The sequence below is a fragment of the Lissotriton helveticus genome, chromosome 1_1 (assembly GCF_964261635.1).
Source record: "Lissotriton helveticus chromosome 1_1, aLisHel1.1, whole genome shotgun sequence".
Taxonomy (NCBI): domain Eukaryota; kingdom Metazoa; phylum Chordata; class Amphibia; order Caudata; family Salamandridae; genus Lissotriton; species Lissotriton helveticus.
Genome location: NC_136057.1, coordinates 1,336,571,252 through 1,336,643,340, shown reverse-complemented (window position 1 = coordinate 1,336,643,340; position 72,089 = coordinate 1,336,571,252). Strand labels below are relative to the sequence as shown.

Genomic DNA, 72,089 nt, shown 5'->3' with positions numbered 1-72,089 from the left:
AGATTGGCTGAAAAATAACCCAGACTAAAACGGGACTATTTCTTTTGAACAGGGAGGCTTCTCTGCACCAAATTTTGAACTTTATCTGTCCAATAATAGTGCTATTCACCCGTTATGTCTCATTTAGGTGTCAAAAATGATAATTAATTCTCCCTCCCTTTGAAGACTTCACTATATATATCAGTTGGTGGCCAGAACAATGGTGAATACTGATAGCATTGCATGGACAACAGATACCTGGGCAGACACAGAACCAGTGCTAAACCGTACAATTAATATTCTCCTGACCGCGTTCTCCTTAAAAAGCACAATGCTAACCTGAACTCAAGAGCAGAATTTATATTGCAACTGCGCACACTCAATTTGACTAAACTAAGAGATATATTTCCAGGCGAGTATTTCATCTTAAGTCAAGAACGGCATTGTGGGGAATTGGGGTGTATTATATGGTGTGGTTGTGCAGCCTCACGGTGTAATACACTTATCGACTTCTTTTGGACCCTTAGGTTTTGTCTGTCAAACTCCCAGCTCAGTCATGGGTAGTTGTGGCTCTGGGCAGCAAGGCTTACACAAAGGAACAAGTGTAAAGCACCAAAACAATTGAGAAAGAAATAAACACGACACTCAAGAAATCCAATACCAATTTAAAACAAGCATTTACAATGCAATCAGTCTCGCCTTTGGGACCGTATATGTATTTAGCTGTGCAGCACATTAGCTGGGTGCTGAAGCATCTACTGTTCTTTAACATGCATCTCCAAACACCTCCTGCTCTTAGCGGCCATTCTTCCAAGTTGGCCATTCTTCCAAGTCCGCCTTATTAATGTATACAGACCTCCTGGAAAAAATGCTCAGTTTTCTAACACAAAAAAACCACCCAAATCATAATCATAGGACTATTGTGTGTTATGGTGTAGCAGCGGATCACTGCAACGGTAGCAAAAAGTAAGATTTACAAAAAGTGCCTCTTTGCAAGCTCTGCATTTTGGTAGCGCCTTGACCAGTGTTCCACAAAGCAGAAGGCATTTTTATGCAATGCATTTTCAAATCATTTGAGAAGAAGCATGAGTGTGTGCTATAAAAGCCGAAGAACGTGTGCTTTGTTTCCCCTGTGATTATCTCGTGCATTGCTGGCTCTACAATGAAAATACAAGCATATACGACTTTCCTTCTGTGTCTTCCGAAATATTCCCCCTTGTACTTCTGTTGTGCAGGGTGAACAGTACAGAGCCCATACATCTCTGCAGCTGTCACCACGTGCCAGATGAATTTGCTTAGCGTTCGATTTGAGCTATAACAGAACACGGGATGTAGATACATTAAAGTGAAGAGTTGGGACTTGGGAGCTCATCAGAACGGTTAGCATTTTTTTTGTAAAATAAGGGTTTGAAGATAAAAAGTGCAATGCCACTTTACAGCCAATTGTGCTTGGCTTCTCAAACGCCATACCCTTTGTGACATGATAACAGACATGCCTTTCAGATGAAGCGAGGTAGAGTGCTGATTACCAGAGCTAAGGCATGCCTCAGCAGGGTTGGATTGGGATTCAAAATCGGCCCTGGCATGCTAAAAAAAAGTGGCCCACATTTGTATATTGCCTTTCCCCGCAACACTGCTTTGGCGCAATTTTGATTGATTGATTGATTGATTGCTTTATTTCGATATGCACATATCATAAAAGCAGTACAAAAGATAAAAACAGCATGTCGAAAAAAAGTATGACTGTACATTTAGTATAAGAATAAAACACATTAGGTCAGCATAAATTAATTAAAAAAGAGGATTAAATTGATATGGACAGTCTTCTAAGTCTAATCAACCAAGCCCATTTTAAAAACTTAGCAACAGCACAAACGATAGGAGGGGCTGTGTTGGTTAAAAGAATCCGGAGTGCAACAGAGTGCTGACGGGTACCCAGTTCTCTGCAGATAGGACCAAGCCAACGTGATCTGGGGCGACCATAGTCCGGGCATTCAAAAAGAAAGTGTGGCACCGTCTCTGGTTTATCACGACAAAGAGCACAAAAGCATGATGTGGGCTGGGATTTATTCCACCTGGAGCAAAAGTCGGCCAAGGGTAGGGTTCCTAACCGGAATTTGATGTACAAGGACCGATCCATGGCAACTGTTATTATGTCCATGTACGGCTCGTAGGTGACAACGTCTTTTAACAACAGAAAAGCTGCGGTGGTTTTGCAGTGCTGCTGGCTTCTCAAGCGCTTCACACAAACCCACTCCCAAAAAAGTTTTTTTAAGGTCTCCTTCGGGGGAGCGGAGTGGCTATGCCAGCAGAAATCCAGGCCTAAGTCCCCTAGAAGATGTTTAATGTCCTTCAGCCATTTGATGCTATGCCAACCGTCAGAGTGCATCACCTCAGCTAAACCATTGGCATAAGATTTTAGCTCCGGAACCCTCCACAGACGTGCCCAAAGCAAGAGGGGTCAAAGACGAGCCTGATCCCTTATAGCTTTGCAGCCAGTATCCATGAGCACTGGGATGGTCGGGCTACTCGATGGAATGGCAAGGAGATCTTTGATGAATTTATTTTCGGCCTTGCTCAGTGAGTCCACTTTGCCCAAGCCCCACAGTTCGGCTCCATAAAGTGACGCAGGGACCGCACGTGCTTTGTATATATCTAGTAGAGGGGCAACACAATGTTTTGATGAGTTGTTGAACTCCTTGAGGAGAGCCCCCCCCACCCTTTTGTGGGCCATTGTCATTTTATTGATGTGGGCGGTCCAGCTCATCGCATCGTTAAGTCGAATTCCCAAGTAGTCGAATTCTGCCACTCTTTCTAGGGGTATGGAGTTCAGAATGGGAGGGCGGCCAAGTTTGCGTGGTGGGTGCATAACTAGATACTTAGTTTTATCCACGTTGATGACAAGTCCCTTGGTGGTACAAAAGTCCTGAAAGCGGTTCAAAAGTGTCTGGAGACCTTGGGGGGTTTTAGAGATGAGGAGGGTGTCGTCGGCGAACAGCAAAGTTGGAATTTTTACGCCTCCCAGAGTGGGAGCGTCTGCTGGTTCGCCGAGTAGATGATCTACCACCCCGTTAATATAGAGGGAGAATAGGGTAGGGGCCAGGACACAACCCTGCCTTACTCCCCTCTCGACCCTGATCTTATCGGTCTTTTCCCCGTTCAGCCCCCATCTAACCTGGGCATAGGTGTTGGTGTGCAGGTTGATAAGGAGGCTTAGTATATACGGGGGCATCCCTAGACCGTGAAGCACCCTCCAGAGTTCCTCCCTAGGTACCAGGTCAAAGGCAGTCTTTAGGTCAATGAAGGCCAAGTAAAGACTGCCTTTGCCCAGTGCCACCACCTTCCAGTATAGTAACAGGAGCCTAAAGACCTGTTCGATAGTTCCTGTACCTGAACGGAACCCAGCTTGCATATCGGACAGGATGTGGTTATCGTCCACCCATTGGGAGATCCTCCCCAAAATGGCTTTCCCCGCCAGTTTCTGGCTCGAGTCTATTAGGCTTATAGGCCTATAATTCCCAGGTAGATCACGGCTGCCCTTTTTGTAGATGGGGACCACCTCCGCACCTCTCCAGGAGTCTGGCACGGGGCCTCCCACAATAATTGCATTGAGGAGTGCAGAGATTAGTACCCCCCATTCTTCCGGATAAGCGCGGAGGATATCGCCTGGTAGGCCATCCGGACCAGCTGCTTTCAATGGAACCAAGGTTTTAATCTGCTTTGTAACATCCAAAACAGAAAAAAGTTCCAGGTCTTGAACTAGGGTAAAGGGCGGGAGGTTAAAAGAGTCGTTTAGTGGGCCTTCAGCGGCAGAATAAAGTTTTTGGAAGTGGGAGAACCATGTCTGGGCATTGATGGTACAGGTCCTCAGAGTGTCGTCAGGACGGTTCCTTTTGCCCACCATGTCCCAAAAACCTTTGGCGTCTTTCCCACGACTGGCAGCCAGGAGGTCCTGCCAGAAATTATCCTCCCACTCCATCCTAGCATTTTTTTGACAAAGTGCATAGTGTCTCCTGGCCTCCCTAGTCCTGGACGGTAGTTTGGACTTGACTGCTTCAATGAGAAGTGACTTTGCCTCCCTACACTTCTGATTGTACCAGCCCTGTCCAGATCGTGAGCTTGGTTTCCTTCTGCTCGTATTAGCTGGAACTACAAAGAGGTCACTAATAGCCTGGGTTATGGTACAAAACCTTGGAGCCACCTCCATCAACCCTTCCTCTTGGGGGTCAAGATTGACTAGGGCTGAGGCAAGGAGCTGCCTAATGGCAGAAGTTTTCTCCTCTGAAAGTGCCAACTTCGCCCACTTTAGCCGCCGTCCACAGTTTGTGACTACTGACAGGTCCGGGGCGGGGTTACGAGAAGTTCTGTTCGCCGTGCTAGTTAACCACCTGTAGGACAAGGTGAGGGAGAGGAGATTGTGATCACTCTCAACCGATGGTATAATCACCATGTCCTCCACCATGCTCCACAGGTGTAAGTCAAGGAGAAAGTAGTCAATCCGTGACGTATGCCCTGGCCTGTTGTAGGTATGGGCCCCTACTTTGTCGGACCTAGTCCTGCCATTGGCAGCCCTCAGACCAAACTCCATAGCTAATGAGTTGATCTGGAGGGCCACTTCTGTCCACTTTTTGATAGGACTGAGATCAAGGGACGGAATCCCCCACCTACTGTCATGTTCCTCTTGGTCAGTTAGAATTTCAAGGTCCAGGGGCTCAAAGGTACAATTCAAATCGCCCGCCAACAAGGTACAAGACCTATGAGGAGACGAGCGGAGCTGGGCTTCTAGACAGGCTATTACTGGGGATTCTCTACCCCCCTTTATGCCTCGGGCGTAGATGTTAAAAATGTTTAGGATGACTCGGCCCTGGGAATTTCTCAGCAATATATTAAGGAGATCCGGGCATTTGGTATCCCGCTCCACCACCCTGCAGTTGAGTTCTGAAGCCACCCAGATTAATAGGCCACCCGAAGGGCGGCCCCTACCAGTTGCACTATGCACTGCTGGCAAAAAGTGGGTGGAATATCCTGCCTTGTGCAGGGGCACCCCACTCCAGGTTTCCTGGAACAGGCATATGTTCAGGCATATGTTTTATAAAAAGGGGGATGGGAGGGGTTACAAAAAAATGCACCGATTAGTTTACACTGTTAAACCACACCTGAAACAAGTGAGGCCACTTTTGCTCAGGCCCCCTGCCGCCGCTCAATCAGCATATATTAGTCGGCCGGCCTAGGGAGAGAAAGGGAGTGACACTTCTGCCCGTTGATGCAAGGGAGGTAATGGAAGCCCATCTGACTCCAGAGAGGCCACTCTGGCACCCGCTGGGCCACTGGCAGCATCCTAACAATGTAGAAACCGCCTAATTCTGCCCCAAGACTGCTCAAAAAAGCAGACCACAGCTGGGACTGGACACCGGCCCCTCGGGCATTGCCCGGGTGCCCGCGTTATCAATCCGATGCTGTGCCTCATTGTTTAACCGCATCAATGCGGTGCATTTTCCCGCTGTGCGCTGGAAAATTCAAAAAAATCCAGTTCATGACGAGCTCTGCTCGTCATGAGTGTACAAGAGGTGTACTTCATGACGAGCTGAGCTCGTCATGAGCGTGGAAGGGGTTAAGGGAATGAACAACAGGGGCGTAACACAGGCCCACGCAGCCCCAGCGGTGCGGGGGCCCTCTAGCTCCAAGGGGTCCCCTCGGCACTGCACTGTGGCTGGAGAGCTCCTGATTGAGCCCGGAGGGGGCCCCTCTAAGTACCGTGCAAGGAGGGCCCCTCATTTTTCGTTACATCAGTGATGAACAAATGTGCAGCAGTCCGAGGCCCGGCTACGGGGTTCCTTCCATTCCCAGCACCACCTGTTGTTTTGCAGAGAACTGTCGGAGGAGAATTCCCACAACCCCGAACAGCTGGAAAACAGCTCGCCTGGCATTGCCAATTGAATTTGCATGGGTTATTTATCTACCATGGTATGAAAACACTTAAGAAAGCTTTGTCCGTAACCCATGGATTTTCAAGCGATGGCAGTACGTGGAAGACATTTCAAACAGCCTGCTTTGTTAGCTGTACCACAACAGGCAACACTGGCAGGGCTCAAGCAGCAAGGGGGAGGGGGTTTGGGGACATGTAAGCAAAACAGGAAATCCTCTAACTTTGAAGTCAGAGAAAGAAAATTAGTGTTAGAAAACAGGATCAGACATTTGACTTGCTCTTAGAATGCGCAGAAAATGTGACTAGATGCAGTGGCGTCACTAGGGTTGGTGTCACCCGGTGCGGGTAACTCATGGTGTAATCCCCTCACGACTTACCACATGGACCGAGTCCGCTCCGAGTCCGCCAGTGGACACAATTGGCAAATAACGGAAAGCAATATACACTCCTCCCTGCAACCAAGTATTTATTTCTGGTCCCTCCACTAAGGATTTTTGCTAATGGTCGTTGTTTCTACATCCAGTGTAGCATGTACATCCTGCCACGCAAGACCACTCATATCTGAAAGGTGCATAAAAAAGTAGGGGAACTGTGATTGTGAGTACGATGGGGCAGATCAGTGAATGTGGGAAGGGGGTCCAGGCAGGTAACTAAAAAGAACAAAATATTCTATAGCTAAAATGTGGTCTTTAACCTACATGTAATTGTATATTAAATGTAATGCAGACACCTTAACCGAACAAGCATTGACAAAACCAATAGATCTCAAAATGAAAAAATGTATGTACTCAATACCTGAGAGTACGGCACATTGAAAGGACTGATTATGATTATAACTACTTCAGTCCCATGAACAAGAGGGAATAAATCCGCCACAAAAACATAATACAGTGATGGAGAACGCGAAGTATGACGGATTGTATATTGGGAGAGAGGAGTGGACTGTGGGACAGAAGTTAGCCTGGAGGTCTAGTTACAATTGGTAAAGGATTGATCCATTCAGGGCGCCAGAGAAAATTTAATTAGATCGTTTTCTACTATTTGGGTAGCTGGGAGCACAATTTCTTTTTTTAGCCAGTAGAGGGGTAACTGTTATTGCCAAAAATACTGTTTTGTAGAGAATAAAAATATATTTTCTTTTAAAAAATCAGGCATATTTTCACACTGTGGAGATATATACATATATTCAGCTTTTGAACTGCGGACAAGGCCAGAAGACCTGCACATGGGGGCAGAGGTATACCACAGAGGTACCAGACACAACTGGCATATGTAGGGCAAGTCCCACCCACCCAACACATAAACAAAGGAACTAAACTATGATTGTAATTTAAAGTAATACCACAAGATACTGCATCCTCTCATTTATTTGTTATGTGAATATGTATAGATGGTTGATCTTTTTAACACATAAGATTTTAATCTTTTCTTTGAATTTTCAGTGTATATATACCTAAGTGTATTTATTAAAGCACCGTTAAAAACGTAATGATTCTGAAAATGCATTAACCACTGATATTTGCTAGTAATACTTAGTAACGCACATAATGCATGCCATTACTTAAAATGTCACCATGCAGATAACACAAAGCTAAAAAGAAAAAAAGACAGCATCAACGGAAGTCTAGCCTCAATGGGGTCCACTTCCACTGCCATGACCTTCATCTGTGTGCTAAGTAAGTTAGCCCGAAACCCTGTGCCCAGCCCTCAGCAGGGGTTTTCACAGGCATTAGCCTACGGCCAGACTCTGTGTCCATCCCAGAATGGGCAGTCAGCCTTCGGTCAAAGCAGTGATTGTTCTTAGGCGGCGGCCTGCAGCAAGGCCCTGCACCTACTGACTGTGGGAAATGCTTGTACGCTTATTAGCAGCAGGCTCTTATATTTATTTTGTGGTAGTGGATTTAAAAAGAACCTTTTCGAGTGTTGTTTGCATTTTTATAAATACATTTTTGGCCCCTCCAGGCCCATAATCTTTTCTACCCTCTGAAAGAAACTGAACGAAATTTGCACCCTGGACCTTAGTTAACTCTGCTAATAGATTTCGAAATGTTGTTCACATGTATCAATGGTGTCAAACCAGTATTGGCAAATCGAAAAATGGGCTTTAAGTTGAAGGTGCTGCTGAACCATATTTGCACAATCGCAGCTAAAGATATATATACGTTCATATATGGATAGAAATATATCACCTATGTCTTTTCTTATTCTTATAATATTTCCTTTCTGACCACTAGTGAAAATGCGTGCTTCTGCAACCCTGTGTACGCCCTACTCACAAACAGTGTGCTATGAGTCATTGTGACTTACTTGTGTAGTACTCATGGCAAACTTCTGAATTTCACAAGTGAGCTAGGAATACTCCTGGCTCCTTAAATTCAAGAGAAAGTCAGAAGCACTACAAGGGTAAGTGACAAAAAATATTAATTAGTCATGCTTTTTGTTTACATTATGCTATATGTATAACATCTATAAGTAATTCTTAGGTATGGCCGCTTAAAGACTGTAGAATGCAACTCCTCATATTGGAGCACTTGTGCTCACTGCTTCCTGCCTCCGTAGGGGGCACGCAGCCGCCCTCCTCTGTGCCAGCCTCCCAGTAATGCCAGCAGGAACCAATGCCCAGAACGGAAGGGGAAGGGGGGTTGCTGCGTAGAATCTCGAGACCCGCCCGTGGTTAGTGTTTACATAATCATGATCTCCTCGAGGCAAGTTTCCGAAGCCTTCTTGGAAACGTCAAAAGCCTAACCCCTTGCCCTTTTCTTTTAAAGTGTTCCTGCCTTTGGCCCGAGCCCTGCGAACTTTGAAAATGACACCAACTATCGCCCCACTAACCTTTTATTTAGACTACGCTGTGGTTGTGGCTGGGCCCCTCTATCTCCCTGACTGACTCAGTGGCGCGCGTGCATGCGTGCGTCAGAGGAGCACAGCGCGGGGGCTGGAAAATATGCTTGTAAGCAGGTGCACTGATTGGTGTCACCCCATGTTAAGGTGTCACCCGGTGCGGTCCGCACCCCCCCGCACCCCCCTAGTGATGCCACTGACTAGATGACAAGATTTACAGACCTGTTTACAAAAATGGAGCAAGTGGGTGAAAACATGACCAACCCAGTAAATTGCTTTTCAAGAAAGAAGAAAGGAGTTCCTGAACAGATATTAAAATGGTGACCTGTGAATTTATAATGTACTCAGCCCATGCTCTCTGTGATGGCTGAACACAGGAAGAGGCATGACAAATGAATGCCATGGACAAATGGAGTGAAAGAATATGAGAGTGATGAGGGAGCCAGCAAATGGGAAGCCTATGGGCGGGCTGTATGTAGTAAAGTATATAAGAAGTATATATTAAAGTATATACAAGAGGTCTCAAATGATCAACCTAAAAATAGACTGTATTTCTATAAGAATTTAGGCCCTAGAATGAAAACGATGCACCGGAGGGTTTCTGGCATATGTGTTTTACAAGTAATAATAAATCTAATCAATTTCACTCAACCGCGAACAAGCCTTGACAAAGTCAACGAACGGGACTCAGAAACTATTTCAAGGAAAACTTTGGTAAGTCTCCATGGAGTCGGATAGAAATACTTAGGATAACCAAATCCATCAATGAGATAGTCGGGGAGACCAGCAAAATCCTCAAGAAAGTTACCTTCACTGAAGAAGCAATCCTCTAGCAGTATTAGGCACTTTATCTGCGCTGCAATGGATTCCTATAGAGTAGTTCTGATGCAAGGGGTAAAGGATGCTGAAAATGCTCCAAGGATGCTGTGGATTTGATGCGGCCAATAAGGGTCTTCCTGCAGTGATTCCTTGGACTACAAAGATGATGACGAGGTCCTGGTCGAGGGTCGATGTCCTACAAAGTCTTCTCCGGTCTGAGAAAAATCTAGTTGCCACTGAACTATCAGTCGTCTGCTGTCTTAGTCAGAGACATATCCCTCCTGGGTCAATAACTCTCCTTCTGAGGATCCCAGCAACTCTCCAGCAGCACTCCCAGATTCAGGGAACTTGAGTGACACTCTGTGCATCGGGTCTTGGTCCTTGGTGCTGCACGGCGGCAGTAGAAACGGCATTAAGACGTTAGGCTACCAGCTTCCCCCATCAGACTTCTTCAGCTTTTGTGTCCCTGTGCTGAGTACAGGAGGTCAGTCAACTGGCCCTCAGAGATCTCTTGGCTTGACTGGACTCTGGAGACAGCTTCTCCTTCAGTAGGACACAGGAGGCACAGACCTTCTCATTGCTAGCCACCAATTGCAGTAGGTGAAGTCTTCATCTGTGCAGCGTCTCTTTGCCAGTCCCTCGGTGCAGAAGGGTAGTCTTCTTTTGCTCCCTCATCCAAACCGGTCAAAATCTGAGTCTGGGTGCCCGGTATGCCCCCTTTGTGCTCAGAAAGTGCCCTCAGGGCAGGATGTGGTTTGTAGGCAGTGGGCAACCAGTTTCCCTCCCAACTGGGGACAATTTCCTGTGGAGTTTGGCATCTGCCTTTCCCAGTATGCACTGTTCTGCCGATTTCCAAGATGGCGAGACCCCTCTATTGGTGTCCAAACCTTCTTTGCCCACCCTTGGGGAGTGGCTACCTCAGGACTACATGCCCCTATGACAACCATTTTGGCAACTGCTTTTTCCCTCTCTGCTTTCAGTGTCAGCCTGTCAACCTCAAGCATGGGGCTGCCCTCCCCTGTTACACATCTGCCCTTCAAAGGCAGCTTCACCTTTGAATACAGCCTCTTAGGGCTCACACCCAAGTAGCTTCCTGCAGGAGGTGGGCAAAACCTCCTTGGCTGGCAATCCCCCATTGTTCTTGTTCCTGAGAGTCATTGGCATGTCTCTCCAGGAGGACAGAAAGCCATCTTGTGGAGGAGGCTTCATGGTTGCCCAGCAAGGCACAGGAGTTTTAAAGGCAACAAAGTGGCAGATTTGCTAAAGCTGCACACTGCAATTAATTTTGACTTGAGATACAAATTGTTTGATACCTTGGATTGCCTACTGTGGGTCACACTGTTGAGAAGTTAGAACTGCTGAGGGATCAGCATACAACCTTGCACTAGCCAATTGGGCGACTAAGTCTTCCCATAGTAAAAATTGCAGTTTTGCTGTTTTTTTCTGTCACGACATTCAAATAAAATTCTTTGCCTGCATCATGTGATTTACTTTTCCTCCACCTCCGAACATCATCCTGTCTCCCGGAATTCAGAAAGGGACTTAAGACCTGACTTTTCACTTGATCCCAACATGAACCTGGATACCCTTGCGGGTGATTAGTGGAGCTCTACAAATCCGAGATGATTGATGTGTTGCACCTTGCCTTTAGGGCTTGAAAGGCCTGCCAGAGGGGTGACTTACACACATATCCGGGAGAAGTGGTCGCTTTGCCATTGCTTTCAACTGCAAAGTTGGGCTAGCTGTGCACCACAGCTCTACCAGTCTGCATTGACGGACTAGGGAACTTGTTTTACTTGAGGTGCCTCCAGAGTGGCACAATCAGTATCGCAAACCCTGGGAAACCCCTCTAACTTGCATGTCAGTCCTGGGTACCAGGGTACCATTTACTAGGGACTTACAGGTAAGTTAGCCATTTCCAATTGGGTACATCAAATTTGACACACACGTTGGAGTCAGGGCACTGGCACTGATGTCTGGTTAGCAGGCCTCAGTGTACTCTCAGAGTCGAAAAACCAGCAGCATCAGTCGCAAAACTTGGGGGTGTCCATCCAAAAAGAGACATTTCCTTACAGTCAATAATCAGCCTGAATATACTCCAATGTATATCTTATTGTATTATTGATTACGCATTGCATGCAAGATGACTTTCATGCATTCCCTCAATAACAGCCACCATGCAATTCTATAAAGCTCCTAATGACCTCACAGAACACAAAATGCACAGTATCACTACTTTATGATGCCATTCTGAAAGAAGCCCTAGTGTTTTCACCATCTTTTAGAGACAAATGGAATTCTGACTGATGCTATCAAATATCTGACAATGAACGGAAATGTTGCTACTCATAAACCGGGGCCATTTCAGGATGATACATTTTATATTTATACACACATTTTTTTCACACCTCCTTCAAGCCTGAAAAAATGTGGGCTTGGGGAGGATTCTCAATTCAGAAAATATAGAAAGACAAATTCAGGGTTTTCGTACTAACTTTGGTTGTGCAGTCCAAATGTACTGGCGGGAGATCATAATAGAAATATTCAAAACTGTTGATCAAACATTACCATAGAACCCCAGTGTAGCTCTCATAGGTTTAGTTATAGATGCCACGGCAAGCATGAGAAAATACACAACTCTTGACCTGCTAGGTGTGGAGAAAGAAGCAGCCAGACGTTTGTGGAGTGTACTGGCACCAACTTACAATGGTAGTATGATGGTACCACGCATGAGTTTACCACTCATGCCTTTCCACCGTGGGCAATAAATAAACCGCATCGTTAACATGCATTCCTTTACCATGCAAGTCATTAGATCAAATTGCCTTAAGGAAGAGCTGGACTTTGGAATAGTATAATGTACTATTCCAACTTCAGTCTGCGCAATAGTAGGGAAGGTGATGGACTTAAAATCCGTCATCAGTCCAACAACGCATTCCCTAAAGCAAAAGCAAATCATTATAGGAACTTGCATGGTTAGGGAACATGTGGTAACAACGCGTTGGTTGTAGTGCTCGTGTATGTAAAGGCGCTGCGTGGTTCCGGCTATGTGGTAAAGGCTATTTCCCACTCACAACGGTTGGCTGAAAGAGGTGACTTACTGTAATGGACAAATAGAAAGTTATGAAACAATGATCCTCAGGTGTCTAGGTCTTAAGATATCGGGAGGCCCCTAAAAGCACACTTAGTACATAGCTAATTTGTACTACTTATATTGCTAAGGCAGTGTACATAACATAAATCAACTTCAACTGCTGCACTGAAGTTGCCCATGTAAGCAAATTGAGCACTCTCTTACTGTCATATGTTTGTCACAGCTGATACGTTACACAGTGCACTGTCAGTTGATCTATCTGTAAATGCCAAAGTAATGCTTTTTCATTATGCCCAAAATGTATTTTTAAAAATGGCTGCCAGTTACCTCTTACGAATGTGCCACAATATTCCAGAATGTTACCGCAGTTCCCAGACAGCTAAAATTGTATGCTAAAAATGTTATGTTCAACTTACAAGTGTTTATATCTTATTTTATTTGTATTGCGTCATCTCACCGGGCAGGGAGTACCCTGGCGTTGAGATGAGTAATGTTCTTGGAGGAAAGCCTGAACTAGAAGGCAGCACCAGAACTGAGTGGTTCAACTGGCCTCTAACGGGGTCAGAAGGACCAGATTTACAGCAGTTTTTGGAAGACAGAAGAATTGTAGTAAGGTGAAGATTCAGTAGGTTATTGTAGTGGTGTGCCTCAAGAACAGACAAGAAGCAGCCAGCAGACCTGGCAAAACGGATTTAGGGTTAAAGGTGATGCATTGCTAGCATGATCACAAGTTCCCTGCCGGGGTACACAGAAAGTTTGTGTTGTGCAGGTACCACGGCCAGTGGAGTGGACTGCTCTTTGGGTGTGACGCAGAAGTTTACAAATGGCACACTTAAGCACCAAGCGGGAAAAGAGGGACCTCACAGTAGGTTTCAAGGAGCCGGAGGAAGTTTAAGCACTAACTGTGCCGCTGCCCTCTGGATGATCTGCAGTCTTTTCAAAATGTAATCCGGAATGCCAACGAACAAAGTGTTGCCAAGGTCAAGCTGGCTTGTTCCAACGCCTGGGTAACCATTCCATGTGCCCTATGAGGAGTCACTTGAAGATTCTATGGAGCATGTGGAGAATGACATGGCTGGATGTGGAGACTGTGATCACATGATCTTTCATGGAGAGGTTTCTCTCAACTATGATGCGAAGACTGCTAGAGTAGTGGGGCAGGGGGTCCTAATTCTATGCAACGGTGCATTAAAGCACAGGGTAAGACACAGATAACTGGCTTTGCTAAACAGATAAGGTGTTCACTAAGGTCTTTCATGACAGGTCTCCCGGATCTACTCTTGAGGCAGGTGGGGGCTCCGACTCTTGACCAGATGGTGATCTGTGAAGGTCACAGGCCCAGGGAGTTCCACCGTGATGTTGTTTGTTAGCAAAAATTCAGGTCCAGGATGTGGCCAGCAGCGAGGGTGAAATCATTTTCTGCGAACGGCCACAAACCCAAGATCATTTATGTGAGTGGTTGCGTGAATATAAATTATGTTATCTATATGAACATTGATATCGCCCAGAAGTACTGACTCTGGGAGATGGAGAACTATATAAGATGGTGATCTGCGAAGATCGCAGGCACAGAGGGTTCCACCATGATGTTGCTGATGTTCTTAGCCTTTCACAGAAAATAGAAAGGCCAAGAACCCCAAGATCGTTTATCGGAGTGCTTGCACAAGTGTGAGTTATGTCATCTGTATGAACATTGATATAGCCCAGAAGTATAAAAATGTCATACGTAGTGTATAGGATACAGCAGATTTCCGTGGATCTGAGAAAAAGCATTGACCATTATGTGAAAGATAAGGAATTCCAGCGAGTCAATAAACACAATCCCGGTGCCCTTTCCGTGAGAACTTTTTCCACTCCGGCTTGTAACTTTTCACTCTGTTTTTCTGACTCCAAATTCAAGTTGTCATACGTATCGCAAGACAGGGAGCTACTATTACAATTAGTTTCGAGTTTATCCAGTCTGGCTCCATAGGCATGTTTAGATCGTGCTTCCCTGTACACTTTAGCAGTTTCCATTAATAGAATACCACAACAAGATTTTCAAGTTTGTTCTTCATTGTTAACAGATAGCTGTCACAGGCATTTATTTCGCAATCAATATTCCGGATTGATTTGGCCTTGTTGCTGAGTTTGCTTTTGCTAAAATCAATAGTCCTTGCACATCATTCTATCCTGGGCATGCACATATTCAAGGGGAAATCTAACTGGTTAGTAAAGTTGCTTGTATTTTGAACCGTGGTCATGTCGTTTATTACGTGGGGATTACACTGTGCACCACTGATTACGCTTTGCTCCAAATTATTTCAGTCATTAATTTGTATCTTATTTACAACAGTGGGAGGAGCTATTCTACAATAGAAACTAATTCCCCTGCCACTTTACATTTTGCCGATTGCTTTCTGTGTCTTTGGGGAGAACAGGCGTACCCCTAAAATACACCTTTGTTCTACCCCTATCTGTTCATTACTTTTTTTGTTTGTTTTTAAATCCCTATCTTGGAGTTTTTGTGTTTGCGGCCAAGACTGCTTTTTATTACAATCTCATTCCAATCCAGAAACAAAACAAGCGCATCACTTTTCTAAGCTTCGGAAGGCCTGGTTGATTAAGAAGTCATCTTTTCTTTTCCCTCCTCATTGAACCTTGTATTTCACTGAACAACTAGTAAGGTCTCAGATAACCTAGCTAGCACCATGAAGTATTGGTGGAAGTACATGTGTTATACTTCCATAAGGCCCATCAATTACTGCAGAAGTCGTCTTCCCACTATGACCCACAAAGGAACCTCGCATCATTTAACTCTCAGAAAGTCCTTTAACAAAAATTCAAGCAGGTGAAACACAGTGCCAGGTCACTTGGAGAACTAGGTCCATGACAGCCAATAGCCTCACCCACATAGAGGTTTTTTTTTCTTTACTGCACGATTTTTTTTATTTTTAGAAAGAAATGAGTCTTCGCATCCAAAAAAGGCCTCAAGGAAGCAGCGTGCGCTACCATATGGCAACAAATGCTGCTTTTGTTTTCCTAGAATTTTTGTAGTCAAGTTAAACAAATTAAGCGATTTCAGCACAGCACAGAAAGGTGGCCACCTCAGGTCTACGCCGACCCCACCTGGCCCACGCCCTGCTCCAGGTTTGCCTCCCTCGCTAGCTATTTCGGCCATTTCCCTTATGATCTAGTCTTAGCACGTCTCTTTGGCAGCTCCTTGGCTCATTCATCTGGGCACAATCCCGCAATAGACTGTATCTCCCTTGCGTGTCCATTCTTCAGCATCTTTTGTTACTAGTAACGGAGCACTTCAAAATAACAGCAAGGATTTAGGCTAAAGCAATAAGCAACATACAGAAGAAATACACAAGTGACGTGGTGTGTGTCCACTAAAACGCAGCACAGGTGATCCACAAATCCATCTAGACATCCAGGGTTGGATTTTTGACTCTAGTGTCGGGCATGCCAGGATAGGTCAAGAAGCCCAGGTATGATCAAGACACAGAGGTGTGCACGAGTGACAGTGATGCTCTCAGGCGACGTGCATTCTATCTCTCACTGCCCACGCTCCAAGCTGCTGGTCTGGAACACCTGCTTGTAGAAGAACTCAATGAGATCAACCACATTCTATGCCTCTTCTCTCGAGATTTGGCCAATGTAAATAAGTATAAATGATTAATGTAAGCACTAAATAGTTTTCACCTTCCATCGATCATACTCGTCAGCTGTTCTTGGTTCCCACCAGACCTGCAAAGAACCCATGTCCTGTTATCTAGTGCTATGCACAGTATCCCTCCCTGAAATGCTCGAGATGAGTTAGTAGAACAAATGCACAAGTCATGCACAGGGAAAGGAGGCGCCTGCGATGACACCATGCTGATACTGCACCAATACGACTCAGAAATCGGTGACGTCCCCCTAGCCTAATGAATTCAACGCAGACAGGGAGCAATGTGTAGTGTTTATATAACTGTTGCTTTGTTCTCATTACACGCGCAGCATGTTCTCTGCACGCGCTGCCTGCCGGTGCACTATGACGTCAGGGTGTTCTACCTGATCACCGGCAGGCTGACAGTTGGGTGACAGTTGCTTGCCTCTGGCACTTGCGGTCAGACGTACCCTTGGTGTCAGGTGTGTTCACATAATAAAGGATTTACTACTTACCGGCATCCTGTCTTCTCTACAAGTGGCGACGAGGCGGAGAGCTTGACACCACAAGGAACCCACGGGAAATTATTTACGTGAAGTCGGCGTTGGGTACGTCCTGGTCCGCAATCACTTCGTTGGAATTCCATCTCTGGAAGTATTTCTTTGCGGAACAGAAGATTGATCTGCTGACCTTCCGACGTGTGAGACTGATGAAGAGAAGTGAAACGCATAGCAGCGTTACTGTTCTCGAGATCAACATCTGTTTTCCCTCGTTCGAATCACAGGCAATGAAAGCAGGAATTAAAGGGTGAGCCAAAACTACCCTTTTGAATGTTTTATCCTGTGCGTGAATGAGGAAGTTTGTAGGACTGGAGAGTGTCTCGGGGGTTCCCGTTGTACACTGCCTGCAATTTTGAGTTCTGTTTGCTCCCCGCCCTCTCGCCGATTGCCGTTTGCGGAGACTGAAGGGCGGAACTTGTGAGGAGATGGTCTGCCTGTCTATGATTGCCTTCGCCTGCTGAGACGGCGTGACACAGTCTGAGACGGCGTGGAAGAGGGGCAGAAGAAAACGCTTGAGTGAGGAGCGCCTTCGTATGTGGAAATCGATGTGAGTCCCGCCCTCCTGCTTGTCTACACGGAAAGCCTGAGGAGAATTCCTGTCAGGTTGATTTGTGACGTCGTTGGAACGCAGCGTGAGGCTACGTCGGCGGCCATTTTTAACAAGGCTTTTCGTGTGTGTCATCTGCTGGTGATACGCACACCTATTAATTGAATGGGAAAGCTGTTTTCTTTGCGTCGATGAGCAGATTCAAGGGAGATTTACCCTCTTAGCAATTAAATTTGCTTTCACAAGGATTAGTGGCGTGTTATTACTACCGATGATGCGCACATCTGAGTTTGAGGATAACGAATAGACTTTACTCTTTAAAGACGGAAATAAACTGACAGTAAAATTCTGATTAATAACTTTGTAGGGTTTTCTACGAAATGGAATGGAAAATACACTCTTCTAATTTTTAAAGTGTCCTGAGGTTTGGTTCAGTTAGAAAATATTGTAAAATATAATCATTCATTCGCTATTTTGAAGAGTAGTTAACGTATATGATGGCTACAGGTAATGTTTGGAATCTATCACCCCCACAACCTTTCATACCATCTACTGGGGATGATGCACTCAAATGGGAGGAGTGGAGGGAGTATTTTGAAAATTATTTATCTACTTTTGAGGGGGAAGAGGAGTTGACCCCGGAGAAGAAAAAGAGAATCCTACTTCACTGTCTAGGAGCAAAGGCGATGAAAATATATAATAAGATAAACAAAAAAACTAGGCCTGGAGATGTTTATGAAAATGCTTTAGAAGATTTGACTTTGTATTTCAAGCCTACCATCTCCATTTCTGTTAACAGATTCAAATTTTTTCAACGCAAGCAAACACAGGAAGAATCTGTTGAAGATTATGTTGCTGCGTTGAAAAACTTGGCACTTACCTGTAGATTTGGGGCATTACATGACGAACTTATTCGTGACCAGGTCGTTATGAGATCCTCAAATAAACATGTACAGGAAAAATTGTGGGCTAAAGGTGAATTACCTTTGGAAGAAGTAGTTGAAATTGTAAAATGTACAGAATTAACAGGGAGATGTGCAAGAGCAGTATTACTAGAAGAAAAGTCCTCTGTTGAGGATAAATCTACTGTAGCAAAAGTCATAAGTTCTAAGAGGAGCTATGTAAAACCTAGTTCTGGATACGAAAAAGGTAAAGATACTATCCATAAAAGTAAACTATCAGATGAGAGAAGATGTTATAGATGCGGCAGTAGATACCATCTAGCCAATGACAGGTCTTGTCCAGCAGTGGGACAAAAATGTTCTAATTGCAGTATGGTAGGACATTTTGGTGTAATGTGTCCTAAGAAACAAAAGGGCAATAAAAATGTAAAAGCGATAATTTCAGAGGAAGATGAAAGATTTACGTCTTCAGATGAGGATGATATGAACTTATTTGTGTTAATTGTAGAAGACAAGCTAAACAAAAAAAAGAAACCTATCTGTGACATGAATATTGGTGGGGTTGATGTGTCCATTGTGGCAGATTCGGGCTCGCCATATACCATAGTGAATGAGGAAGTATGGATGGAGAAATTTGTACCGGTGATAGGGAAAAAATTATTGAAACCAGATGTTTTTCCCAAATCATTCAATTATCAACCCATTGAAATGCTAGGTTTTAGGGAACTCGAGTTCATATTTAAATCCCGTCAAGCATTTTGCAAACTGTACGTCTCCAAAGTGGGTCCATCCGTGTTAGGATGGATGGATCAGGGAGAATTAGGTATTATTCTAGATCCCAACAGTCCAGATCCCGTCCTCATTTTACAGACTGAAGAAGATTGTAACAATTTCTATAAGAAAAGGTTTCCTGGGGTATTTTCAGAGAACATTGGAAAGCTTAGAGGTTTCGTCCACGAAATAAAACTTAAGAGGGACGCCATACCCTGCATACACAAGTCTAGAAATATACCATTTTCTATCATTGGTGAAGTGGAGAATGAACTTAAAAAGTTGCAGAGGGAGGGAATTATTGAACCGGTGGAATCGGCAGAGTGGGTTTCGCCATTGGTGGTCGCGAGGAAGTCTAATGGCAAGCTTCGTCTTTGCATTGATCTTCGCGATTTGAATAAAAACATTTTGGTAGATCAATTTCCCTTGCCAAAGATTAGTGAGATGCTGTCCCTTACAAATGGTGCTAAATGGTTTTCTACAATTGACCTAAGCTCCGCTTACCACCAGGTGGCATTGCATCCCAATAGCAGAAGTCTTACTACGTTTGTGACCCCACTGGGGTGTTATAGATTCAAGAGAGTACCTTTTGGGCTGGCCTCTGCTGCGGCCATGTTTCAGAGATTGATGAGTGAACTCTTTAAAGGTGAAAAAGATCTATTGATTTTCCAAGACGACATCATGGTAACAGGCAAAAGCAGAGGTGACCATGATGCCAAATTAAACAGGGTCCTAGGGTTGCTGGAACATCATGGGCTTACAGCAGATCTACGTAAATGCAAATTTGCTGCCAATAAGGTCACCTATTTAGGGCATGAAATTGATGGGAATGGTATAAGACCAAAAGAAGAGCTGCTGGCAGCAATTAGGGATGCGCCTTCACCCCAGAATAAAGATGAGGTTAGAGCATTCTTAGGGTTATCTGAATTCTATGCTAAGTTCGTAAGGAACTTTTCTTCTAAAACCTTACATTTAAGGGAACTCATTAAGCAAAAAAATAAATTTGAGTGGAATGCAGTTTGTGAAGAGGCGTTTAGAAGGATAAAGGAAGACATTTGTGGTGCTCCACCCCTTCAAGGGTTTAACCCCTCCCTGAAGAGCATAGTTACCACAGACGCTAGCAACAAGGGGTTGGGGGCAGTTCTTTCGCAGGTCAATGGAGAAGGTAAAGAGGTTACCGTTGCTTTTGCCTCTCGGTCAATCACTCCTACAGAGGTGAGGTATTCCGTGATTGAGAGGGAGGCACTAGCGTGTGCGTGGGCACTTAACCATTTCAGACAATACATTTGGGGGTATAACATCACCCTTAGAAGCGATCACAAACCTTTGATAAAGGTGCTGTCCACAAAGGGTCTCCTGGTTGCTTCCCCCAGATTATCTAGGATTTCCATGAAAATGTTAGAGTATAACTATGAGGTTGAATACCTTCCTGGGGTGAGAAACAAGGTGGCGGACTGTCTAAGCCGTTTGCCCCTACCGTATGATGAAGAACAGGTTTCAGGTATAGACACTTTCTGTATTGCAAACATTCTGGAGGAGGTGCAGTGTATTTCGGTTGGAGAATGGGCAGGAATGATGGAAAAGGATGAAACTTTACTTGAGGTAAAAAAATACATAAGGGCGGGCTGGCCGGACAAGAGGAAAATACCAGCTCAATTACGTCCTTTTTGGGAACTCAGGAATGAACTGTCAGTGGAAGGTGAACTGATTTTAAGGAGTGGAAAGATGATTCCGCCTAGGGATTTACGTCCAAAACTCCTAGACATTTGCCATGAAGGACACCTTGGAATTGGTAAGACCAAGAGTAGAGTAAGAAATTCTTACTGGTGGCCAGGGTATGACTTGGATATTGAAAGAAGTGTAAGAAATTGTACGGCCTGTGAAAATTCAGATAAGACAAAACAAACTTTGAGACCACCTCTTCAACCACTATCTTGTCCTAACATGCCATGGGTCAGACTGGGTATAGATTTGTGTGGTCCAATTAGAGAAAGAAATGAACTGTTGTATCTGATTGTTCTTGTAGACCATTTCTCAAAGTGGCCAGAGGTAGAAGTGGTGCAGGAAGCTGATGCAAAAAGTGTTGTAGGGTTTTTGCGCAAACTTTTCCTGAGGGAGGGACTGCCAAAATGCATTGTTTCGGACAACGGCCCACAGTTCATTTCTAAAGAATTCAAGGAGTTTCTGAAGAAACATGGTATTGAGCACAAAACTACATCTGTGTACCATCCGGCTGGTAATGGTGCTGTAGAAAGATTTAATCGGGTGATTAAAGGAATAATCCAACTGGCAAACCAGAATAACATGTCATGGAGGAAGCAAATAGTAAAGAATCTTTGGTCATTCCGGGTTACACCATGTGTATCAACTGGCACCAGTCCTTTTGTACTTTTGAGAGGAAGGACACCAATCACAAAGGATAATATAAGTTGGGCCAAAACAGAAAGAGTCATGTGGTCTCCGGAGGAAATACAGGAGAATGTAAAAAAGTCGCAAGCAATTTGCAAGAAGTACTTTGACAGTAAACATGCTAGTAAGAGAATTAGCATTAAGGAAGGCGACTATGTGAGGGTAAAAAGTGCAAGGATCACCAGGAAGGGAAAAAAACAATACTCTCAACCTATGGAAGTAAAAAAAGTGTTTTGTAATTCAGCCCTCTTAAGCGATGGGAAGTCATGGCATTTTTCTGCTTTGTCCTTATGCAAGGAGGGAGGTGGAGAGTGTGTTTACGATTCTGCTATGGAAGACAATGAAGTTTCCTGTTCTCAGGACTACGATTGGATTCTGGACCGTGTTGGAGCTGAGGGGTCTCGACCAGAGGATACCAACGTTGTATCTTTGGGTACATACGAGGTGTTTTCTGAGATTGAGGACAACTCAGGTACATCACGGTTGGAAGACGGCAGTAGTGGTCAGAGCAAGGTAGCATTAGAGAAGTACAGGTGTCTGACCAACAGTGATATTGGGTCAGATTCCGAAGATTCTGTTTATGAAGATGTCGCGTCACAGGACGACAGTTGTGAGGATGAACCCAGTGTAAGCCGATATGGAAGAGTAGTTAAGCCTCCAGCTAAATTACAAGATTACGTGTGTGATTAGCTGCGGGTTCTTCTTTTCCCATCTGCAACCACTCATGTTATCCATGGGTCCCTTTGTTGTTTAGGAAGGGAGATGTGTAGTGTTTATATAACTGTTGCTTTGTTCTCATTACACGCGCAGCATGTTCTCTGCACGCGCTGCCTGCCGGTGCACTATGACGTCAGGGTGTTCTACCTGATCACCGGCAGGCTGACAGTTGGGTGACAGTTGCTTGCCTCTGGCACTTGCGGTCAGACGTACCCTTGGTGTCAGGTGTGTTCACATAATAAAGGATTTACTACTTACCGGCATCCTGTCTTCTCTACACAATGACCAACAAGCACTGGCAAAGCCAATAGGTTTGAGTTTCGGCTGCTGATAGAAACCTATTGGCTTTGCCCATGCTTTTCATGTGAGTCTAAGATGATCACTGAGTGTTTATCTTTATATGTTTCTTCTGTATTTGCATACTGGTCTCTTTATGTGTCTGCATGTTGGTTTTATAAGTCATATAGGGGGTGTGTGCGTGCGCTGATGGGTATCTCTCTTGGTTTCCTTGTGTCCACACGTGTCTGTATATGCTTGTATCTGACTGTGCAAGTGTCCTTATATATTTGTGTCGGTCTGCATATGCGTATAGGCATGTCTATGTGTCTCTTTCGGTATGCAGAGTGTGTTGGTGTTGTATTTGTCTAGGTTTATTGGTGTATGAGTCTATATGCAGCTATGTGTCTGTCAGTGACCTGGTCTGTCGGAGCATGTGTTTATGTGTGTGTGTCTCTGTATGTGACTGTGAGTGGGCCCATATTTGTGAGTCTATGTGGAGGTGTCCAATTGTCTGTGGGTGTATTGAACTGTATTATGTCATTTGTACAGTGGTTAGCTGGTTGTGCGTCTGTGTGCCTGGGATTGCGTGTTCCTGTGATTGTGTCAGTGAGTATGCGTTAGTGTTCCTGTATGTTGTTGAATGCCTGTGTCTGTATGCATGTCTCTGAATGTAGATAGATGTCTTTGTCTTAAAGTGTGTGTCTATTCTGTGTTTATCTACGTGTGTCCATCTATGTAAGGGAAGTGTGTGCACGCATGTGTCAAATTCTGCTGTGTGTTTAAGTCTTTGTGTGTCCTCATATCTCTGCGAGCCTCTGTATGGTTGTATCTATATGTATCTATCGGGTTGTCGACGCCTATGTGTGCAATTGTATGATCTAATGTGTATATTTGTATATTTATGTCCGTGCCTTAATGTGTTCACGTCCCTCTGCGTCATGTGTTTTTAAACATCTTTACAACGATTTTGAGTCACAAGTAAATCTGTCAAGGGTCCATCTTATTATCTAGTAGCTATGGTCACCGGGGTCTATGTAGTGGGTATTAGCTTCCAACAAATATTCACATGGAACTCACTGATAAGGCCAATCTTCTATTGTCAGTTTCCATGGAGAGAATGGTTTCAAAGCAAACATTCTAAATAAGGAACAGTGTTAATCTGTTTGAATGTTTGCAGGGATTTAAACAATTATGTAGTCTGGTCCGATTTTCACAAGCACTCAGTTCAGCTGAGCTGAGTTGTTGATTCTTTTCTCATTGCACAAAATATTAATATTCACAAATATATATACAGTGGCACATGTTTCAATGAAAGGTGTTCCTTCTGAAAGAAAGTGGTAAGTAACTCTACCCCCTGCTCCACGGCCCTACGGACCAAAACATTTCAGTCGCCAGGACTTCAGGCACAGGGGCCCGTTGTGCCCCTATACATTGAGACCTCGTGGTTTGATAAGAAGAATCAAAGTCGAATTAACAAAACGGATTCCTCCTGACACTGATCACCTGGAGGACAGTTTTTCACAAAAGAGGACACAACAATACTCCTGATGAGACCCTCGAACTAGTAATAGGGTTTAAATGTGGTCGGTACCAAGGGAAGGACAGTCTATAGGCACAGCCTCCAAACAAAATACCCCTTGGTCGCTTCTCTCTTTTTTACTGCCTGAAATAAACATCAGACGTCCTTTAAAGATACTAATAACCTTTTAAATTTGTTGCAGGCATCATTTTACTGTCACCTTTTTCGAAACACTGGTTATGGTCCCTTCACCTGGGTTTACTTATCACTTGCTTTCAGAAAGAACACCTTTCATTGAAACATGTGCCTCTGTATATATTTGTAAATAATAATGTTTTGTGCAATAAGAGTAAATAACTCAGCTTGGCTAAACTGAATGCTTGTGAAAATCGGACCAGACTACATAATTGTTTAAATCCATACCAGCGTTTAAACAGATTAACACTGTTCCTTATTAAGAATTTTTGTTTCGAAACAATTCTCTCAATGGAAGCTGTCTGTGACAATAGAAGATTGTCCTTATGAATGAGTTCTATGTGAATATTTGTTTGGAGCTAATACATAAAAACCCAGTTCACATGGACCTAAGGGTGGCTCTTGTCTTGAGGAGCGCTCTTACCTCCACCGGTTGTGTGGAAAGGAAACGTTAGACTGAGGATTCTTGGCTCGCATAGATACACCATCTGCACCTGAGAGCCAAGCGTCGGCCACCCAAAGCTGGAAAGAAAGGATGGTCGGCCTGGAAGACTGCACACACACACATGCACAATTATATGTAAGCCTCTTACCAACAAAATAGGAACATCCATGTTTGTTTATGCAGCTAGTGACAGAGGGGCGAACATCTGTCTCCAGGCACCTCCAATGTTAGCAGATACAAGAGAGGACCTGCCTGTAGGCATGCATTCATTCTGGTCAAAAGAGGAAGCAATGACTGCATCCTTATTTCTTGGTTCATTGCCTGATGGTGTAATCACCAGACCACATCTGCTCCTCCTACACGTATAGTTCAGGAGGTTAAAGCTAACGTGAAAACGGGGCTGAAGTTCCACCTTATGCAGGGGTTACTGCTCCGCAGAGGTAAAAGGTAGAGCCTCTGCTAGAATTTATTCCACCCTAGGAGAAGAAACATTTTACTAGGCCCTCCCATGGTGATTTTGCCTTAGATCATGTATCAACATGTCATCTGGTGAGCTCGTAGCCGATGGCACCATATTCAGCTGCCGTTGATGGTGCTCAGCTCTGGCGAAAGGCCAGGCAGAAAAAACTGTAAAAATCAAGATCCTGAGATTGCTAATGATTTGGGCGCCTCCGCAGAAAGCTCTTTCTTGCAGATCACAGACTTGAAATCCAGTGGTTGAAATAATGCAGCAAAGAGAGGCTATAACTTTGGCCCCTTCACGTTTTACTGCTTTCGGGACTGAGAAAAACAATTCATGCCCTAGTAGGTGACGTGATGAAGAAAGCAATGTCTTTTTATGTTGCACACAATAGACTTGATTGCCTGAAGGCCCTTACCTGGTAGGAGTTACCACGCACTCCTTGTGTGCAACAACCACCCTTCGTCGAGCATTCAAATGTAACCATTCGCCCTAGTAAACTGTCCACTGCATAGCTGCCAAGTTTCCAAGATCCAGGAGGGACTCGCTAGGCCAGTCCCGGCTTTACTTAGAATTCTGGGTCTTGTAGTCTTGGGTAACCAAGTATAAACCAGAACTACAAGTCTCAGAATTCTAAATAAAGCCAGGGTTAGACTAACTAGTCAAGCATGGGCCTTGGAAACTTTGCCGCCATGCAAATATTTTTATTTTTACATATTTCTGCTACATGGTGCATACAGATTTCCCATGCTGGCGGGGAACGACTACTTTCATAAACACTGGCGAGGTGGGATGTTTGACAATTATTAACAACACAATTTATAAATGGCAGACTGAAAGACAAAATGACTTAGCCTCAATTTTTAACTAGCACAAATACTTAGTAGTTATCACAAGAGATACGAAGACTCTACACATCAATAAGAAATAAGCACTTCCAAAGCTAATAGGTTGTGCCTATGTGAGCACTATTGGCATTGCCAGTGTCTTTTGGCCATGTTGAAAAGCAGCATGGCTGTGGTTCAGCATAGCTAAAAGTTAGTGGTGTGGCGTTGAGTGGCATAGAGGAGGGTGGCATAGAGTGGCATGGAGTCGAGTGGCGAAGGATAGTGAAGTAAAGTGGCATTAAGCAGCATATAGTAGAGTAGTGTAGAGTAACATGGCACAGAGTAGAGTGACAGAGTGGAGTGGCATGAAGAAATAGAGTGGCATAGAGTACAGTAGAGTGGTGTAGAGTGGCATAGCACTGAGTAGAGAATACAGTGGCATAGAGTAGAGTGGCACAGAGTAGAGTGGCACAAAGTGAAGTGGATCCGTGTAGAGCCGTCTAGAGTAGTAGTATCTGCTTCCAGCGATCTATTTGAATTCCTTCAAAGAATGCAGAACCAAACTGAAATGCACAATCCCGTACTGGAGACAAATCATGGAGAGACAGAAACAGGATTTGAGAAAAAAGAATAATTACATCTATATCAGGCATTTACGATCCAAGAGTGTAATTCAGCAAATTGGTTTCGAGTGTGTCTTTAATTACCAAAGCTCAGAAAAGCTCAGGACGGGACCTGAACCATGACAGTTCAAGTGCAATCTCCCAGGATAGGGAAAGCAGTCTAGGAATTGTACCCACAGCGTAGGCGTCAGCCAGCAGAGTCCGCAAAGAAGTTCCAAATAAAATTGATGTACCCCTGTGTTCCAGAGAAGAAGAAAAAAGGGCAAGAGCTACCTTTCAGTTACATCAATGTATAATTTAATCCTCAAGTTCCAGGGTGAATCCTCCTGGGTCATCTCATCTGGTCAGACCTGTCAATCCACTGGTCAGTTTGTATAGGGTGATTGTCACGCAGCATAAAGAAGACACATATTATAACAAAAAGGTGGTGATCATCACGTATATCGTCGAACCATCCGGTGTACATAACTTTCAAACAATCGTCCTTTTGCAAGAAGCGCATGGGTGGGTTCAAGAAGACAGTTTCCCATGACAGATGTTTCCGAAGTAGCAACATTATTGCAACCAGTCCTAGTATGCAAATGGGATCTCTCCCAATGAGACACAGTTTCTTTCATATTGCAAGTTTATGAAGCCTTTCAATGAGAGCAGAATCAATCAAAGTAATGAAAATGCAGACCCCTTTATATTCGGTTTATGAAATGTCGAATATAACATAATTGAAATATACATTTTACTAATAACCTTGGGAACATTATATATTTCTTTCGATTTGATTGCACTCATAAAGCATTTCAGTTTCGTTGTAAGTAGCACATGTAACTATGGCATATTACAGCATTTTCAAAGGACCAACGTATAAGATTATTTCAAAACATAAACTATTAATATTGTTTCTAGTGATTTAAATTAGTACATCCATGAAGATTCTTCCCTGAAAATTTCAGAGCTTCTGAAGTTAGTTTAAACGTGCAGCACCAGTTTTTCTTTCCTCAGCTGGTGCATAAATTCTCATGTGCAAAACATAGAGTTTAGAATTAAACCTTACAATAATACATGTAAATATCTCTAAATCATGTTAGACTTCAGTACATTTTACACACACATCATTATTTTTATAATAATGGTTGGAAATCTTATAATACCTAAATACATCACATTTACCCTTTGATTGATACACATTGAATAAGCAACTGAAAAAGGATAGATTATGAACCTATATTACTTAATGTATGTTTCCATCTATCCTACAATTTATCTGCATGCTTTTACAATGCAGTAACTAAGTCTGTTCATAATTTCTTTTATGTTTCTTCACGTATAGTTAGCAAATTAGTTCATGTTTCATCCTCTTAATGTGTCATAATCAGTTTTATGCTTCAGTTAAAAGTTCAGCAGCTTATCTGCTTTCTCAGTGTAAAGAAGAATGGTGTAGAGTGGAATTGAGTGAGGAAGTGGCATAGATTAACAGAGAGCGGAGTAGAGCAAAGTGATGTTAAGTGGCATGGAGTAGAGTGGCGTAGAGTTGAGGGGCATGGAATGGAATAGAGTGGTGTAGAGTGAAGTGGTGTAGAGTAGAGTGGCAAAGAGTGAGTAAGTAAGTTTATTGTGCATGATTAATTAAACCTTTGCAGCGATAAAACAATGTTAAAATACATTTAAGCAACTTTTTAAAATTACACAGAGTGGCAAAGAGTGGAGTAGCATTGAGTAGAGTGGCATAGAAATACAGTTTTGAGCTCAATTAACTAAAGAGTTGGTAGAGAAGGCAGATAAGATGAAAGTAACAGCCATATGCTAGTGTTAAAAATAGGAAAGCACATTAAACATCCTTGAATGATATCAAAACACTGATAAAAATAATAGTGTGTTGCAAAAAGACGAGGAAGCACAAAGTCAAGGGAGAGCAGATCTACTTGGCCCATTCTCCAGGGAGGAGCTAACACAAGAAAGGAAGGGAAAACCTTCGTGTGCTAAGCAATCGAGAGATTGCAAATGAAAGTGACAACGAAAACCACAAATGGTAATCTGCGGGCAGGCTGTGAGTCCACTGCATAGTAAACAATACGTATTGCATTAGGAGGCCTAAAAAAATTTGATTCAAGATGTTTCAGATCAGTCGTCGGTGTAAGTAGGTAATTTTAGGAATCTGTTTTATTAACAACTCTTTGATAATGTCTGCAGATAACAGTGACCTACAATGGATGTCAATTTAAGCAAATGGAACTTGGAACTAATTATGATGAGACATGAGAGATGCTGCGGTTTTGTGGCTTGTAAAAGAAATCAGGGAAAAAGGGAACGCTTTGGAATAAACAAACATTCAAATGCATTTTTTACTGCAGAGCTCTTTCCCTTTTTTGTGCCCACTGCTTGTGTAACCTGGATAGTTTTTTTCTAGTGTTGGTTTGGTAATGTCACATTTGTACCTTATGTGACATAAAATGCTTTAGTTGATTCTTGCAGTTCTCACAATTAAAAATAAAATACGCTGACAACTTCCTTGCATATGAAAACAAGAACTGTCAAAGCCAAATATCAGGCTTATAACTGAGGATGACTGGAAGCTTCCAGATTTGAAGTCACTCATCCACCATATACGCCCTCGGTCACCCATTATGCATGTGCACAGTCATTTCTTGGACTCTCATATATTCATCCTCTCATTAGCTTATTCTTGCACTCACCCACTCGCCTATCAACAATACCAGACACACAAACTCACCAATCACTGGATAGGCACTTCCAAATTGTAAACAGAACCTGTTGGTTTTTCTGCTTAGTCTGTGAGTGGTGAAAGAGGTCTTCCAGTTTCCTTTTAATTCCTAGTCTGTGAGGGACATAAGAGTGTGTTTAGCAGTGTGAGACTGCTATGCTGAGAGGAGCATGAGAGTGCTGATCGAAGTGTGAGACTGCTAGTGTGAGAGTGCTGTTTGTAGGTTGGGATGGGTACTCCATGTGGGGTGTGAGTGTTTCCAGTAGTGCATGACTGCTAGTCTATAAGAGATGTAAGAGTGCTGTCTGCACTATGACTACTACTATGTTTGAGAGTGCTGTCAGTTGTGTCCTACTGCTATTTGTTCGGTGTGTAAGTGTGGTCAGGAGCATGAAATTACTACACTTGGAGTAAGAGAGACGTGATTGTGTGAAACAGCTAGACTGTGAAAAGTGTGAAAGTGCAATCTGTATTGTGAGACTGCTGCTTAGTGAAGGTGCCCATCAGTAGAGTAAGAGGGTTGTGAGTCCTGTCGGTATCGCGAGTCTGCTATTTTGAGGCACCTGAAAATGCTGTCTATAGTCTGACTGTTAGTCTGTGAGTATCGGTATTAGTGTGTGATGCTAATGTGTGAGGCGTTAGAAGGCAAAGTGTGAGACTGTTACTTTGTTAAGAGGAGTGAGACTGCAGTCTCTAGAGTGAGATTGCTAGTGTGTGCCGGGCGTGAATGCCCATTGTAGTGTGATGCTGCTGATCTGTGATAGAAGTGAGGGTGTTGGCTATAGTGTGACTTCTAGTCTGTGAGATGTATAAGAATGATATTGGTAATGTGTGCCTGCTACTTTGAGGAGTGAGGTTGCTGTCAGTAGTGTGAGGCCTCAAGTCTGTGAAGCATGTGACGTTGTAGTCAGTAATGTGCGACTGCTAGCGTGTGAGGGGTATGAGGGTGAGGTCAACAGTGAGTGAATGATATGCTGTAGGTGTGAGGGCGCTGTTGCTAGTGTGAAACTGGTAGTGTAAGGGGGTGAGAGTATTCCTGTAGTGTGAGAAATAAGGTTAGAGTGTGCTCGTGGTATTGTGAGAATGCTGTTCTGTGAGAAATGCAAGAGTGTGGTCTTTAATGTGACTGCTGCTCTGTGAGGAGTTTGAGTGTTGTCTGTGGTGCAAGAGTGTCAATCTCTGAGGGTTGTAGGTGCAGCCAGTGATGTAAGTCTGCTACTATAATGGGTGTAAGAGTGCTTCTGACAGTGTGTGCCTGCTAGTTTGTGAGGGGTCTGAGACTGCCATCAGTAGCTACAGTGACAGCTACTGTGCAAAGGGTGTGAAAGTCCTGTTGACATTGATAAACTGTTTGTCTGTGAGAAGCATGAGTGATGTTAAATGAGAAAGAAAGGAGACCTGCAGCCAGAGGAAGGAGCATTGAGACCTAGGTGGAGGGAGAGTGAGGAGGCCTTCTGTTGGGGGACAGAGGGAAGACCGAAAGAAGCTGTGCGACTCACAGTCAGGGGTAACCTGACCTGCAGACAGGGCGAGTGTGATCCTGAAGAGAAGATTTAAAGGAGAAACAAAACTTGCCGTGAGAAGGAGGAGGAAGGAAACCTACACAACGATGCTCAGAGGAACGCCTGTGTGATAGGAGCTGTCATGGAATAAGTAGGAGGAGGAATTCCTGCATTGTGAAGGAGGAATGGTGAGAACTAAAGTTAGGAGACAAAGGAGGGGCTACCACTGCAGGTAAGAGGAATGAGATCAGATTCCTGGAGAAGTGGCATTTACACCAGAAAATGAGGTGGGATGAAGAAGAACTGCACTCATGACTTTGAAGGGGAGGGAGACTTGCAATCAGGAGACTGCCAGCCTCCTCCCCTTTCAAAGACAGCAAAGGGAGGGGCAGTCAGGAGAAAGAAGAGACCTAGAGCAGGTGAGAGGCAGTAGCGATAGAAATAAGCGTGCCGGAAGTGCTGCAGCACCCCCATAAAACTTGAAATGGTTAGGTGAGAAAGAGAAGTAAAGGAGCCCTTCAAACGTGTTTCTTCTTCCAGTATTTTTGTGTTTTAGAAGAAACACTGCCAATCATCTCCTATGCCTTTAGTGAGGTGACACAATTGAACAGCACCCCAATCTAAAAAAAGAGAGAATTCCAGCAGTACTGGAGAGAGACCTGCAGTCAGGAAGAGAAGTGTTGGAATATGAAGTGGCATGTAGGCGAGATACCTGCAGGCGAGAAGTCTTTTACATATGCCCCTTTAACATGAGTCAAGGAGGGTTCGCCTTCTATGATGTGATAAAAGATTGACGGGATTTACTTGCATATTTTCTCTTATGCCTCTGTGATGGCAGAGGTCAGTCACCGGTGGCACTCCGCAAGTAAAATAGAAGAATGACTTAACTGGCAAGCAGTGTTTGTACATGGTAAATGCAGTGGCCATCTTGTACCAACCCATATTACCATTACATTGATTTACCATAAAATACAGAAACCCCATTGTCACATTTTTAATAATGCTGAAAAATTGACAATGCTTCCTATTTCATTTCCCTTATGATATGGATCCGAGGTCAGGACCGAGCTCTAGGGTGAAAATGCAATATTTGGGAAGGTGCTAGAGTAGAAGCGTTGCTAGTGGCGCAGAAGACAGTACAAAGTGTGACTGTTGCTACACCAACAAAGCGAAGAGGCAGCTTCTGGCAGGGAACGGAGCACGACTACCAATGCGATGAAATGTGTGGGAAGCAGCAATGCTGAAGGCAGCACCTTTCGCTGGCAGGCAAGGGCGCACTGACAAATGTTAGGAGCAATGGCAAACTGGAGAAGAGGTCTTTAATGATTTTTTTGTTATGCTATGCTATGTTTTGCTATCCTATGCTTTGATTTGTTATGCTATACTAGGCTGTGTTTTGTTACGCTATGCTATGTTTTGCTATCCTATGCTTTGATTTGTTATGCTATACTAGGCTGTGTTTTGTTATGCTATGCTATGTTTTGTTATGCTATGCTTTGCTATGCTATGCTTTGTTAAGCTATGCTATGTTTTGTTGTGTTTTATTATGCTATGCTTTGTTTTGCTATGCTATGTTTTGTTATGCTATGCTATGTTTTGTTGTGTTTTGTATCCTATGTTTTGTTGTGTTTGGTATGCTATGTTTTGCTATGCAAAAAAAGCTTTGTTCCCTGGATGTGAGCAGTGGAAGGATGCAAGTAATCCAACCAAAAGGCTGGCGAAGAAGCTATGCTTCAAGGGACTGACAAACACAAAAAGAGCAAGGAAAGCCATTAAGTAAGAAGCAAGCAAATATAAATGAGAAGAACACCAATCAATGGTAAGCCATGCGGCCGGCCCAAAGGCCACTGTAACTTTTGGTATGGTTCACAATTCGTCTTTCAACATTGCAGCGAAAAGCAGTCCCTAGGCGAGACCAAAAAATGGTTCCATACTCAACTGAGCACATATTTGTGCCAATGCTCAACTGCTTGGGGCCATTTGACCTCCAATTGTTATTCTTAAGTCCATGTTTCTATTTCATATCCAAACTGAAAAATTACAAAGAAGCATGTATAAATAATTTTATTTTGAGGCCACAAACATCCAAAGGACCTCCACATACAGCAGAAATTGTCTCAACAGGGAGGTGCTAGTACCCCTTCAAAAACTGCCTTAACACAGATTAAAACCTGTGACAAAGTCTTAACATTTCTGAGTCAATAGAAAGGAGAATTAGGGTTCATTACAAAGTAACTCATTAAGTGTTTCTGTTGTAGGGATTTGCACAAATGTCTGCACACAATGCCTGTTCTTGGAGGAGATTTCCTAACCTGCCTGCTCCACTACAAATAAGTTAAACATAAGGCAAAGAAACACCGGTGCCAGGATTGGGAGAAATGAAATCTTCAAATTGCACCTATCACAACCTCATTTCACTCATTGGTTTCATACGAAAGAGAAATATATTGAGTACAAGTGAAGTCAGTGCTCCTTCTCCAGCTGTCTCAACAGGCGCTCTTCCCTTTTTAGTCTCATCCGCTCCTGAAAAGCTTCCAATTCTTTACGCTGGCAAAAAAAAAATGAAAAAAAGAGAAAAAATCTGTTAGCACAACCCCTCATGACATGTCTTGCAATCAAACCCTATCTTGACAACAGGGCATCAGATTTACACTAGGATCTTATACATTGTTCACAAATCTTCCTCAAACTGTTGCAATTTGGCCCGGGAAGAACAATGCAAAATAGGCAGAATATGTGATCTTAATTACAATCCTGACTACAGAAAACAGGCTAGAGTATTTATCTAAACATTACACACCAATGCCAGTCATTCACAAAACACATCCTCTGCCACAAGAAAGACATGAACCAATATTCAAACTAGGTACTCCACATGTACGTATACCATCGTCTCGTAGCACGCGTATATGAATGATCCACCAGACCTTACAAGGGAAGTACTTAATCTCCTACCTATAACACCACATTTAACCGAATTGGCACAATCAGCCAAATACCTTCGCAGCCCTGAATATTATCAATTGATCAAGAAAGGGAATACATTTTTGGTAGCAGGTCTCAGGAATAGATAGTTGGCCTGTGATTCCAGGAGGGTGCAGCGTTTTGTAAATGTAAATGTGGGATACTTGTAAAGCGCACTGTTACTCTACCCGAGTGTCCTGGCGCTGTAGACCGCTGGGGAACCCGTCCTGGTTTTCCCTGTGAGATGCTCCCTTTCTGGGTATCTCCAGGGTGAAACCAGGCATCCCTGGAGTCTGTGGGGGGCCGTTGTAGAGATGAGGCAAGCTTAATGCCCAGAGTTGCCGAGTGTGTTCCCTGGTTAGAGTAGGCACTGAGGCGAGAATTATCGAGTCCGTTGACCCTGGTCCAAGACCCTGCCGCGTCGGGAATTGAACCCTGGTCCCGGGCCGTTCTCTGCTTACAGGTCTGCCGCCTCTAACCAGTGAGCCCACTCTTTTCCAGATGCTTTTGGTAAATATCTACTTTCAGAGAAACAATCTTCAGCACCAAGCTAATACGAGTTTAGTGTCTGGTAGAGCAGTGGCAACCAAATCAAGTACGCTCACCATTTTATAGTAAGAAAAAGTGTTGTTCTCTTTTTCCCCAATTACCTGCAAGAGACATATTAGTGGTGTGTAGATTTTGTCTAATATCTCATTCCACCTCTGTGCTTCTAGCGAGTTTAATATTCATATATTTTACCGGCTTACATTTTTGCATTTGTTATGTGCTTCTTCTACCTTACAGACAATTTTGAGTGTTTTGTGTGCTTCCTGTACCTTTCAGCCAAACTCAAATTATATTATGTAGATCTTTCATAGCGTATTGTCACCTTGTGAGCGTATCCTGGCGCTTTGCAGGTGTGTGGGCAGTGCTCGGGGGCCTTAATCAAAAAGCCAGGTTTTAAGATTCCTGCGGGATTCAAGAAATGATGAGGAGGTCCAATTTAGTGTGGGAGGTTGTTTCATGCTTTAGGAGCTAGGTATGATAAAGCATAACCTCCTGACATTTTGTTGGGTATATGTGGTAGGTGTGCTGATGAGAGTTCGACTGAGAGGAGGTACCTGGCTGGTTGGTTAATGAAATGCACGCTGCTGTTCAGTTAGGCTGGACCCTGTGTTGTGTAGTGCTTTGTATGTGTAGGTATGGAGCTTGAACTGTGCATGCTTATATACTGTATATATAAGAGTAGTGTACACATTTCTTTCAACACAGAACACTAGACAGAGTAGGCTGCACATGTATGCATGACCTAATCCCCTGACCAACAATGGAGACAACCCACTCACCATCTGCAGGTTTTGAGTAAGAGCCTCAGGAGAACCCTCTGAAAGACTAAAAGGGCTATCCAAAAGCAAGGTGATCTATGAAAAAGGTACAACATTCCACAAGCAAGTGCTATAGGCTATATATCAAGTGATGCGACCTGGACAGGAGCCAGCTACTAAAGCAATGAGCTCTGTAAGGAGTTTGTGACATCCCTCCACCAGGAACAGTCAAGTAAATTCTAACGAGACATCCACAGGAGATATCCTGGCCAATAGGGGCAAGGGCCTCCAAGAAGTGAGAGACTAGGAGTAAGAGAGTGAAGGTCAAGATGAAATGAAATCGATTCTACATTGGGACAGTGAATTCCCAGCTTGGAATACACCCATCAGCTTCTAAATCATCAAATGTATTGAGAAGTGCCTGGCTTACTTCCCCTCAAGTGGCCAGGAAACTGTGATGCTCCCAAGGATCCAGTCACCCATGAACCAATGAGCCTAAGCAAAGTAACAGGAATACACTCATGAACCAAGAGAATGAATGCTGGCCTAGTGATGAAGCGACAGAACCAGAGAAACGGCTTTTCAAATATTTAATAAAGTTGTCTTCAGCTCCATTCCAATAAACCTTCAATTGTTGTGTTGCCGTGCATGGATACCCAGAAGCAGACACTGTGCAGAGCACACAGACTAGAACCCACAGCCCGATCTTTTCATTGGCACTACAAGCCTGCATGTTAGCAACGCCTGCCATCCAGAGTGGGGATCAGTGGTGTGGGTATGTGTAGGAAAATAGGATCTACTTCTATGGCTACCCTCACTTTTTGCCTGGTGTTAAGCTGTATTATGACTAGTCTGACTGGGATCCTGCTAATCGGGACCCCAGTCTATCTTCTTTCTCCCTAAATGTTTGTGTTGAGTACTTAGGTACACTCCACATTGGATACTGGGGTACCCTTATCAGTCCCAAGTATATGTTAATAAGATACCCAGGGCATAGGTAACCTAGAGGTCTCCCATGGGCTGAAGCATGCATCATGCCACCCATAGGAGACTATGCAAAATGGATCTACAGGCCTGCCATTGTAGACTGTTTAAGTTGGTGCTTGCACCACCTATATAGGATATAGGTTTACTATATGTAAGGGTCACTGCACTTAAAACCTACGTCACCCTTGTAGCAGGCCTTTTACAATCCTGAAGGCAGGGTGCTTGGTTATAAGTGAGAGGGTGCTCCTGCATGAGCAGGACACCCCTGCAGTCTACGGAGTCGATTCTCCCGGGTTGTCAGTGAATCAGCCATATACTATATAGAGGGGCGCCGCGTAATTACGCGATGACCATTTCCAAAAGGGCTGCAACGAATCCTATCATGTTTGATTTTAAACATTTTGGAATGACATACACACACCGTAAACAGTGTTGGAGGTACGATTCAAAGCACTGGAAGAGCCCTCCGTTAGGCTCTCAGTGTTCCCGGTAGCAGTCTCCTAGACTCGGACAGCACAAAATGGTTGCTGCCGACCAGAGACACATTTCTGCCCTCCTGCTGCTGAGCCAAGCTTGAGCAGAGGAAGGTTGAACAATAGGCATCCAGTCACAGGGAGGTGTGACCACCTCCCAGACAGGATTTATTGTATTGGGATCGCGTGGGTGTGCTTGCCTGTGCCAAAAAGTCTGCATGAGTGGCACACGTGGTATACCTGTGCATAGTTCAGTTCACACCAGTTCTGGGAGCCGTTGGCTGCTGCTCTGGCACGAACTGGACACAGGACATGGGAGTAACCTCCCCCCTGTCCAGACCCTCCCCTGGGAGGGTCCCCTGAATCTTTGCAACCCTTTCCCTAGGGTACTTAAGGGCTTACCTAGGTGTAGGTCCCTAGATTCATCGTGGGATAAGATTCAGATCAGACAGCACTGCACATCTACTGACTGGACACTCCGGACTTCGCTGGACTTCGTTTGGGACTGACTTCATCTCCCTTCCAGTCTGCTGCATCGTCTGTGCCTGTGCATCATACAGGAACCTTCCAAGGCCCGTGAAGCATCAAAGACAACCGAAATAATCTCCCTTGGAGTGACGGAGTCACTCCCCTGCATTTGCAGGCACAGCAACTAAGTCGACCGGTCTGCAGATCCTGAGCTCCTCCGGACTTTGTGGGCTCTGCAACAATGGTGGTGGTTTCCATAGCTCCAGAGGCCTACTCTACCCTCTCACCAAGTTTGAGGTCAGTATCCCCCGTGGGGGTTGCAATAACCAAACCCCTGTGCACAGAGTCCAACTTTCAGTTGCAAAGGATTAGCGGCTTCTTTACAAGAAGATCTTCGGGCTCCAAGTAGCCCCAACCTCGAGCATCTCCAGTGACCAGAATCTTCAGCCACATCGCATCGTGTGCATCGTGGCCAGCATCTTTTGGTGAGCTGCTTGAGGTGCTCTCGTGACTGCAGGCCTCCGGCCTGTGGGTCCACTTGAGGGTCACACTTGTTATTTTTGGGCTCTCCTGATTGCTCAGGACCTGCCCTGACTCCCCTGCCTATGTTGAGTCCCTTGGACCTTGCTGGTCCTGGCGTGCTTCTTCTTTGATTCCTGCGTGGCTTGCCTTTGCAAAGGCTTGTTGGTGCTCCTGCTGGACACCGACCACTCAGCACTCGACATTCTTCGTGGGACAGCTCGTACCCGGGTCATGGTCTTCCTCAGCATCGCCTGGTCCTCACAGCTGCAGAGTCAAGGTGATCGTCATCTACCCCTGAAGCACCGACATCGGAGGGCATTCATCTTCCAAGTCTCTCTGTCCCCACTGCTTTCAGGCACTCCTCTTCAAGAATCCACGTTTGGATTGCCACGGACACTTTCTCCTCTTCCTTCAGCAGCACTTTCCTGAAATCCTCCATTGGGTTCGACAGCGGTTCCCGACACCACTTTACACGTAGCACTTGGCTTCCCTGGTGTAGGCAACGTGGGTACTAGGGTTTCCGCGGGTGAGGTGGCTCTCCAAGCTTCTGTCTTCCAAGGGGTTTCTCAAGGGTCCATATGAGAAGGGTCCTTAATCTTTACAATTCCAACCGCGACTTGCACATAGAGTTGTACGGAGCACGCAGTCTTGTTTCCACACTGCACATGCTCTCCGTCGGGTCCCTGTCTACTCACCTTGGGTGGTTCCCAGCACTTCTACGTCCTCTCAACACTGTCTTGACTCGAGTCGTCGTTCTTATACCACTTTATTAGCATATGGTTTGTTCCCACCCCCAGCCACTTTGTATTTCATGCTATTACTGTGTTTCTTTGCTAAGATATTGTGTTAATCTCTGTGTTGGAGATATTGGAACATACTAAAGGGCATTATATAATACATATTTTTATAAATACTCTTTATGGTTCTTTTTCATTTAATCTATACTATAAGAATGCATTCTGTTGAAACTAGCTGGTTTACACTCCTGGACTAAGCCTGAAGGCTGCTCTCCAGAGCTACCACTTAGAGAGCTTTCCAAGGTTGTCTAAGACCTCCTAAATCACCATAAGGGCTGTCTGGATGGTGTAAGGTGCCCACTTACATTAGTGGACATCATATACCAGGCCAGCTTCTCACAATATGTAATTTGCATAGCAATCATTTGTTTGTTATAAAAAAAAGCACTAACTCCAAATGCTAATGATGCCACGTCCTACCTCCTGCTGTCCCATCTCTGGCCTGCTTGTACCAAGATGTGGCTGTCCTGTGGGCTGTATAATATTTAAGAATGTTGCTCTCAGAAAGATCTGTCAGTCGCAGAAGATGAATAGAACACTATATGTAACCCAACGAGGAACCTACACAATAAACCTGTTTCATTTCAAGCCTGTTGGGGGAAACATTGGAAGTAAAAATAATATTCTAGAACAAAGATTCAGGATATCGTAAAATGTGTGCTCTCATTAAACCCTAAAATATAAGTATAATGCACACAGGCCTTATATGCTCCTATTTCGAAAGGCTTTTGAATATCTCAAAGCGTAAGTGAAGGCGTCTGCATTAAGAAGGTATTATGCCACTTGTAAAACTTCCTTATGTCTCCCATCGACCCACAGCTGCATGCACACCTGAAATCGGAGAGGATGAGCCCTGCTTTTTAAAAGCTGTTCAGGCACCTCACCATTGAAAACAACCCTTGGAAACATGATCCTGAATCAAAATAGCTTCTACTTGAATAGCATTTCCGCTTCTCTGTCTGGGAGGGAAATGCCTCCTACATACTGAAGGGCCTCTTTTCAGAAGGTGTCTCCTAATTGGTACTTCACTTGAACAACTCAAAGTGCGGATAACACGTGTGATGAGGATGTGATGCTCATTAGACTGAATCATCAAAGCTGACCTCAAAGGAAAATCAAAGATGTGCAAAGAGACCATCATTAAACTACATGAAATCTACTGCTATGCCATGTAACTGGCGAACAGACATATTGAGGACAGTCGTGACGACTGCCTAGTAAGACATCCAGCATTTATCATTTCACTTTGTAATTTCCTATTTGGAACACTGATTCATGTCATCGCATTACTCACAGTTACACTGTCAGGAGAGCGATTAGAGGAGCATCCGGTGGCAGCAGTCAATCACACCGCACAACATGATCAGGGAGGGTGGTACATATAGTGCCTTGTCTGCAAACACTGTGGCACTTAGAAAAGGCTGTTAGTATCCTGCTCTATTTGAAATGAACCCAGATCTCCTGACTGGGCTGAATGTTTGATTTGCTTGGCATTCCGTCCATCATTTGTTTGTGTAGCACTTTTTGCCTTAAGTGGATGGGTACGCCCAGACGTTGGTCCCTTGCTCACTGTGCCACTGGATTCAAGCTAGCCTGGCTAATGAGGGGTGATACCCCGAAACCGGTCCCAGGTTGCTTGTTTCTGGTCCTGGCAGTTCGGGCTGGACTGTTACCATAGGGCACAGGGTCAAGACTGATTTGCATATGGCTTGTTCTAAACTGGGGTGGCATGATGAGTAAACGAACAATGGATTTAACCCAGATCTCTTGACTGGGGGTGAGTGTTTGATTTGTTCAGTATTCCGTCCATCATTTGTTTGCGCATCATTTAAAATCAAGGAACCTTGTAGAGTGGCTCTTGAGGAGGGAACCATGGAGCCAAGGAGGTGGTCTGAATAATAAGCCATAGATTGTTTGTAGGAGGAATCAGGAAGTGATAGTGACAGATGGCCCACAACAAAACCTGACTTTGGTGACTGTCCTTTCTATTTTTCAGTGGCATGGAATAACTGTGAAGAGCGCCCGACTTCTTTCCTCCGGAAGAGTTTGTTAGAGAGAGAACAGTTATGAAGAAGGTTTCTCTTTGCTGTTTAAATGGTGTTTATATAAACTGTTGATTATCAGAGCCGTTTCTTGGGCCCTGAGGCACATAGGGCTTAATGGGCCTCAACCATTGGGGGTTGGGTCCGCTTACCAAATATGTCCCGGGGATTGGTCTACTGGGGACATTACTTAACTGAGCACTAAGTACACCACTATAGAACTTTATTCTTAGGGTAGCAAGGCAAGTTGTCCAAGCCTTACTCATGGAGGTGGTGTGGTGGTTGAAGGTCAGAACCCAACAATCAACATCTCACTCAAAAAAAGGAATGCTGGGTCATTGTTCTTACTTTATAAAAAAAGAAAGTGTTTTCTTACAGTAAATACTCAATATGGCACAGTAATATAACTAGGGGACACAGGGTCTACTACTGCAATTATACAGTTAAGACAAAGCTAAACTATTATATGGTGAAAACTTGACAAAGAGTATGCTCACAGTGTAAGTAGTGAACAGCGTCCTATTTCTGGGACTAGTAGGCCAAGGTTAATGTCTGCAGTCGTATTCAGCTCGATGGAGATCAAGTCCACGGTTTTATATTGAGCGCTGTAGCACGACCCCAATCACAAGGTCTCCTCCGTCAACTCCACATCTAGCCCCACCTTCCTGCTGGTACGGGCAGCTGTTCCAAAGAGGCCACGTTAGGAGCCATATCAGGGCACAATGTTCTTCAGGCCTAAAGCAAAAACTCACACCTAAACAAAGAATGCACAGCCCACCCGCAGATCTTGAAGAAAGTGAACAAAAGTTCATAGGGGGCCTAAGAGCTGTTCGTAGAAGCCCACGCCTCAGGATCCCTGGCACATGGAGGGTCCAAGGTCACCGGGTACAGAGACCAGCATCAGCATAGTCACGCTACAGTGACAACCACAGACAGTGGTTCAGTGGTTCATCATATCCTTTTGGGACCACATGTTTCTTGAGAAAAGTTCAGCTCTCAGCCGTGACCAGGGGATGTAGTTGCACTTCTTCTTGCGCAGCATGGGATATAGTGAGACCTACTTCAGTTATGATGCGGCTGGGTCTCACAATGTCCATCCGTTGGTACTTGATGGCCACCACTCAGATGCTCCCAGGCAAAGGAAGGGGCCTAAACACCTCTCAACGTCTAATGTGGGTAATCAGAGACACACACCACAACTGCAGTAAGCCCACCACAGCTCAGTGCAGCGCTTACCACATTCTTAGAACATGTCTGCAATTTTATCAGTGGGTCAGTGTACTTTTCGCCAAGCTCTGCCACATGGCAGCTGAAGAACAGCTTCTTTCCCTGTAGAAGACACCTCTTGTTAGGATACATTCAGCCCCTCTCTCAACAGGCCAGGCTGATTCCTTTAATAAAGCAAAACCCATAACGTCTTCCCGAAGATAGTTGATGACTTCATCAGACAATATCCCCATATCTGTATTAGGCTGACTTTCAAAGACAACAGTCCTGGATCTCAGACGTTTCCCAACACCCAGCAGGGTGTCATCAATATTGGTCACGGAGAAGTCCTGGAGACGTGACTGGCAGTTTCAGTCCTCTGACACTCCGTTCTCACACATGGTTTGTGTAATCTACATGTGCTCTTCTGAAAAACTTTGGGCAGTACCTTCACTTTGAGTATACTGCTTTTTCCAAAGCAGACACACTATTTTTCTCCAGGAGATGGTAGACAGCAGGAAGTGAGAGTTTCCACTGGGAGAAACTTCCCACACCCTCCATCATATCTAATGAGTCATCCAGCAAGGAACAAAAGGCAGAACATAGCTAAACGTCACTTCAGCACATGTAAAAGGAGCCCTGTGGCCACCCTCCCACAGTCAGTCAGATGCCACATAAATGCTACTGGAATGCTAGCAATACATAATGCTACTCTAACCTTCATATTGCACACTCTCCACGATCAATTACAACCAATGCCTATCACACACACACACATGCACTATCCAGAGACACAGAATGTAGCAAAAGACCAGATTATTTGAGATGGGCAACAGCCTTATGCCACTCACCAAGTGTTGAGAATAGGGAACAAGGACTGCTCTGGGACTATAATTAAAACACACACTGCCACCACTGCCAAATTCATGTCAGCCGACAAGGGAGCAGTTGTCCCTCTTGATAAGAAAGGCAAGCATAGTGTGCACACACCAAAAGACCACATAGCCCTTCTCTGAATCTCATACACCAAATCCAATAAGTGATCCGCAACGTGCACGCATGAAGGTTGTGAGCGCGGAAGCCAGAAAAATCAAGATACATAGTAGAGACTTGCATTAGGGCAATATTGGGAAGTGTGGATGCTCGCAAAACCAAGCAGGGGAAATTACAAAACACTCATATTAGTTCAAATATATTGAACAATGTGGATATTGTGGGTTGCAAGGGTAAATAAAGCAGTTTATGCAGTGCTTATAAAATATGAAATCAACACATTTTAGGGCCTGCACTAGAGAATGTGAAACGGCAGAACGAAGTGTCAGGGTCAATGACACACAATTTTAACCAATGTATCCATTTAATCAAATTGATTTTTCTTATTTAAAAAAACATTTTCTTTGAAGTCAAGTCATTAAAATTTCAATTTTTTTTATCAGTTTCCAAAAATAGTTTTGAGTAAAAACAAAAAGGAATTGTTAGTTCCCATTTTCAATGAGGTGAACATCCCCCTCAACCCCATCCCTTCCCTTCCCTTATTCTTTCTGACATATTTTCTATGCTTCCATCATTCTCCTCCAAACCTGCTGGATACACGGCCATTCCCCACTTAAGACCCTTCTCACATGGACATATGTTAAGTCTCTGCCTGACCCCCACCTATCCCGACCTTCAGCCACTTTTCTCTGTGCTCCATCTTTTCTTTTCTGTTTTACTATCCTTCAACACTGTCCTTACATCTCATGTCTCTGTTCTGTCCAGCCAGTGCTCCCTCTGGCTACCCAGCTATAATGGCAATGCCTTTCTTTTTTTAAACTTCAGGCTGCTAGCAACAGTTGCAGAAAAAAGGCTTGTGTACACACTGATCACGGTGAGCAACTTATGTGGTGTCTGCATGTAGCACATGTTCAGTAGTAAGGCTCTGAGTATGGATGAGTCTCAGAGCAGAAGGCAGTGGGGTCTAGTTTGCATAACCTTGGTTTGGAACAGCACAAGATGGAGGATAAAGGCAGCTACCACAGAGTGTGTAAGTGTTTTGCCTGCATTTCTGTGGCTGGAAATAAATATAGAGACTCAACAAGAAAGATGAAGACATGGATTGCCCTTAGAAATTCTATGAGGATATTTTAGCAAGTGGTTGCTGGCAAGTCTTTCCTGAGTGCTGCCATTTCGTAAATGCTAGGGGAGAGGAAGTTGGTCAGCAGAACCTCCTCTTAGTGTAGATGTTTGTAGGCAGAGACTGCCAGTTTATCTGTGCCTGGATTCTACCTCAGGAAGGCGGAGGACAGCCAGGTGGAGAGACTTTGCTCTTCATCGTGCCTATGTTCTTGATACTCCTGTTTGGAGCCAGCGTCATCACTACCTGCTATGAGAGCTATCACCTTGCACAAAGGCACTGTGTATCTGCACTAAGGCCAGAAATTGGCATTTAAAACGGAACCACACCACACGGGTTTCCGAACACTAGACAGTGAATGTAAATCTCCTGTCTGAAAAATATGTATAAATGTGGGAATCAAACCACACCACTTTCTTCCAATTTATGCTCTTCTTAATCAAGGAAGTGCTCTGCAGAGTACTCCGAGAAGTGCTGTGAGATCGGATCTGCATAATAGTCAGTTTCCCAGAGGTGAGGGGACATCATCTAAAGTCTGCACTACTTGCTGAGTCTGCCTACCACCTAGAAGCCTTTCTGCTTTCTTGCTCTGAGAGGGAAGGAAATTGACTGGCCCTATATGAGTCCAGCTGTGGTGCTTGGTGTGTGGAGCACCGAGCAGTAGCAGACTGCCAAGTGGAAGCATCACTTGGACTGATTGGAGTTATGAGTTGGTCATCCGGTGTTGGAAAACATGGTTCATATGGCTACCTCAGAAAGAAACAGTGAAGTCGAACAACAGTGTGCTATCCAGAACCCTTGCAGCATGTCTCACGGACTGGTGCTGCTGCTGCGAACATGTGGTGCATTCGCCCAAGAAGTTATCGTTGCTGCCAACTCTTAACACCTGTCCCCGACCCAGAGGCCACAACTGCAAAAGGCGAGCACAGGTCAATCCGGCGTGACACTCTGAATACCTCAGATGGCCATGCGAGGAGCGATACCACTGCCTTGATGAATCAACACAAAAGATGCCACCAACAGTAAGAGCCCCACAAGCGCACCATCCAGCAACTGCCAAGCCGCCTCCCCACTGAGCAGGTGGCGCAAGGCCTGACTACAAAAGACTGAAAGGATGTGGGGCAAATGCACAAAGATAATCATACCATATGACACTGCCCTCACCAGTGAGTCCTGACATACAAACTGCTGATGGCTGGTTGAGCTCCAAGTCTCTGCCTAAGTCTCCTCACACTGCCTTCTTGAGAAGCCTTTGACTGCTCACCCTTGCTATCCCGAGAGTGACGTCCAGAAAGGGTGTGCTTGGCTCAGTCCGCAGAGCCGTAGTAGGATGCAGTGGCGTAACATTAGCCGCCGCAGCCCCCGACCTTTGCTCTGAGAGCTCCTGACTGGGTCTTGAGCGTTGGGAGCCACCTCCATGTACTTTGGAGGGGGGCCCCCTCACAATTCGTTAAGCCACTAGTAGGACGAACCACAACACACCAGTGGAAAACAATCCCTGTGGCTTACCCAACAATGCAAAGGAATGGTGGTTAAAAATGTGATTTCAATAAGATGGGTCAACTTACTACAAGAGAACCCTATTTCTTTATTTTGGCTCTAAAGGCAATGATCGTAAAGGTCACTATCAGAATCTGGAAGTCTTTGGAGGGCAAAAAGAGATTTGGGCCTGTGAACTGGCAACACATAAGACTAAAGACATGTTTAGAGCAAGTGGCACGGTTGCCCCCACACCTCCACCCCTCTCCGAATCCATGTAGAGTGAGCTAGGCAAGGAGTAGGAGACATCCGGCCATTCATAGATGAGTAAGCTTCTAAGTCACTCTCAGGATCACTTAACCCCTCACCTGTTCATTGAGCTCCGGTGGATAGATCTCCCTCTGTGGGAAGAAAGCAAACACTTTAACATCTTCTCTGGTAGAACTGAGAAGAACAAATGCGATGCTTGCACTTAATATTGTTTCATTAAAAATATACGGGTCATTAAATATCAATGTGGTTACTATCACTTCGAAATCACCATGCAGGTTAAAACCAGTTGTAACCATATACAATTGTCACAAACCACACTAAAGTCAACACTTTTATTTTTCAGGACCTGTATAAACAGGAACACTGATTCTACACATCAGAGTAGCCTAAAGGCACAGTCTTCTTCCAGCTCCTGTGTATGCACATGGAGCAGCCTCAAACACCCCTCCTTCTCTTTACAGGAGAGCACAAAACCCATTTCTATGTTTAAGATGTTGTTTGAAAAATGTTAAAACATAACTTAACAGCCTATTTGAGTTCTCACAGAACACTTTCTTCATGCAGCCATTTTAAAAAAAAAACATTTTTTATTGTTCTTGTACATAAATCGGTACTTATTACAGAAATCTGGAATTATAGGTGCGTACAGAGTCATGCAGCCATTTTGGATGTAAAATGCAGATTCCATACTGTAATCATTATGATCACATTTATGAAAGTATTTGTACAATATGCGCTTAATATAATTTGTTCTTCAAGCAGCCGTCTTTAGTTGACAGGATGCTAAAGTTTGCCTACTGTTTAAGCAGCACTGATGAAACAATAAAACAATTCATAAGGAGAGATCCTTGATCCACCTTCAACTCTTTCTGCCTGACTACAAAGCACATATATTGATAGGTCTCGTCTGATACCATGAGCACAAGAATTTCGACTCAGCATTCAAGAAAAGGCTAACAAAAAACAGTTTGGCTACCCTGTTTTAGCCTAAGCAATGATGCAGAGGAATTCGCCAAACCATTAAGCAGAAAATTAGCATTAAAGCTAGTGTTCATGCTACATAAGGGTTGCTGGTATGAGACTGCATGGTACCTTCAATAAATAAATACACACACACACTGCACAATAAAACAAGCACTCATATCTGCAACCGCACAAAATTTACCACCTAATGGCAGTAAATATTTTGCGCTCGGAGACGTAATCTTCTACTGTAAGGCCAGAGCAGTATGAACCGTGCTCAACCACAGCTAAGAGCAGGAAGAATAAGTTACCTACCTCTGATAATGATGTTTCTGGTTGATACTCTATCTACTTGCATATTCCTCACCTCTTAAATCTCCTCTAGGCACCACACTGGATACCGAAAATATGAAACAGCTCTCCACCACCGACAGATGGCGCTGCACCTCCAACTCAGCTCCAGACACTCCCCAGATGTGACTTCATTGAGCAGTATATGGCGCCAACAAGGGGTTTCAACCACAGTTCACATTTTTTTCTCTAAACCCTAAGAAGCGACGGCAAGATTCAAAGGAACACAGAAATGCAGTGCAAAAACGAACTGAACCGTATCATATACACACTACTCTTTGAAATGGGAAGGTGGGTCATGATTACCAAAGGAAAATGTGAGAAAGTGAATTATGAATTTCGGTAGATGGAAGATCACTAGACTTAATAACGTCACTAACCTCTCAGGCCCAGTCAAATGTTCCAGTAAATTAAACCTGAGGTAAACTCTTGGGAGCTGTGACACAGAGCACACAGGCTTAAATTAGAAAAATGTGTAAAGCATTTAGAAGTACGAAAACTTTTTTAAAAAGTTAAAAATATAACACAAAATAAATGCCACTCAAGTTTCTCAAAAGAAAGAACATTTTAATAAGCAAAACTACAAGAATACAACAAAAATCTAACAAGAGGAACCAGAGATAATGATTTTTAAAGATATAAGTAGAACAAGCATTTACAATGCAATAGGTTTCGCATTGACGTGAGTTTGAGCTATTGACATTGCAAATAACAATGCCTTTTACTTTTTTAAAACATAAATAAAAGGCATTGTTATTTACAATCTCAGTAGCTCAGACTTGTGTCAATGCGAGGCCTATTGCATTGCAAATGCTTGTTTTCATTGGAGTCTAAATGAGCATCTTAATCTGTAGCTGCACAATTATTCTGAGCCTTACCCAATAGAAATGTATAATGATTACCAAGCCTAACTCACATATTCGTGCACAAATTTCAAAATGTTGCATTTCCTGGACATATAGCCATCTCCTGCCTAGATGTACTGGCATTCCCACAAGCTACATGGTGGCAAATATAATTGTATTCTAGCTCACTATTCGTTTATCATCAAAAAGGGATAATTCGTGACTTTTTTTAACCATCAGATCATGACGAAAGTGCCAATAAAATATTGAACAGATATAGTCCGTTCAGTTTGTTCTGTGGATATTGGGACAACGAAGAAAGGACAGAAATGATACAGAAGGAACAGAAAACAAGAAGAAGAAAAAAAAAAGTAGGCACATCGATAAGCGCGAAAGACAGTGAGAATCGAGTCCACAGCAAGCCGGAATCATAAAAAAAACAATCATCAAGTCCATAGACGTCACTTCACGAGAGAAGCTCACGATGACGGGAAACATGCTGGGTGTACATTCAGAAACCGCTAATGTCAATGAACAAGACAACTCTTTCTGGAGGTCCCGGCAGAGACCTGGTTACAGAACCAAGGGTATGTGGTTGGGCCAAGTTCGTGCTATATAAAAAGCCAAAAAAGGTTTAGGTCCCTATACTGTTGCCACTGTGCCCTGCCTGACTAGAGGTCCTATGTGTAAGGGGAAAGAGTGGGCATTCCCATACAGATGTAGGACGTTTCTCTAATACTTAGCTGGCGTGCCTAGTGACTACCACGTGACCCTGGACCTAGAGTCCTGTCTTCTAGTCCAAGATTTGACGCTTGCTTTAACCTGACGCCGACTCAAAATCGAAAGACAAATATGACAGGTTGTGACTTGCAAGTACCAGAAAGGGTTGAGGAGCTCTTGTCTCAAAACAGCCACACCTTAACGTCATGCTTGCGCACGTGATCAAAAACGGTACAGTATGTTTCCACCCAGCGGCATTACAGCGCTACATGAGCGCCAGAATACATGCGCACGGCCTGGTACATTTTTTTTGTTATATGCACTCACGAAAAAGATATTACACCGACGTCGGGACTCGAACCTTGTTCCCCACTGCAAAGTTGGCAGGACACATTCTCATACCCCTACCCCGCCCCTTCCGTTTATTACTTTAAAAGCTCTGGAATTAGGTAGAAAACCAGAGGGAGGGGGCTTCATAGATTAACCAAAGATGGCAAAATTACTAAAACGGAGACGAAGCGAGGGATTTCTAGACACTCCCAGTGTGCAACAAACTGCTTGCTAAACAGCACGCAGTGGACAAACGGTAAACTAGGATTATAAACCACCTGCCGGGGGAACCCCACTCATAGACCACCAAGCAGACATCTTAGAGGGAGACGGGACAGGGTTAAAGCTTTTTTTTCCAGTTCATGTAGAATAGACATAGTGCATTATATTTCCAGTTTACAAGCAAATGTCGTGGCTTAAAAAGCATGTCTGAGATTTTATACCCTCAACTTCGCCGGAGTGTGACAGGGTTCCGTCGTTCTAAATTCTACCGTTGTGGAAACTCCAGTTGACCAGTGGTCTGGTTCAATTTTTATTTCAAGTGAAAAAAAACGCAATGACTTAAAACAGCATTTAGCTGTTGTCAATGCTCAATACCTGGGCATACAACACTTTTTTAGTGGGAAAAACTTAAAATATAGTTACTGTAATATAAAGTTTAAACGTACTACTGTAACCAACTGGTTTCACCTGCCCCTACTCTGTACTTTGCAGAGGGGTCAACTTATTCCTGGAACCTAAACTCTACGAACACCTACTTCACAGTATGGCTTCGGACTAACAATAACACTCGGTAGTGTTCGCAGGGTGAGGGTGTCAACTTTACAAATACGACCATTCATTGCTTTCTACAATCAGGCAAAAATATTGTGATATGAAAAAAAACTCACGAGGCAAGTGTAAAAATAGTATAATTGCTAAAATATTTTAAAAAATGACAATATGGCAGCAATATCCTTGAACGGACTTGAATCACCGCTGTCCAGATGATCCCCAGGGATTAGCTTTCTGGCTGCAGAGTAAACAGAGCAGGTAAGGCGCGTAGGGCAAACATTCGGGCCTGCGGCGGGAGCAGGGCGCAGCCGCCCATTCCCAGCCAATTAACCACTTAGGGAGCAGCTGTGAAGGCACTCCCGGGGAGCCGCAGGTAGCGCTGCAGGGCGCCGAGGCGGAGACTGGCACAGACCCGCACGCTCTGCCCTGGGGGTATGTGCCCCCAAGGAGCCCCTTAAAGCGTACTTTGCTCTCAGAGGGGGGGGGGGCTGAAAACTAAAGCGGGACCCAAAAACCTTTTACCGAGCAAGAGCCATGCGCCTCGAAGGAGCCACGTCCTCGCTGCACGTAGCGCTTTAGGGCCATTTCGAAACTTGGGAAGCGAGAGAGCTACCATACAAAAGTGTTGGTACATTTTAGCCTACATGAGCTCAACAGCAGACAACCCTGTCTTTATTTCAACTGTCTGGTGTAAAATCTGCGCAGCCAGCCACACATTAAACTATGACGCAAGCATCGCAGGATTTAAAACAATCTACATAAGAAATAGAATATTATCATTCTCACACATCGCTCCACATACGGGGAGTTGGGAAACACGTGTACTGGAGGGGGTTGGTGATCAGAAATCAAAGCACCCAGCCCATTATTGGCACCGACGCTTGAAAAGTGGTTCACACGAGGGCTCTGGAGGCCCAATCAGTCCGCGGCCATAAACCTGACACTACTGCCCTGGTTTCTTCGGCGGGACAAGGGGGAGGGGGGGGAAACAACCTGAACACGTAACGTTCCCCCTGCTGAGAAGGCATCCCATGAAACCTGGCGTGGGACCCCCACTCCACCCCTCCCCCTCTTTAGCATGAGCGCTGAAAACACCGGGAGTTTCCAACTTTACCGCTCCTGTCCCCCCCAGCGTGGCTCGACACAACACGAGGATGAGTGCGCCCCGCAGGACTTACTGCAAATGCCAGCGTGAGGAAGAGGTGCATCGCTGCTGCTACCACCGCTGTCCTGGCCATGGTGAGGAGTACCGGTCCGTGGTGCCCCCTTCTGCTGTCTGGAGGGGCTCGGTGTCTGCTGGGAGTTAGGAAAGGGCACTGGCTTCTAATACATTTTAGCCAACCTTCACCTTTAGCTCCCTGGTGAGCGCTCCTCCCCGTCCCCGCCCTCCGCACAATCCCAGGAGCGCCACAGCGGGCACACCCTCCCTCCCGGCCCTCGCCCTCATTAAAGCAGACCCCTGTCTGCAGCATGCGTGCCCCCGCGGGAAGCGGACGCGGCAGCGCTCCTGGGTGGCAGACGTAGAACCTGAAACAAAGAGCGCATGCTATGGAAACCAAAAATTACTCGGAGCCGGGCGCTTCGTAGACATCTGAGATTTACTGAACTTTACTCCCATTGAGAGGAGTTTCCAGGGACTTCATAACACGGCACCCGAGCCATATTTATATAACAATAAATTAGCCTACCTCTGTACTCCTTCACCTGAGCTCTCTTTTGTGAAAGTATTCGGATTGGGGATTCATTACCATATTGTGTGACTACCTCCGAATGACGGAGAGAAAAGGGGCGGGACTTAAAAAAAGGCACAGTAACGCCCATGAATCACGTCAAGGCGGGGAAAAGAGTAAGAGACACCCATCTCTTCCAATGGCTAGCCTCCATTTATGGAGTTAGCCAATGGAAGAGAAGGCGGGACAAAGCCCCACACTGTAGGATCATAAGATTTCGCCCTGCGCGAGCACTGCTGCGCAGTGCTACGGCCAGGGCGAAACCTAAAAAGCACCTAGAAAAATACAGGGCCAATGAAAGTCAATATTCACAATAGACCAGGACCAAGGTGCAATTTCAGTACGAACGCATTGTAGCATGTGTCTAACACACCAAGTCTATAGGTCCCGGTGAAAGTCTGGAAATCAAAGAGTTAAAAAAAAAAAGTATCTTTGGTCTGGAAGAAAATTTTCGAAAGTTTCCAAACTTTCTTCCGGTGACATAACAACCACGAGACTACAAATCGAATGCCCCAAAGACCTTTAGGGGAGGCACTTAGAGACTCTCAGGGTGTCATGCCAAGGCCAATATTAGCAGCCCCGCCAAGTACCACGCAACAGGCGTTAGAATAATGCATTTCAGTGTGGTGGTCCGCATCACAGCTCTGAAATGCAAAGTCACGCATATAGCGCCTCTCAGCTGTCAAGCTGAGGGAGTGCTGGCTGCTGAAATACATCATTTAGTGACTGAGAAAGCAGCAGCGCGCTGATCACGGCAGAATTGGGGGCTGGCTGAGCTTTAGCTGTTACTGCTACAATGTAACAGACATGCGGCCGCAGAACATTCTGATACATTTGCTGTAGTAATGGATGAGTTCCTGCGGTGCCAACCCCAGCCTGATCAGCAGCTGACTGAACCTTGGACTGCCTGGCGGCCGCTAGAGGGGTTGGCCGCAGCCAGAACATACCTCCGTGACTGCAGCTAGCTGAGCTTAGCTGGGAGGTGAGCCTCAATCATGCCCGGTGGCTGGCATTGCCACGGGCAGGGTCAGATTTGGGTCGAAACGGCCAGCCATCACCACGTTGGCTCCTACCATCTAGACACTGCATAAAAGTAAGTGCTAAGCCTAGCCCCTGATGTATCATTTCAAAGTTGGCCGAGGTCCTAATAAAAATGTGCTTGCATACGCCTCACGCACACCCAACACACACAGAAACAAGGGGACACACAAGCATGTCAATTAGCCACGCACAGACAACGCACGCCTGCCGCCTCTTGTTGATATTACTGTATTTAGGTTGATATTACTGTATTTAAGTTTTGTGTAGTGCAGTCAGCATGAGTGAGAAAAAAACTATTACTGAGATTAGCCCTTCCCTCCGCAACCATGTGAATCCTGCATCGAAAAAATCTTACAGTTCGAACTAGCTTCTTGTTGTTTATCCGGGCCGAGGTACAAGGGCTCGCCTGGCCCAACTAAATGAGTGGTAGCTGCTTTCTGTGCTGGTCAGCACCTGGGCCTACTTGTGTTTCCTCACGCAACTCAGAGCTGGAGTGTCTCGCAGCCTCTGCGTATCGAAGAGGGCACGGTGCATTATCTAGATGATTTTGGATTTCATGTGGTGGGCACCACACAGGGAAGTCAGATGAGAGCATATTTTTAACATGGCTCTCATGCTCCTGGCCTGCCTCCCCCGAGACGACTTACTGACTGTCTGTTTCTGAGGCTGCTGGCCACCATTATAATTATATATCTCGCACCCTAAGGAGCCTCGAGGCCCTATGTACATACTGCTCACAGATTTCCTTATTGATAAAAGTTAAACTTCGCCTGCCCTCTGAATTACATCATGGGCAGCAAGAGAGCCCTGCTGCATCTCTGGGAACGCAGCTGCCATCCTGCGACCGCAATAATGAGGTTGTAGTAAAAAATAATCAGCCAGTTTACCTATACAGGGAAGTCCCAGTAGTTCTTGTAGCTCCAACTTAAATTCGGCCAGTTCTGAATTTCAACAAGTTAGACCGAAGTACCCCAACATCTGCTCCTATTACACTTCAGCAACAATACCTACAAGTCAGGCCTATCTCCTACCTCAAGAAGAAGCCAGTGCGACAATAACCTAATAGCTAAAAGTTGATGAAAACATATCATCCGTCTTACCTCCAAAGGTGGTTGGTGACCATACACTAAATACCCCGAAAACACAGCAGACTACGATGAAGAATTTGGACTATCTCTCTCTCTCAACACAAGTGAGAGAACACTTGAACTGAAAAGGAAGGATTACTAGTTCAAATTAACTGCAGGCCAAATGAGCAACCACAGTGTAGGCTAAGCACTATTTCCTACTGTGGAAGAAATGAACATCCATGAAAAAAGCAATCACAAACCAAATGCATTCAACCAGAGGGCAAAGCTTTGCCACGTACCACTGGAGACCTTTCTATCAGGAATTCGGCACCAGGCGATCAGGAGGGAGAAAGCACAAGTGGGCCCTGCTGCATGGTAACATAAGGATAGACTCAGCGCGCACAACGCCATTCCCAAAACTTCCATTCTTTTAAACCTATTTCTTAAAGAAGCATTTAGCATGGTCTGACAGGGAAAGTCAGAGATGAAGATAACACAAACTGTAGCATCTGGTCTGGGTACCCTATGAAAGCACCACATCCCCACTAGGTATGGGAGGGCAGAAACAAAGGGTGTGCAGTTTCTGAGTGTTGCTAAAGCCTGTAAGGTTACAGACCAGTAAAACTACCAAATAGCCTGCGACATCTTAGTGGTATGTTTGTACCAGGCAGTAAACTCCCTTATCAGGCATTAGCTCCCCCTGACCCCTGCCCCCTGCATGATATACAATTAGGGACGCATGCTTATTAAAAAGTTGACATCCATCAAAAAATGCATCCAGCACATTTACAGGGGTATCTCACTGAAGGTCCAAGGAGTTCAACCAGGCTCATGTACAAAAGAAAACCAAGGAGCCCATAAATGTAGCCATTGAGCCAGCGATATTATAACCAAGCCTAAGAACTGGTCTAGCAACCCAAAAATCATCATGAACCTATTGAGCAAAGTGGCCTCTCATACAATCCAAGAGAAAGGGGGGGGGGGGTTGTCCTAGCCTTCACATTCAAATTATGTCGTTCTGTGCACTTTACTCCACATTAAATCATGGGTCAGGTAAGTGCGGATAAGTTTCTATCAAGAACAAATTATACATATTAAGGCAACAAATAAAACAAAAACATACAAACTGTGTGATGAAACAATATGATGTAACAAACAATACATAAAGCGTGAGGCCTTTAGTCTGTTAAAATGGTTTAGCAGCATTTGAAAGTGACGGCTAGGACAAACCCGCCCCCTTTCTCTTAGTTTACTGCGGCCCTGTCCAGCCGCCTAGGGCCAAACCCCTTGTTGCTATTACTCTCATACAATCCAGTAAGAGAGGAACCACCAGGCGTGCCACCTCCTAGAGAGAGTGCAAGTAATGCACCAAGAGGCGTGTGGTATTATAGGACAGAAGAACAAACCTCCCAAATCAAACAATTTTTCCATCAGTTCTGCCCACAAAAACTACCACAAAGTAGGGAAACATCAGCACAGACACCTGTAAAACTGACGACCCATAGCCCTATGCACTATATAGCCGTGAGTGAAGACAAAAATGCCAAGTCGCCCAGGAGGGTCAGTGACGGCGAGCCAACTTACAGTGGAAGACTTGGGCAGAAACTGATCTATTCTAAACTAAAATGACCGGGTTCAATCATGCCTCATTAAAAGGGTATAAGGGTTCTGACATGCAGCAACCAGTCTACATAATTTCGCTCAAAATGATTGTTTTCATCTTTGTCAAGTGTCCAAGCATAGAGGCGATTCCAGGACGTCAAACGCCTTGCTGAACACCTCCTTGAAAGATAGATGGGGCTGACAGGAGGCAATCTGGATTCATTGCACCAGAGGTGCTGAGGTATATGTAGTGTCTAGGGCACAAATCAGAGAACTTCGTGAGAGTTCGAGCAAGAACATAGAGAATCTACATCCACCTCTACTTTTAGGGCTGTAAAATTATCAAATAAGTCTTGTGCAGGACCGTAAAAGTATAAAAAGTGCCTCTCATGTGTCCTGAGAATGAAGTCTATGACAACTCCAAAGTAAAAGGCAAATCAACTGCTGTCAATGCAGAGGGTCTGAAGGTCTAACATAGGAAGGTGGAGTAGGGTGGAACATAGTTGAGAGGTTGGGTGAAAGTCACCACCTCAACGGAGCCAGCCCCAATAGTCAGAAAAGCCAATAGGGGAGCTGGCAGCACAGAACGTTGAGCTGGAACATGGCAGGGCTCCAACATCAGGCTCATGTTCAGCAGAGCTGGATATTCAAGATGAAATTGAGGTGAGAGAGTGTCTCCGCCGATCCAAAGCCCTGTCCCTGAAGGGAGATGGACGTCCACATGAAGAAGAGTCCTCAGCAATGTAAATCTTAAACTTGAAGCGAGATACTTACTCATGAAAAAGGCCACATCAAACTATCTATACTCTGATTGTGACTCATGTAGAGGCTGGGGCTCATGGTGGCCTCCAGATGTGTAGTAAGATCCTTCCAGGTCTTCTATCCACCCCAAATTTAAAAAGGCGTGGTCCAGGAAAGGCCCCAAGACGTGCACCAGACTTGCCACACAGACACCTTGTTAACCCGAAGAAAAATCCCGGAAACTGCAGGAAAGATACCCAAGGCAACTTGATCTCTATTTCTGTTGCATTGCCTCTAAGCCCTACACGGCAGAAAAATTACAGGATAATTTTGGAACAGAGAGAAACTCCAGGTCCACATCAAAAACAGAAAAATGCAGTAAAACAGAACTTAAGTCAAAGTGCCGAAGTGGCACCACATGTACAGCCCAGCGACATCACACCAGGAGAGGCCCAGATTCAAGATGAGTTGGCATTTCCTGCTGGTGCAGGAGAACTATTTCAACTTATTTGGATCTAGTTTGGCTCCTGATGGAAACTCAAGAGGAGAGGAATCTTCACGTAGAAGCATCTACCAGAGAAGGCCCTTTTACGCTTATTATGACATCCAGGACAAAGTTCTTGTAGCAGGCCTTGCTCAAAGAGACAATAAGTAGCCTTTTTTAACAACAGTACAAATGCAATAATGATAGCCTGTAGCCATATCTGTTTCTGTATCTTTCTTGTGTGGACTACATTCTGCAGTGCACCAATGCATGCCAGGAATTTAGATCAGCAGGCAAACGTGTGACACTGTTTCTGTGCCAATATGCAATAGATCTGCGTCCCGAATCAGCATCAAAGCTGTATGTAGTGCTCTACTAAGTATCAGATGTAAATAAAACACCTTTACCCCATAGTTTTCGTTCTCTGCTTTGAATTAAATATTTGACTCATAAAAGTGTGATTTATTTTTACGAATTGGCTCCTGTGCGCTTTTAGTTTTAGTAGGGGTGCTTACCATGGGATGGACAAACGACTATCTCTGCAATACAAAAACCATACTGATGCCACAAGCATTCACTGTACAAACACTAATGACTGTTTTGTTCCAATTTGTTACTATATAGCCTTATTATAAGTGTTGCCCGTGATTCAAACATTCGTGCATGATATGGTATTTCACTCTAGTACAAAACTGCAAAAACCAGTAAAACAACCTTCCAACAGGCACCTTACGAGATAGCTCTACTTAAATTTAACGTTAGGATCTTCAGCTAACCTGACTTTAGAAAATGAATGCATTATATCGTTTTTTTTTCTTGAATTAACTGGTCTCCCTACAAGAACACCTCCTTTCAATGTTTTGTGATTCTGCTTGAGTGACTGTGAAACCAGACGGAAAGACAATTTACTCCACTAATACTCACCGCTGCTTAGCGCCAAGTTCTTGAATAAAGTTAGATCTAGCCTATATAGTATAGTGAACTGTTCACTTTATGCATCCAGTGCACCTTTCAAATCTGTGCGCCGTTGAGAAGCGGAGACATATTATTAGACACATATTTAGTTTAAAAAAGAGCCATATTAGTCATTTGCAGTCCCTGTATACTAGTCTGCAATACACAACCACTGGCTGGAGTTATAAACCACCTCCACAGCTTTTGCAACTGTTTACACTGGTAGGAATCTATGAAATGTTGAGAACAGTCAGCAATGCTTGTAGCATAGCAGCATTGATGTTTTCAGTAAAGTTAACTGAGACAGCTTAAACATGTGGGCAGATACTCGCCTTTCGTTTCACTACGTACTCCTCAAAGTACTCAGCTTGGTTGGAAATCCAGAACATGGTAACTGGGAACGACAGATAGAGCATCATCTGCAAGAAAAGATAGAACATGAAATTTGTGCTGCTCTGCAAAGCTTACACCACATTCATGAAAACAGTACTGGGAACCAGTGGTGGTTTAAGTACTGCTCCATTGCAGATCTCTAAGCACACCTCAGTGCAAGCAGATCTTCACACAGCTCAAAAACTTCCACCAGCACAAATTCACCCAGCTCCTAACATTGTCCTTGCTTATCCACACACAACCTCAAACAATCAATCTCATACTGCCCTCGACTTTATCTCCTAACCCGCAAGAGACCCTCACCTGGGCCCAAATAAACATTGACAGTCCAGGGGTGTGGAATTTAATAAAATAACTACTTGTCCATGGGGCAGGTTGCTTCATAAATCTACTTGTACTGTAACAAAATCCACTTGTCTTTTTTGTGCCATTTAATGTGGCAACAAATCATGGCGCAATCTTATTATATAAGAGCGCTGATATAGCCTATCTGATTATTCCCTTATGTTGCCATGTTCCCGCCGATCTACATACTGGGGTTGAAGGTCCAGGGTTGGAATGCCCCACTGAGTCTGTGCAAACCTACTACCTTGCAGGTTTTGAGGGTTTTCACCAACTCTTCTCTAATCTTTTCCCATACTGAGAAGGGTTGGAACTTTACTGTGACAATGACAGATGTGAAACTTCTTCCATGGTTGGGAAAATAGTGGTTTGAGAGTAAGTTGCTAGCACTCAGATTTGCGCATGAGCAAATCTACACATGCATATTGATAAAATGCAGTTCACTATTTTTTTCCAAGAATACTATTTTGTGGCCTACTTTTGTAAATATATGTGAATTCATGAAAGTTGTATGTCTGCACTTAATGCAAGGACATATACCATGGGTGCACTTTTGAGGCTTTCTTTAGTAATTGGACCCCTAATTAGGCCTGGCGTTAACCATTCCCTTTTATGTTCATTAAATCTCCCTCTGTCTCTGACCAATTTCAGACCTGCTCGCTTTGCCAAGGCTTGTTTATTTTTATGTTTCACATAATCTTATTGAAACTTGTTACACAGAATTTACATTTTGAATATCTTTGGAAAATACTAGCATACATCAACACATTTTAACAAATGATGCTGCAAAGAAATGTTACCTAAAATTTTACAGTAGTTTAGCTAAATGTTTTTTTTTCTACTTGCATTTCTTTGTGAACGTTTGTTTTCTTTTGAAAGCAAAGACTCCTCAATCTTGCTTTAAAGCTTCTGCAAATATTTGCATCTAATCAGAGAGCATTCTGGAAGCATTATACCTAGCCTGATATTGCTAAACTTTAAAAGCATGTGTACACATTTTTATACTAGAACCACCGTCAGAAGTGCAGTCCGAGCTTACATTTACTTAGAGCGCTCACCCTAATAATAAAGGCTTTGCATTACTAAACCACAAATACGAGTTTGAACAGCATTAACACATCGGCACAAATATTACCTTAACTGCAGACAGTGCCCTTCCCTGATCCATGATGTACTACTGTCATGTTCGAGCCAAAGGGTTTGTGCTGTAGAGTCTTGGGCCTACTTGTCCCAAGGACACAATTTGCAATAAAAATTGTTGCCCATGACCCCAAACAATTTGTCCTGGGCATCGGGCTATAAGAAATCCACACCCCTGTCTCAACACAGCTGCAAAAATCCATAGCCTTACGAAATGCTACCAGATCACTTTTTGTAGGCTACTGCTATTTAGGCAACACTATTGCTTCAGATTTATCACAGTCAACCAATAACCCTTGTAGATCACTAGGGGGGTTTTACGTTAGCTAGTAAATGTCAGTGCTATGCATAGAAGGAGAATCACAAAAAACTCTAAGCTGGCTGTGCGGTGTTTGGACACAGAGTTAGTGAGATTAAGGCTAATTGTCCCCGTTATGTATTGATTCTTTAGCCAGAGACCTGTAATAACATCAGGGCTGAGTCACAGACACCTCAAGAACACTGTGATTGCACAGCATTCTCAAACTGCATAAAGTGTAAGATTTCAACAGTCTACTAAACATGATAAAAGGATGGGGAGTCAATCAGGCAATTAAACGAAGCAGTGCCAAAAGCCCGAATAATTGAAGGAAGAGCTCTTGAAGATGTTTGCATTAGAACAAACTTGGTCTCCACAATCCACACAGTCCCGAATGACTAACTTCCCGGCAGACAACTCCAATATTCAAGAAACCCAGGATTCCCTTTTGTTGCAACAAATCCATAAAGTAATTGACAGAAAGACAAAAAAGCACCAGACCTAATCTCATACCAAATGAATACTTAAACAGCTCCAAATATAGTGTCTTCCCCTACTTCAAACAATTTTCACTGACTGAGCATCTAAACTATTATTCCCGATCTCCTGGCGCAAGTGTCATACTCCAACTATATAAGTAATTACAAGTACAGAGAGTCCTACTTCTTACAGACCTAACAGTTGATGCTGAAGGCAAGATCGTCACCAAAATAATTCTCCACAACCGACAAGAATAGACTGATGCCAATTATTTTACTAACCCCCTCCAAGGAGGTTTTCTTAAGACCCTTCTCATCAGTGAACTATGTTTTCACCTTAACAACATCGAATGCAGACGTACTCTTAACACAAGAAAGGCTGCCTATTTGCTGCGTTCATGAACTTTTCATCTACCCTGAGAAGACATCTCCAACCATTTACACCTAAAAATATCTGAGATCATAAACAACAAGGACAAGTCACTTTTCTGTACGACATGATGTAAGATCTTAGACCAATAGCATTGCAGATGTTGCTCGGGCAAAAGGGACTCAAATCTAAATGGAGGCAACTTCAGCCGCAAAGGACTCAAGCATCAGAAACTATGACGAGATGACACTGTATCTTGAAGGGAACAATCAACCAAAACATAGCCACAGTGGCTTGCTTCCTAAAGCTTACGATGAACGAGAGACAACAAAAAATGCCATCATTAAGGAACAAGAATACAACAAAGGCGAAGTGGCCCGAAAATGCTTGAAAGGCTAGTAACACCAAAAATGGACCTTCAACCTAGGTACTAAATAGCTGCATGCAATGCCAAACCCTCTCTTCTCCCAATCTAAAACATATAGGGCCAGATGTAGGTGAGGGACATTTACCGACTCATAAATACCGAATTTTACCGATTCGGTATTTATGAATCTGTAAATATGAAGGAGGCAGATGTAGCTAATTTTTAATTTAGAAATACTGAATCGGTAACATTCGGTATTTATTGATTCCTATGGGCTGTGAAGCCCATAGGAATCAATGGGAAATACCGAATCGGTATTTAACGATTTGGTAAATACCGAATGTTGCAAGGGTGCAGGGGGTGTCACTTTGACACCCTCTAGCACCCGAAGTAAAGGCATGTGTGACATGTGGCACACATACATGCCCTAAGGGCATGTCTGTGTGTCACATTGCACAGTGTGCATGCACAGATGTGCATGCACACCTGGATTCGGTATTTTACCACACAATAGGATTGTGTGGTAAAATACCGACTCTTAAGGGCCTGTGACACCCTCAGGAGTGTCACCTACATTTGGATTTACCAAATTGGTAAAATTACCGATTCGGTATTTTACAGAATCGGTAAATTTACCGAATCTGTAAGTTTTCCGATTCTGTAAAATTATGGCCCCTACATCTGAAAACCCAAATACCGGTCGGTAACGGCCGAATTCGGCCGTTACCGACCGGTATTTGCTCTCCTACATCTGGCCCATAGTCCCCATTTTTCCCAAACACCAGCAACTCACATAAGAGAGTTGTAGAAGAACCATCAAAGCAGGCAAAGAAATCCTAAAGGAAGCCGCAAAGATCTAATACATGTAAAAGAACAGCAAACTTCACTCAGCTCACTTTAACTTGGTGACAATGCCCAGAGATGGGGAGGCGTAGCATTCTCGGTCGCGGCAGCAAGGCGGTGGTCCTCGCTGTCAAATCATCTGTCTGATATTAAATTACACTCTCCCTTCAGAAAAGCCTTAAAGACCTGGCTTCCCACGCTATAGGGAATCCCCCTTTGTGTTTCTGCAATTTTTTTAATTGGCTGTGGCTGAATCGTGCCATTGAGACTACAGCACCTTTACACCTACGGGAAATTGGCGTGCTCTATCAATCTCGCTCTAATCAAGTCCGGAAAAAAAGCCGACCCGACGAAACTTGTTAAATGTTTCCCACATGAAAGCCTCAGATGGATTTTTTAATGCCCACTCTGCTCTGATTGCAACTATTACCAAGCACACCTTTCTGATTATGGCACATTCTAAATTTGCGTTCTGCTCTGATCAATTCCTTTCTTACGCCTGCATTACCATCCCCCTATTAAATAAACTTGCTCTGCAGCTGCAAACTTTTTATTTTGTGAGTAAAGGCCCCTCGCCTACCGAATGCAACAAATAACATTGAACTGAATTGATTACATAATCGTCTCTGCTTATTCTGTGCATGCTGTTGACTTAATGTATCATTTGTGACTCTCTCCAAAATGTCTCATTGCACGAGGTACAAGCAAATTAAAAGCTGTGCACAGTGATAACATCTTCCTCATTTCTATCATGGAAATTAGGTCTCATGATTTTATCTGGGCCAGAAGCCACAAGGTCATTTTCAATGATTTGGATCCCTTTTCATGGTTTATGATTTTCTATTAACTCATTGCCAGGCCAAATGTAATGCGTAGGCCCAGGCAGAGGTTTCAATTTCGCGGGCAGAACTGCAGGAATTTTGGTAATTCTGTCTTACTCTTGTAACAGGGAATTATGGACTAATTCAAATTCTGCTACTCCACTGGTGGAATTAAGTTATCCAGTGGTTTCTAAACTTTAGACAACACTGCATACCACTCGGCACCCTTGTGTACCTGTAGTGATTAACTTGTAATCACTGCAGAATATTAAGGGGCGAATGCTGAGTTATATGCAGTGGTTTTAAAGTTTAGAAACCACAGCGTACAAGCATACCACTCGGCATCCTTACGTATTCATAATATAATGTAATACAAGTTTTATTAGCCACTTGTTGCTCTACATAGTTTGTAGTGCTTAACGATTAATCACTGCAGAGTATGTAAGGGCGATGAATGGTATTTGGCTGCACTATTTTCATAGCGCAAAATGCAACTTAACATCCATCTTTGGACACAAGGGTACATTTTACACTATGAAAATAACACCAAATTCTCACTCCGCCTGTTGCGGAATTCTGCGGTGGAATTTTATTGTAATTCAGCATAATTCTGCACAATACCACCCACCACTATTAATGTGACGTAATTTCCAGTGATGTCACAAGTTTGCAAAAAAGTGTTTTTGAAACCTACTAAACCTGGACTCATTTTAATTAGAGAATGTGTTGTCAAGTTTTATAGATCATCAGAATGCCTTATGCTGGAGCTGAAATAGTTCTCTGCAGTCTCCCAAAACCTTAAGAATAGCGTCTCACACAACCTAGAAACCAGAACCAATACTTTGATTGTCCTGCACCACAATCCCCTAAACTGCACATGCACATCCAGCACAGCGTCACTCCCTTGACCTGTAGATACACATGCTGAGCCCTGCAATGAACACATTACATGACCTCAGTGCTCCTCTCTTAAAAATAGCACTTATGACAGACCTTGCACAAGCACATACTGAATCAAATAGGAAAGCCACCACTCACACACTCTGGCACGTGTATACAATGCCATATTCCTGACCCCAACGACCCCAACCCATCTTCCTGCTCACGAGTAAAGATGCTCGTTTTTAGACACAGATAGAAGGGAAATTTAGGGAAAAAATAGGAGGATTTTAATTTTTATATTAACTTATAATGACGCAAAGTCAGTATTAAGCATTAGAACAGTATAATAAAGCAATTTGTGGCTCTAAAAATTAAATATGGCTTTGTCTAGTCATTTGGTGTAAATCTTTCTCTGACCAACGATTGGCATGTAAGCACCAGCACACTTATACAGTCCAGTCCTTCACTTACAATATACTGTTATAGAGACTGATTGTGAACTTCCTAGATCAACTGAAACATATTAGGATCAGGGTGACCAACTTTCCATTAACCCTTAGCAGCACACTTTGACATGCAGCCACACTTTACTCATACAGAGATATCAGATGACATTTGTTGGGGTGTGGGGAACTGAGTCACAAAGCAAATTCTTTTATTAGTTCATTCTAAATATATCTCCTCTAAATCGGGCCATTTTAATAGATATCACTCTACCAGAGATTAAACATATCTCCCGCAATTACTATTCATACAGTATTTGAGTTCTAATCCCTTTACCACCTCCTGGAGCAAGCCATGACTGCTCAATATTGCAAGTCTTGAGAAACAAGTTCAGAAAATGAACAGGTTTGGAAGCCAAATGGAATACAATAGTCTTAAGCTTTGAAACACCAATGGTAAATATTAGAATCTAACAAACACACTGCCAGTAACCACCTGCTGCCGCAGGACCTGGTCCAATGGGTAGGTTTTAGCCATCGAACTAGCATACTTGACATCAAATAGCTTTACCCTTACTCCTAACTATGCTGGAAATAAACACTGTGTTCTAATGCTGTGCAGGGCCCACAACACAATATTTCCCTGGGAAAGGCAATCCCTTGGCCTTGCCATGCAAATTACTGCCACCGTAGTTGTGGTCTAATGGAATTGTTGGAAATGAGAACCTGTAGGCACGTTTTTGAATCCCGGCCACCCGTTTTGCCAAACTGTGTGCTTTTGGGAAATTATTTTTTGACGATTTCCTCTCCTACCTTTTTTAGAAATAACTGGAGTATTTAGAATACATTTAAAGGCCCCACCTAACATGTATTTCAATGGACTGGAATGGCAGAGGTGCGCAAACTCATGGTATATTAATCAAAATGCAATACGGTAGCAAATGAACATCCTTTGCAGCAAGTAGCAATGTTAGAACTGGGGGTCTCTAATTGGCAGAGGTAAGTACCTTTGACCAAGTAGGGACCCTTAATTCTAGTCAGGGTGAATGAATATACACAGTAGATAACCCCTGCTCACCCCCTAGGTAGCTTGGCACGAGCAGACAGGCTTATCCCCAAGGCAATGTGTACTATATTTGCACCTAACACAAACAATGACCCCAAATCCACCACAAACTGAAACCACACAGGTAAGTATATATAAAAATATAGCTTTATCTAGTTGCAGCAGTAAAAGTATACAGTTACAAGGTGATTGCTCTTTCACCTGTTCTTGTGGTTTGAGAGTCTGCCATTTATTGCGGTATTATCTTTCTACCTGTGTTTGGTACTCGTGTGTAACATGCACCCGTCACTTTCTCTTGTAACACACTGTTTTCTACCTCTTACATTATTTTCGATACCTGCACAAGTGCCACCATGGCCTACGTAACGTTTGTTCTTGTGCTTGAGGGCCCTCCATATATTGCAGTATTATACCTCTGTTTACTTTGTACGCTTTTGTAACCTGCACGTGTCACTTTATCCTCCTGTAATGCACCGTTTGCTACCTCTTATATTTTGTTGGTTCACGATTGTCACTTTTGTAATGCACCGTTTGCTACCTCTTGTATTTTGTTGGCTCACGATTGTCATTTTTGCTTCATTCAATGTAACGTTTGCTTTTGTTTTTTGTTCACTTGTAATGTTCTCATGTATCAGTTCTGTTCCTATTGTGAAGCGCTCTGACACCTTCGGGTAAAGTCCGCGCTATATAAAACGCACAAATAAATAAATACAAATAAAAATAAAGTAGCAGTGACTGTGCTGCAGTCTCAGATCCCCTATTTTAACAAAGTGATGGATCTTGGGCAAATCCTACTCTCCATGTGCCTCCATCTAGTGATCTTAATAGTCAGAAATTTAAAACATGTAATATAGAATAAATAAACACCAAGGACATACTCCCAGGAGTGGACATGTACCCCATGTTGTTTTATTTCACACATTTGGGCTGTTTAATTCACACATTTAGGGTCTGATTAAGTTGGCAGACAGACTTATGTCCAACCGCCACCCTGGTGGGAAACGGGACTGCCCGACAAGCTGTTGGCAGTCCCACACCCTGAATCCCATTGCGACTGCCTTCAAGGAGGTCATAAAGTGTATATTTTATATTGCGCTTGGTGCTACGGGCTGAAGCACACGCCGCAGTACAAAATAGGCACCCCGTGCACAGGCGCGCAACACCTACGACCCTTTATGACAAAATCAAAGGGCAGGGGCATAGTCATTAAGCGATCCCCCGCCCAACCAATGGACGCCCTTGCCTGCAAAATGCGAGACGAGTGACCACCTAAAAGACCACATGTTCCAGAATGCATTACGTTGAAAAACCTTTACAAATATCTACACTATCAGTGAAAAGTGCCAGTCATTCTTGTCCAATCTAGGGACCAATTATCATTTACGTTTCAGCTAAAATGCGAGATGTGTGCACATATGCTCCTGTTGTGTCCTCTAAAGTAGCTACAGCTCATATATCCCATACGCGGGCACCAATCTGGGGCTGCCCTAATGGGTATTAAAAGCTGTCACTACAGCTGTTCTCTAAATCTTTGGGGTCTGCAGTACTACTCGCCGGCATTCCTCTGTCGAACTCACCCGGAAAACCTCTAATCTAACCCCCATCTTGCAGCAGCAGGCAGCGCTAGAACCTCTACAGGAAGTGTGAGAAAGTTCCTACTGCTTTGACGACTTTCCGGCGGACGCCAATCTGTCCACCATCTTGGAATGGAGTCAGGTATGTCGAAATACCAGAGTATCACTGTCAAATATTAATGTATCAATTAGATTTTTTGAACAGTTGTATTTATTTATGACTAAATCTTTCCCACTTTTAGAAAAAATGTCAAATACAAGTTGTGAATATATTTATATATGTATTGTGTTTTTTTAAGTATATGCCAAAATAAATCACAGTAAATACTACATTGACTTTCTGATTCACTTATTTATATGTGTTTGATTAAATTAGATTAAATGTTTTTAAAACCTTTTTATTTTGACCACGCTCACTCCATTTTCTTCTCGTGTTCCTCAAATAATTTTCCTTCATCGTAACCTTCGCCGATAGACTCATGTGTAACTTATTACTTCATTGGTCGTGAGGAAACCGGATCATAATGGAAAATGAACGACTATCTAAGATTGGCTGATTTCGTGTCTTCATCAATTTGTAGTCAAAGTAAACACGTACAGATCCCGTATGCACGTGCTGAGATGAGGAATACGTATTGTTTTCTCCATGTTAACATTTGGAAAGCAAAAACGGAGATTTAAAAGAAAATCGGGTGCACCGGCAGGGACGTTTATTCTCACCATTGAGATATGGAAGTGAGGACAGTTTCATGCGGGAGAAAAGATAAAGCCATTTTTTACTCCAAAAATTGGGACTGACCCCCTAAATCGGATCTGTTGCCCTGTATTTTTCTGTGTATACTACATGTAGTAGGAAAAAATTGAATGTGACAAACAGCATAGTTTAGTTTATTTTTCAGATTTTTAATAATTCCTTGTGCATACTAATGGAAGCCTTTCCTGGAAGGCAGACTGATACATCACGCGGTCTTTGGGTTGCCACATGGCTTTCTGCTTGCTGGCTGGCATGACCAATATTTAAATATCCAGGCAGGTACAAAAGTTAGCAAAGTTGCCCAAATCTGTTCCCCCCCCTTATCTGTACAAACTTTAAACAGTAAATATAAGAAGAAAACCTCTTATAGAGCTGCCTTGACGAATACTGATTGATAATTAAAGTATATAAAGATAGAAAAACCATGTTGAAAATAAATACAGGGAATTTTATGATCCATATCAACAAACCCATTTTCGACGGGAGCCTTCTGATTTTTGAAGCCAAAATGGCAGTTTAGCTGTCTCCCTCTTCAAAACTCCCTGTGCTTTAATATGTGTCAATGGGGAAAATATATTTTCCCCGATTTTTTTCATATATATATATTTTTTTTTAATCTCCCACTGTCTACTTTTAAAATGTTGCCATGCATTTTTTTTAATGTAAACTAGAATCCTAAAACATGAACATATGTCGCAAGAGCTGGACGCAAGGCAGGTTGTCTGGACTGGATGGTACGAGGTGTGAACCTGCGACAATTTCCTCTGGAAGCCACCTTGTCAACCAGTGAAGGAAACACAAAAGCTGGAATGTGCCTTGTTAGGAAACCCAGCCTGTCAAGTGTCACTCATCAGGGGTACAAGAAAGCAAATGCATTATTATCACTGCATTACCACACTGAAATAATTTGTTAAGCAATTTTAAGTTCCACCAGTTAACCTCTGGAATCGCTTGCACTGCATCTTTAAAAAGACATTCTGTCAATGCAAACGTGGCTCATGCACATTGATAGTGCAGTACTGAGAAATTTCCTAGTTAGCACAAAGGAAAGTTTCAATTCTATTAAGGACGCGGAGGCGAGGATTATGCATAATCGTTCTTCATTTATTAAACAGCAAGTTCAAAGCAGTGGTCGAAGTGGGAAATAAAAAGATGGGGAACTGTGGGTGGAGAATCAGTGGGCAGGAATAACCAAAGATTGAATCAGTGGGCAGAGTCAGGGGTGTGGCTAGAAATAGCAAAACATACTAATTTTTAGTACGTTTAGCATTTCACTGACCAGTTACAGCTTATAACGTTTTTTTATTAAAACAGTGGCTAAACATGTTTATTTGAGGTTTAATTCAGGAAAAAGCAAACACTTATAGGGAATACAGGTTTATGTAAAGCGTGTGAAATATAAGCAGGAACAACATGTTACCTTAACCCTTTCGTTGCTGCCGTCGGCACACAAGGTGCTCCATGCATAGCCCGGTTCAAACCAGTTGCTGGGGCACTCCAGCCCCAGCTCTGGCGCGAAACTGGACAAACGGAAAGGGGTGTAACCACCTCCTTCCCAGGTTCCACCCATAGGAGGGACCTAGCAGGTAATCCAGCCCCTTAGTTTAGTATAAAGTTAGGAGCTGTGTCTAGAGACTTTAGATTTATCCTGGAAAGAAACTCTGAAACGAAACTCTTGGACCTTCGACGTTCCATATCGACTGGAAGACTGAAGACATCTCCCTTGTGGTCAAGGAGTGACCACCCTGTGCAAACAGGCACCAACAGTAAATTGCCGGTTTGCTTTGTCGACGCTCCCGCTAGAACCCGAAGACTTAGCGACGCAGGAACTGGACTTCCAGACTTCTCTGACTCCGACCCTCATCCACAGCAAAACTGAGACCTGTGGCGGACACGAGAGACGTGGGACCAGATATCCTGGACTGCCTGCTTTTTGCTACCTGTGCATCTTCTGAGGTACCCTTGAAGTTGTGCATTAGGGTTTGAGAAACCCCAGACCCGAGCAGCATTTGCACCGAAGCTCAGCCCTCCACACTCCACGAGTGCCACGTGGGGCCTGTGCCTGTATTTCAGCTCAATGCGTCTTCGCGGTTGCTAGCCCGTTGGCTAGTAGGCCCTCTGAAGACATCTTTGTAAAACGACACTGCTTGCCTGGTTGCTCGGGCTTGCTCCAGCTTCTCTGTGAAGGAGAAGCTCCCCAGACTTGCTGGTCTGAACTGAAGCCAATCTTCCCATCCTGAGTGGATTGCATTTGCCAAGGTTTGTTGGGTCCAATCTGGATACCGACACCGCCAACAGCTAGATCCGTCATGGGACAGCTCGACTCCAGCTCCTGGTCATCGTTGACGCCTCCTGGTCCTCGTGGCTGCAGAGACAAGCTTCACCTCTTCACCTGATTGCATCTCGACATCGCCTGGTTCCTTCCTGGTCACTGGCTAGTGACCCAGACTCTGTCCCCTCTGCTTTCAGGTTCTTCTTGACTCCGATCTACCCTTGGATCCACCCGGACACTTTTCTCCTGGTCGCCTGCAGCACTTTCTTGCAGCTCTCCATAGGAAACAGCGACGAAACCCGACACGAAAGAACACCTATGCACCCGGCTTCCCTGGGTGAGGTAATTCGAGTACTCTGGTGCTCCCGTGGGTATTAACTATCCAAGTGTCCTAGTTTAACAGGGTGTTCCCGTAGTCCATCCGGAAGTGTCCAAAATCTACTACTTCGTAACTTTTACGTTCCCATTGAAACTCTATGGTAACCTGCGTGTGTGTTTATACACTTCACACGCTTCCCGTGAGCCTCCTACTTCCAATCCCTTGGTTGCTCAGTGTAGCCCCAGCGATTTCCTAGGCCCTAGGCCTACTCACCTTTCCTGAAGTGCTTCTTATACCACTTATTCAGTATATGATTCGTGAGGCCCCTAGGGCAGAATTGTATTTGTGCAACTTATAGTATGCTTATTGAGTAACTTGTCCTGTATCTCGAACTCTGACCTCATAAAGAGTGCAGAGGGGTTGTGTTAGTAATAAATACATATATATTTGATATATACCGTGTGTGGTGTCCTTTCATTTGGTATTCAAGGGATTATATATGGTAAAATAGCTGGCTTCACATGCTCTCTGAAGTTTTAGCCTAAAACTGCTTTGTCCATGCTACCACTAGGATAGCTAGTCTATAAGGTTGACTTTACAACCATCACCATAAGGGTTGTTTGGACTGGTGCAAGGTGCCCACTAGAATAGTGGACATCATATATCAGGCCAACTTCTTACACTGCCCCATTCACTACTCCTGCCCCGTTCACTACACCTGCCCCGTTCACTACACCTGCCCCGTTCACTACACCTGCCCCGTTCACTGCTCCTGCCCCGTTCACTGCTCCTGCCCCGTTCACTGCTCCTGCCCCGCTCACTGCTCCTGCCCCGCTCACTGCTCCTGCCCCGCTCACCGCTCCTGCCCGGTTACCGCTCTTGCTCATGCCTAATCACCGCTCCTGCCCCATCACTTCTACTGCTTCGTCACTTCTCCTACTTCGTCACCTCTCCTGCCCTGTCACCTGTCCTGCCCCGTCACCTCTCCTGCCCCATCACTCCTCCTGCCCGGTCACCTCTCCTCTCCTGCCCTGTCACGTCACCTGCCCGTCATGTCACCTGCCCCTCATGTCACCTGCCCGTCACGTCACCTGCCCGTCACTTCTTCTGCCCGGTCACTTCTCCAGTCCGTCACTTCTCCAGCCGTCGCTTCTCCTGCCCGGTCACCTCTCGTGCCCTGTTGCCTCTCCTTCCCTGTCACTTCTCATTCCCCGTCACTTCTCATTCCCAGACACATCTCCTGGCCCGTCACTTCTCCTGTCCCGTTGCTTCTGCCCCGTTCACTGCTCCTGCCCCATTCACTGCTCCTGCCCCATTTACTGCTCCTGCCCCATTCACTCCTACTGCCCCATTCACTCCTACTGCCCCATTCACTCCTACTGCCCTGTTCACTGCTCCTGCCCCGTTCACTGCTGCTGCCCGGTTCACTGCTCCTGCCCCGTTCACTGCTCCTGTCCGTTCACCGCTCCTGCCTGGTTACCACTCCTGCTCATGCCTAATCACCGCTCCTGCCCCATTACTTCTAATGCTTCATGACTTCTCGTGCCCCGTCACCTCTCCTGCCCATCACATCACCTACCTGTCATGTCACGTGCCTGTCACTTCTTGTGCCCAGTCACCTCTCCTGCCCTGTTGCCTCTCCTTACCAGTCACCTCTCCTGCCCTGTCACCTCTCCTGCCCTGTCGCCTCTCCTGCCCTGTCGCCTCTCCTGCCCCATCACTGCTCCTGCCCCATCACTGCTCCTGCTCCGTCACTGCTCCTGCCCCGTCACTGCTCCTGTCCTTTCAACGCTCCTGCCCCGGCACCTCTCCTGCCCCATCACCTCTCCTGCCCCGTCACCTCTCCTGCCCCGTCACCTCTCCTGCCCCATCACCTCTCCTGCCCCGTCACCTCTCCTGTCCTGTCACTTCTCCTGCCCAGTCACCTCTCTTGCCCAGTTACCTCTCCTGCCCAGTCACCTCTCCTTTCCTGTTGCCTCTTGTGCCCCGTCACTGCTCCTGGCCTGTCACTTGTCCTGCCTCGTCACATTTCCTGCCCCGTCACCGCTCCTGCCCGTTCACTGCTCCTGCCCGTTCACTGCTCCTGCTCGTTCACTGCTTCTGTCCGGTCAGCACTCCTTCCCGATCACCGCTCCAGCCCAGCACTTCTCTTGTCCCATCACTACTCCTGCCCCGTTCACTGCTCTTGTCCGTTCACTGCCCCTATCCTTTCACTGCTCCTGCCCATTCCTAATCACCGCTCCTGCCCCTTCAATTCTCCTGCCCCATCACTTCTCCTTCCCCATCACTTCTCCTGCCCCGTCACCTCTCCTTTCCTGTCACCTCTCCTGTCCCATCACTGCTCCTGACACGTCACCTCTCCTGCCTCGCTACTTCTCCTGCCCCGCCACTTCTCCTGCCTGTCACTTCTCCTGCCTGTCACTTCTCCTGCCTGTCATTTCTCCTGCCCGTCACTTCTTCTGCCCTGTCACTTCTCCTGCCCGTTACTTCTCCTGCCCTAATACCTCTCCTTTCCTGTCGCCTCTTCTGTCCCGTCACTGCTCCTGCCCAGTTCACTCTGTGTACAACATTGACAAGATACACAAGGTGGCAAATTACCCACAGTACTCTGTTTGGGGAAAGCTCCTCTGTAATCACTAACTCCAATCTCACTGGCACATGACATGCTAAAGGCAGACGGCGGGGGCATTGTTTTTCGAAAGGGGGTAATCAGCCTGATTCGGAA

General features: G+C 44.4%; 1 protein-coding gene across 1 annotated transcript; it reads right to left on the bottom strand.

The window, feature by feature from the left end:
* Positions 1-32,814: 32,814 nt before the first annotated feature.
* On the bottom strand, positions 32,815-66,149 carry PET100 (PET100 cytochrome c oxidase chaperone). The gene is made up of 4 exons (XM_078682560.1): positions 66,023-66,149; positions 57,334-57,420; positions 45,492-45,524; positions 32,815-33,312 (listed from the first exon to the last, which is right to left on the bottom strand). The coding sequence occupies exons 1-4, from the start codon at positions 66,047-66,049 to the stop codon at positions 33,229-33,231; spliced, it is 231 nt and encodes a 76-aa protein (XP_078538686.1). The 5' UTR covers positions 66,050-66,149; the 3' UTR covers positions 32,815-33,228.
* Positions 66,150-72,089: the final 5,940 nt, after the last annotated feature.

Bases quoted from the DNA above. Each gene is read 5' to 3' on its own strand.
- PET100 (XM_078682560.1), bottom strand. From the start codon at position 66,049: ATGGGGGTTAGATTAGAGGTTTTCCGG. The intron at 45,525-57,333 runs GCGAGTATCTGC...TTCTTCCCACAG, and splicing joins AGTACGTAGTGAAACGAAAG to AGGGAGATCTATCCACCGGA. The intron at 33,313-45,491 runs GTGAGGGGTTAA...TTTTTTTGCCAG, and splicing joins CACCGGAGCTCAATGAACAG to CGTAAAGAATTGGAAGCTTT.